The sequence below is a fragment of the Canis aureus genome, chromosome 18, assembly GCF_053574225.1.
Source record: "Canis aureus isolate CA01 chromosome 18, VMU_Caureus_v.1.0, whole genome shotgun sequence".
In the NCBI taxonomy this organism is placed as follows: domain Eukaryota; kingdom Metazoa; phylum Chordata; class Mammalia; order Carnivora; family Canidae; genus Canis; species Canis aureus.
Genome location: NC_135628.1, coordinates 6,122,961 through 6,195,049, shown reverse-complemented (window position 1 = coordinate 6,195,049; position 72,089 = coordinate 6,122,961). Strand labels below are relative to the sequence as shown.

At 34.8% G+C, this 72,089-nt stretch overlaps 1 long non-coding RNA gene across 2 annotated transcripts; it reads left to right on the top strand.

Annotated features, from left to right (window-relative positions):
- Positions 1-14,783: 14,783 nt before the first annotated feature.
- Positions 14,784-24,963, top strand: LOC144288244 (uncharacterized). 2 transcript variants are annotated; one of them, XR_013356216.1, is made up of 4 exons: positions 14,784-14,931; positions 21,196-21,292; positions 24,287-24,418; positions 24,898-24,963. It is a non-coding gene; the product is annotated as an uncharacterized LOC144288244 (long non-coding RNA). The 2 variants fall into 2 exon arrangements; XR_013356215.1 differs by having other exon boundaries at positions 24,814-24,957.
- The last annotated feature ends 47,126 nt before the right edge of the window (positions 24,964-72,089 follow it).

The following is a 72,089-nucleotide window of genomic DNA, read 5'->3' as shown; positions in this document are numbered from 1 at the left end:
GATAGTCATGTAAGTGGAACCACGCAGTATTTGTGTTTCCATGACTGGTTATTTCACCTAGCACGGGGTCTTTTAGGTTCACCCATCTGGTTGCATATTGCAAGATTTCTTTCTTTTTTCAGGGATAAGTAACATTCCACTGTGTGTGTATATCACATTTTTAAATCAATTAATTCACTGGACAGTTAGATTGTTTCCATATCTTGGATCTTATGAATAGTGCTACAATGAACGTGGAAGGGCTAATACCCCTCTGAGATCAAGATTTCAATTCCATTATAAAAATGCCCAAAGGTGGGATCACAGGATCATTTAACAGTCTCGTTTTTTATTTATTTATTTTTTGAGGAATCTCCTATTTTCCATAGCATTGCATCATTCTGCATTCCCACCAACAGCATGTAAGAGTTTCAAATTTTCCAGACACTTGTCAATACTTGTCTTTTGTTTCGTTTTGTGTTTCTTTTTTTTTTTTTAATTATTTATTTATTTATTTATTTATGATTGTCACAGAGAGAGAGAGAGAGAGGCAGAGACACAGGCAGAGGGAGAAGCAGGCTCCATGCACCGGGAGCCCGACGTGGGATTCGATCCCGGGTCTCCAGGATCGCGCCCTGGGCCAAAGGCAGGCGCCAAACCGCTGCGCCACCCAGGGATCCCTCGTTTTGTGTTTCTTAAGTCATTCTAAACAAATGTGATGTGATGATACCTCATTTTGGCTTTGATGTGCATTTCTCTGACAATTAGTGATGCTGAGCATTTTTTCATATGCTTATTGACCATCTGTATATCTTCGTTGAAGAAATGTCAGTGGAGTTTCTTTGTCCATTTTTAAAATTGGGTTATTTGTATTTTTTCCTATTGAATTGTATGAGTTCTTTATATATTATGGATATTAACCCTTACCAGATTTTAAGGATTGCAAATTATTTCCTCCCATTCTCCCATAAGTTGCCTTTTCATTTTGTTGATTCTCTTGCTGTACATAAGCTTTTCAGTTTGATATAGGCCCATATAATAGATGTTCAATAAATTGAACCAATTATTGTATACTGACTTGGTTGACAATTGCATTTCTGCATGTTTTTCTCCCCTTTCCAACCAGCTGTAAGGCTGCTATGGGAAAGGACAGTAGTGGTCATAAGACTTCACCAATAGTGTACGTGAAGTTCGTGTTATATGTGAGCTGGCTTTGAAACTTGCTTTGCCAATCAGCAGAGATAAAAACAAATTACAGATTGACTGATTTAATGATTAGTTGTTCGTTTGCCTGATTTAGTTCCACTGGTCTATTTCTGATTTTGTTGCCTGTGCTTTTGGTGTCAAATCTAAGAAATAATTTCCAAGACCAATGTCAGAAAGCTTTTCCTGTGTGTTTTCCTCCAGGATTTTTTATGGTTTCAAGTCTTACATTTAAGTATTTAATCCATTTTGAGTTGACTTGTGTATATGGAGTAAGAAAAGGGTCCAAATTCATACCTTTTGCATGCGGATATCCAGTTTGCCTGCACTATTTGTTCAAGAGACATCCTTTTTTCATGTGTGGTCAACAGATTAATACAGACCTTTCTGAATCACATCTCAACTCACAGAAAATCAAATCAACATGACAGCCTTAGAAATGAATCTTAGTATAACTCAGCTCTTCAAATTGTTATCACAGAAGTTTCTACGTTGTCTCACTCTTCTGGTAAGTAAAAATTGGGATACTTCTAAAAACTATAATTTCAAAAGACTGCTGCAACTTAGTCATTTTAGTGTTTATGTCTCCAAACATACACTGATGTAACTCATCTTCTTTTGCGCTTTTCCTTACTGTCCACATATAATCTATGTAAATTAATTCTTTCTATGCTACTTTCAAAATCTATTCTAGAATCTTTCTACTTCTGTCACCTGGATCAGTATAATAGCTCTAACTAGTCTCCCTGCGTCCACCATGGCCTCTTCTGTAATTGACTCTCCACATGCAGCAGAAGGGATCTTTTTAAAATAAAAATCGGCCATGATCATTTCAGTTGCTCCCTTTACACTTATGTTAAAATACAGTCAAAGGTCCTAACTAACTTGATATTCACAGTAGAAAAATCAAATCACACTCAAATTCTTGATGGTCCCTGCTCCTGTGGGGCTCTTACTATTACGTGGTTGCTTTTGTCTGATCCACAGTTTTGCCAAACTAACGTCTCATGTAGTGCTCAGCACAGGGATTCCTTCTTCTGAAAAAAATTTTACTCCCTTCTCCTACAACGTACATAAGACCGCCCCCCTAAATATACTATAGCACTGTGCCACGAGCCTCCATCATTGCATCTATTCTACAAAACTGAGTTTTGTGTGTGTGTGCCTCTCCCCGCCCCCCAGTAGAAGATGTTAATCCCAAGGACTGGGACTGAGTTCTATTCATGGTCCTGTCTTCTGAGACTGGCAAAGTATCTGTCATTATAGATCCTTAATAAAATTGAGTGAACGAATGACTCAATGGATGAATCACTCCCTGAGCAGGAATCACTGTTACTACACATAAGTGACTACAATTATAACATCTAAATTCAAGACCTAGTCATATCACCTCGAGAAAGAAAAACTCTGCTTCTTAGTTTATTCACTTTAAAAATTTCTCATAAAGTCATTAGGCAGTAAGATATTTACAGAAAATAAAGTGTCTACTGTTTAGCAAGCCTTCAGTAAATGCTTACTTCATGTGGCTTCCTTCTCCCTTTTTCAACTGAACTCCTTATTTAAAACTGTACTTTCAATTAATTTATTAGAGAAGAATGGGACTTCTTATACAATGATCGCTGAGAAGAAAGCAGAGGACAGGAAAAATATACTTAGTATTTAGTCTAAATATGACATAGCTATGATTTTTTTTCTTATCTCATTCATTTTAAGTAAGCCTCACCTGTCCACATGTTTACAATAATTGTGGCACTCCAATAATTCTGTTCTCTTAAACTGCCTCAGTATTTACTAATAAATGCAAGGCAGGGACATTTCACTTGGCCATCTGAAATCTGAATAGCTCAAGGTTATAGGACTCGGTGAGTTAACAGCAAGAGATTTGTGGTTTAGCAGGCAGCTCTCTAACATACTGTCATAAATGGACCAAATGAAATACTACAGGCTGTCTTCTTCTAAGAGAATCTTTCAGCCTGTAGTTATAATTTCAAAAAAGTTACAGACTTCTAAATATTCCACACATTGATGTATAAGGGTTTGTAAAGGAAATCATGTGAACTAATCATGTCCATGAAGAAAATCCACTTATACTTACCTGATAGTTTAAAGAAAATCACCCACACAAAAAGAAATTATTTTCATAAATAAGTGATATCTTAAACCACCTCCAGAAATATATTAATATCAAACTACACTCTTAAAGCCAGTCACTATAAAAAATTATATTTGATCTACCGATGCCCAATCTGGAGAGTCTGCTTTTCTAAATCTTTACACAACCTGCAAGTTATTTCAGGATTTAGCAGCACTATAAAATCTTAATTTACATGTATTTAACAAATAAAGTGTACCAAAATACAAACCAGGTTGATGAAAGAGTCTTTAACAGAATTGCTGTTCTTGTTTTTTTTCATGCAGGAATTATAATTACATATTAATCCAGAGTCCTTAGACATTGTTTCTTAAAACTAGAATGTCCATAAAAAATACAAAAACTCTATTCACATGTTCAGAAATTAGTGGCTTCTTTGATCCTATCAGATTAGCCATAATGTAATCCTATGGCAAAGTTTTTCCCACATCTTCCAATATTCACCATGTATGTCTAACTGAACTAGGCAAAGCCTCTGATAAGCAGTCCCTGTAGATTTTTAACCCTACTAAGCCTTCAGCAAAATTTTCTCTGGTATCAAAAAGGTAAATGAAATTAAGAAGCAATAATATATGGTTTGACTTCCTTATTTTTTTTAATCTTTGATCTGGAAGACATATCTACACTGTCTAGTTACTGTGAAACAAACCAAACCTAGTGTGTTCACCATTTGAAGCCTGAAGTCAGTGCTTCAAAACAAACAAACAATTAATAATGTTTTCTTTTATTTAATTCTGATACCAGTTTATTTATGACATTTTAATTGCAATCCTGAGATGATAATGTCAGATGTGCCAATTTGACATCAGAAGAAGATTAAAACCCAAAGCAGGTGAACATCTATCATTCTAAAATGGTGTTATTTTTACTCAGGTAAGTTTTCCAATGTATTTAAGAGTTGACCTCTATCATGATTTTTTTTCAAGAGCAAAAAGAGAAAATATCACAAAAATAGAAAATAAAGCTAGCCTTCATAAAGTAGAGCATGGACTTTTCAAACAGCAATTCTCTCACTTCCCTATGAACATCAATAGCATTGCAAACCAGACATATAACAAAAAAAGAGAAATACAATATACCCTGAAAGTAGAAAACAAGGTCAGAGGTGAGCTTTAGCTAAAAGACTTTCTTTAGGCGACAGAGACGACAGCAAATCAAACTTATGCTTTCTTTCTGTTCGAACCCTCATAAAAAAAGCCTAATACCTCAGGTTTTTATTTTTAATTTTCCGTCCATGGAGTGCTATATTAACACTTTCCTGCTTTGTTATTTTCAAGCATATTATGCATCGACCAGCACTGAAAGACTATTAAGAAAAAGAAGGGAAGGAGGAGGAAGAGAGGACAAGAGGGCTAAAGAGAGGGAGACAGGACTGAAGATGGGAAAGAGGGAGGGAGACAGAAGGGGAAAAGATAAGAGAAGGAGAGGGAGAGAAGAGGGTAGAGAGACAGAGACTGAGGGAGGAAGAAGGAAAAAAAAAACAGAAAAGAAAGGGAAGAGAACAACTGGAGGGAGGGAGAGACATGTTTTCATGTCAATCTGGTAAATCGGATTTGGGTAAGCAACCCTCACTATTAATAGATAAATCTAAAGAAGTTTCATGGCATAAGGCCTCTCTAAATGATTTTACCGGGTACAAGATCAGATACATCCATTTTTATCATTCACCTACTTTATCATTTCCAAATTTATTATTCTTCCGTCCCTTTTATTAGGTAATTCTTTTTTAAGACTTCATTTATTTATTCATGAGAGACACAGAGAAAGGCAGAGACACAGGCAGAGGGAGAAGCAGGCTCCATGCAGGGAGCCCGATGCGAAACTCCATCCCAGGACCCCGGCATCACAACCTGAGCCGAAGGCAGATGCTCAACCACCGAGGCACCCAGGTGCCCTAGATAATTCTTATAAAACTCCATCTACCATATTTTTCACTACTAATTTTGTTTATCCTTCAGAAGTATTCAACTCCTGGTGACTTATTTCTATTTTCTCTAATGTATTCGTTACTTGTTCCTCTTTGCCTTATCCCTTTCTCTTCCTAAGTTAAGACGTCATCTTATTATAGGAATATATGTGGTAATATTACTTATATTTTTTAGGTCCAGTCTTAAAGAATGAACCAAAAGCAGAGTTGAGTCATTAGGGTAATAATCTATCTCAATTACCTGAATTAACCTTATTCAAAGCTCACTTCCAAAGGGCAGATTGTTGTTTTACATAAACAAATGCACTTATTTATAAACAGTAATTGTTTAAATACTTTATAATTAATCAAGATTAATATAGAAAGAATATAAAGCATTTTGACTTTGCTCTGGTTATGTATTAAATAATATATTATTTGTTTTTTTATGAGAGTATCACTCACCTACGCAACTGCATCTGATTTTCGCTTATTTCATTCTGTCTTAAAATGTGCTTAGCAATAACAAAGGTGTCTACGGTGTAATAGAAATCTTTGTGGGGAGCATTAGATTCATAGGTCTATCTAAGAAACAGTGAAGGAATTGGGACGAAATTCATAGTAGGGGGAGGGGAATAAATGGTTCTATTTGTAAAGAGGAGGGGCACAGAACACTGTACAACAATTCTCCCTGAAACATCTGAAAATTGATCTCGGTTTGAGCTGAAGTCCTCACCAGCCTCACCTCAACAAAGTGCCCAAATGACTTTTTAAAAGGGTACAGCTCAAACCGGGGGAGAATGAGGGAAAGGGCAGGTTTGAAACTTACAGTGTTTCTATAATCAATACTCTGCTCCTGAACAAAAGTGTAAAGAGGCGCACAAATGTACTAAACCGCATTTCAAAAATGACATCGTAATTGCTGGCACTGCCCAGCCTACCCTGGCCTCAGCATTGCCAGGTTTTAAATTTATTTCAAACTGTTCTTCCCAAGTCTGCCTAATTTTTTTTTTGTCCAAATAGCAGCAACTTGCAGTTAGTGAACAAAGCTTCAGGATTTTTTTTACTTACAGCTAAATTTAACTTTACCCATCCAATAAAAAAGAAATAAGGGAGCCTTTATTATCTCCCTGGATTTCTGGGTATGATACCACATCATAGAGAAGTGGTTATTAGAGACAATGGCCTACCAAGGTGAAGTTTGTAATAAAGCCTATTATGTGGTTTCACCATTGACACTAATGGAATGTAACAGTGATTTAGAATGATTTAATGGTTCCCAGGTTGTGCTCTAATAGTGCTCTTTATATTATGATGTATATCACAAAACCTAATGTGGCTGTTGTGATATATTGACAGTATTCATGCTGTTTCATTTTTTTAGGGGAATTTAAAAAACTGTCAAAGAGGAAAATTAATAGGCTGCAACTGCTTTATTTTCAAGGGTTCTGTTTTTTAAATGTATGTGCATAAATTTCCATTTGGTGCCACTCTTAGGCTAATAAATTCATTTGCATTTTTATTCTGAGATAATAAAGAAGTGTGCATGTGTGTGTACACTTATGCGTGTGTATGTATGCACTGTATAGCTATACATAAGTATTTGTGTTTGAAATTCAACTTGGAGAAGACTCACTGTCATTTTATAATAAGTTTACAAAATGGTTCCATTAGATTAAAAGGCACCTGAAGGAACATTACGGAAGAAATCATAGTTTTTTTACCAAAGATAAATTTTTCTAGTTTGAATTGTGAAGTAAAAGACTACAGATTTAGTACTAGCTCATTAAAAACAAAAACAAAAACAAAAACTCCTGAGTAGCTGTCATGTAAGCTCTTAGATTTCTGTGTTAAAGAATAGATTTGAAAGAGCAAGAGAGACATCATTATGTTCTTATAGCTTGTGTGTATCAGGGCAATGCTTGATCTTTTAAGTATCGCGGCATATTGTGAACTTAGAAAGTAGACAACACTGCAAATTTTAAGCCTATTGTTTGTTGAAAGCTGTAGAACTAGAGGGCTGTAGATAAAGGGGAAAGAGGGAAGTTTTCAAGAGCCTCCACATTTCACCTCTCAAACATCTGATCCTATTTTTTTTAATTTTTTAAGATTATTTATTCATTTCAGAGTGATAGAAAGTGAGAGTGAAGGGAGAAGGAGGAGTAGAGGGAGACGGAAAGAGAGAATCTCAAGCTGACTTGGCGCTGAGTATGGAGCCTGACATGACACTCCTGTCTCATGACCCTGAGATCATGACCTGAGCTGAAATCAAGAGTAGAACGCTTAACCAACTGAGTCACCCAGGTGCCCCTAAATGAAATTTTTTTAAGTAAACTCTACGACCAATGTGGGACTCAAACTCATGACCCTGAGATCAAGAGTAGCATGCTCTACCAGCTGAGCCAGCCAGCTGTCCCTATTTGAGCCTACTTTTCAATAATCTGATCAATTTGTTTTCTTTCTTTGAACTGTATTACTTCCCCCTTTCCCAGGTAGCAATCGTTTCTTAAGAAATCTAAAAAGACTTTCTATAAATCCTACTTATGAAATTAAATTTATGAAATTATCTCCTCTTTCCAGCCAACAGCAATTTTCATGTTTCTGATCCTCCCCCCCCCTTTTTTTACAGGCTCCTTAAACTTACAACATTGCATATATTTCAACATTTAAATAGAAGCCCATTTTTTCAAAAGCAATTTTCTACTACTTTCTCATAAAAATATAAAAAGACAACATTCATAGTTTTACAAACCCGTATTTAGCCCAAATAAAGATTTTTCTACAAATGATACCTCTTTCCAAAAAGCTTAAAAGACATCACAGAATGTCATACGAAACTAAATAATTTCACCACAGAAGAGTATTTTACTTTTAAGACACATTGTGCAATATTTCTTTTTAATCTTTCATGCTACACTTCAACAGTGTATATGCTATGTAAACACACCAGATTAGTCCAAGTCATTCATATTTATGCAGTAGAATGTCATATATGACCAGCTGCCATATAAACTCATACCACAACTGCAAAAATGGTAAAAGGCAATGCTTATGAAAGCTTAGAAAAACTTAATAAAAGGCAACCAACATTGCCCTAATTCTCTGTTATAATTACCTTTGTACCTATTTTTTCCTCTCTTACCTTTACAGCGTAACAACACACAAATCCTTTTCCTTAAGTTAGGCTATTAAATAACTCTTTTCTAATACACAGAATTTATCAAAGGCACCAAGATTAGACTCCTAAGTAGTTTCAGAATTTGGGTTCCTTTTTAGGTTCTTCTGATTGATTTTTCTCAGAAAAAGAACAACTTTACAGGATACCTGGGTGGCTCATTCAGTTAAGCATTTGACTCCTGATCTCAGCTCAAGTCTTGATTACAGGATTGTGAGTTCAAGCCCAGCACTGGGCTTGAATAAAAAAAAAAAAAAAAAAGAGTAACTCTAAGAGCCAGAAGAAAATGGATGATATAACACAATAACTTGACATTTGTACCATCCAAAAGATACGAATATAATAACAGGTTCCTTGAGTTTTTCATTTAGGACAAGAAGTCAGAATAACTTTCCGAACATAAATATAAAAATAGGGCACAGTTATTAAGAGGGACACTCCTAATTTTATAGTAACAATGTACTAAATCTTATATAATAACATACAGCCAAAAGCATTAGAAATTCACTGCCAGATATTCTGATGCATTATCCTGAAAATACGTCTGGTACATAGCACTAACATATAACAAAGGATGGCATTTATCTCACAGGGAGAAAAGAGAAGTCTCATCCCCAAAACAGATTTACTGGATTCAGCTTTGATTAAGTTTTAGAGATATATATTAAAGATAAAAAAGAAAACCAATATTTACTCTTAAAATAAAAAAAAGTCTTATATATAATCCATTAATACTCTTTATGCTCTTCTGATGTAAAACGTTTAGAAACTTTTGAACTCCAGCAATTTCGACTGGTTACCCTATATGGCCTTAATGTAGTCTAAATCCCCTTTCGAGAGTCACATTAGTGTTTTGAGTCCAGCAGTACAAGAGAGATGGCATTCTATTTCTTTTTCTTCTTTGGTGGTTCATCCTCAGAGCTGCTCTCTGTGCTGGTGCTGGTGCTGCTGCTCCTGGAAGAGCTGGAATCTGAGTCTGAATCAGAGGAGGAGGAAGAGGTTGTGGAGGAGGATGAAGATGAGGAACTGGAGGAGCTTTCATCAGTGGGGTGGTGTCGCTGTCCTCTGAGGAGGAGGATGGAGAGGTTTCTTCACTTTTCTGATGAAGAACCATTGGCTGAACTGTCGCTGCTACTGCTGCTGGAACTGGTTACACTCTTAGACCTTTTTCTCTTGGTCTTCCTTTCTACATTAGTTTCTCTGATGCTTTGTTGCAGTAATAATAATAATAATCTGTTTCCTTTTTCTTTTAAAGCTTTCTTTAGTTCTGCTGTCCTTGAAGGCCTATGCAGGTATTTTCTTTTTCCGGTGCATTCATAAGTCCAGTGTCTAAATTCCAAGCATTTCTGACATCTTACATGCTGTTCATTTGCTTCAGCTTGTCTCTGAGCTATGAGCCGATGCATGGGAGTTGCCATCTTAGCGTGGCCTGATCCCCTTTTATAGTCAGTTCATATCTAAGTCAGTCATTTGCTGTCGGATAAGTATATTTTAAGTAAACACATGATAAGCACTCTTCATATACTTTCTAGTTATTTGGCTAATTAATATGATTCCAGACAACTTCACTCAACTTCACCACTACCCAAGCAGGCCATGTCTTCTTATGCAAGAGGAGGCACCATATTTTATTGGGTGGGTATGAGGCCTTTCAGATATTGGATTACTTCAACAAAAAAAAAAAAATAACAAACTGATCACAAGAGCTTTTTTTTTCTTTTTTAAAATATTTTATTTATTCATTCATGAGAGACAAAAAAAAAAAAAAAAGGCAGAGGTAGAAGCAGGCTCCCCCTGGAGCAGGGAGCCTGATGCAGGGCTTGATCTCAGGACCCTGGAGCCAAAGGCAGATGCTTACCCAACTGAGCCATTCAGGCACCCCAAGAGCATTTTTCTTAAAGGAAATATACTTCCAAACTCTACAGTTATTTTATTACAAACTTGTAAAACACAGAAAAAAATATAATTTTTAAATCTTACGGTACTTAGTTTTCCTTACATTACTATTACCATTGTATCTTAAATGTCAATCATAGATATATTTGTATACATATATAACTTTTACCTTGATCCCTCCCTCCACCTGCATAATGACCGCCAGCGATGCATACATCATATGCACATGGGTATATGTGTGCCTGTGCACACAGGTTGACTTCTGGTGAGTCAGAAACATTAACTATAGGAGAAACATGTATTTTCATTTAATACATACAGGACAACATATTTATACACTTATGTGTGTTAACTTCAGGGAATTTTTAAATGACAATCTTCACAAGTATATGACATTTAATAATGAGCTAGTTACTAAATTAAGCTTATCTAAAACTTCTCATTTGAAATCTAATAGTTAATTGGTCATCTTAAGCTCTCTTTGCCAAAGTCGGCAAATAAAGAAAAAGTAAATAGAAGATGGAAGACAAGGGGCGCCCAGGTGGCTCAGTCAGTTAGGCATCTGCCTTCATCTCACGTTATGATCTAAGGGTCCTGGGATTGAGTCCCACATCAGGCTCCCTGCTCAGCAGGGCATCGGCTTCTCCCTCTGCCCCTGCCCCCTCTCGTGCTCTCACTTTCTCTCAAATAAACTAAATCTTAATTTAAAAAAAAAGAAAAGAAAAAGGAAGACAAAAGTATGAATAAACAAAAGTCTGGCAATTTTCTCAAAAATAAGTGTATAATATAAATTTAATAATTACATGAATTTTGGTGAGAAGGCAAAAAAAATGATAACATAGTTCATCCAGAAAAGTTTGTGTAAAAAAATTTAGGAATATTTTGAAAGAAAAAAAACTACTATAAAAATACATTAAAAAGCAAATTTAACTATAGCAGCTCATAACTAGCCCTGGAATAAACAGAAAGATTTAATGAAGTAGAGAGCCCAGAAATAAGTTCAAGGACACAATGAAATTTAGTGAATGACAAAGGTGGCAACTGAAATCTGTAGAGAATAGATGTTTTTACTGAGAAATGGTATTTGGACAACTAGCCAGCAATTTGGGGGAAAAAAAGGAATAAAAAGGGTTGAAGCAATTTTTACTTCAAAATAAATACCCAGTAATCAAAGATTTCATCACAAAAATTAAAACTGTAAGTGATCTAAAAGAGAGCATTCAGCTAATTAAAAACATAATAATTTGTAGTGATCTGAGTATAGAAGGCCATCACACTTTAGACAAAACCCTAAAACCACAAAGATAAAAAGACTGATAAGTTTGACCACATAAAATGGAAAAACTTTTGTGTAGCCAAAAAAAGTACAAACCAAATCAAAGAGTAAAATAGAGGAAATATTTGACACAGACAAAAAGCTTAGTAAATATATAAGAATTTTTAGAAATCAGTAGTATGTTCAACCCAAGAGACAGAAAATGATCATAGGATAGGAGTAATATATAGCACAAAAAAAGGGCAAAAATGGTAAAACAACACAGAACTATGCTGAAAGTGAGACACAACAAAAGAAATGCATCACAGTAATAATGCGATTTTTCCCCCTACTCATATGTTTGACAATTCCCAATGCTGTCAAAGGTGTGAGGAAACTTGCATTCTGTATCAATGATATAACTGTAATTTTTTTTATAACTGTAATTTTTAAGGCGACTTGTGAAATCTACCAGTAATACCCAACAAACATGAAAATACGTTTATCTGCATTAGCAATCATGGAAATACAAATTAAAACAGCAAGATTCTGTTTTTTTTTTTTTTAAGATTTTATTTATTTATTCATGAGAGACACAGAGAGAGAGGGGTGGGGGCAGAGACACAGGCAGAGGGAGAAGCAGGCTCCATCCAGGGAGTCCGACATGGGACTCGATCCCGGGACTCCAGGATCAGGCCCTGGGCTGAAGCGGCGCTAAACCACTGAGCCACCCGGGCTGCCCAAGATTCTGTTATATGCACCAAAGAATGGCTAAAATTAGTAAGACATTTAATACCAACTACTAGTAAGATATATAACAGCAGGGATTTTCTTATACTGTCAGTTGGGAAATAAATTGGTACAACCCATTTCGAAAATTGGTATCATCTTCTTTAATAAATATATGCGTAATTTATGACCCAGCTCAACTAATTATACATACAACCAAAAAACTTGCATATGTTCACTGTGTTGAGACCATCATTTGTAATATTCCCTTGATGGAAACCCAATTATTCATCTGTCACAGTATGGATTATTCAGCTGGTATTCACAAAGTGAGTACTATAGAACAATGAAAATGAATCAAGGACTGATATACAGAACTACAATGAAGAATTTGTCAAGTATCATGTTAAGTGAAAGAAGCCAGATAGGAAAGTGATTCCATGTATATAGAGACCAAACAAAATTTAAGTTAGAAGTCAGAATAGTAGAGAGGAAGGAAAAAGAAAGGAAAAAAAGGTTGGAGTAGCGATTGGCTATGGTCCAAAGGATGCTTCTAGATTGCTATTTCATATTTCCTGACCTGCCCAGTAGTCACTCATTTGTGATTATTCTTTGAGCTTTGTTTTATGCAAATGATCTGAATGTGTACGATACTTAACCATAAAAAGTTTATAAAACAAGAAAGAGTAGGTTAAAGAAAAAAGAAGAAAGAGATACCAGTATAATTTTTAATACTCAAGAAAACTGCAGGTTGTCATAATAATAATAACAGCTCCAAAGCCAGTAATTTAAAAATAGAAATGCAAACACAGATTCAACTGGATGGTAGGTTAATCACCCATTGATTTTAACTTGTTGATACAACTCTACCATTAAATATAGAATTATAAAAATCCAGATAATTAACCTTTTTTTAAATTAACTTTTTATACATACGAGTTTTCTGCCTTCTTACCCTCATTTTGATGAAGAATATTGAAGAAATTCTGATGGATATAAACAGACTAAACATCTTTATGGCTAATAGGCTTAATGACTCTTCACAGCTATATACCTTGGTGGGATTATCTTCACTCTGGGAGTTGTTCTGGGTGGTAATGCCTGATGAAAATTCCAGGCCGGAAGAGAATGAAGATATTCCGTATACTCAGTTAACCAATGCAGTACTTATCAAATTCCTAGCATATTCTGATTACAGTAAGAAATAAGACATAGTTTTTGATCTCATGGCCTTAGAGATCAATTTAATAGAAGATGAGCCCACATAAAGATCACTTTGTTTACACCATACCAGACGGTTGACCTTTGGAATCTTACCTTTCCTTAAAATGAAAAATGGGATTTCAATTTGGAAGAGCATCAAGTGGCTTTTCTCACAGTGGGTCATCATAGCCTCATGGCTCCTGTAATGGAAAAGATGCAGTCTTGCTGGGAGAGGATGGGTCTCTGAGCCAGAAAGAACTTGTTTCAAATAGGGTATTGGCTTTCCTGAATCTCAAAGACAGCTTAACAAATGAAAATGAGTGTTGCACAATTCTGTGTCCATTAATTGGAGTTATACGGATGGACTGGCTAGCTCGAGGTGCTTAATAAACTTTAGTTACCTTCTCCCCTTTCAACTGTGTGCTATAGTTATTTGTCTAGTGTCTCACCTCCCATATTGGTCTGTAAGCTTTCTGAAATTAGGGATCACATCTTATTCTTCTTTATACCCCTTACAGAGCTTGGCATAATGCCATGTGCAGAGCTGAAATTCCATATTTGCTGAAGGAATGAAATTTTTTCAACCACATATTGACTATGAGAAATGAAGATAAGATATGTGCCCTTAATTCTGTTGAAGCTAAAGGAGAACTTACTCAATTAACCCAAACTGAATGATGCTTTACTCACATTCATTCTACAGAAAACTAAATATATATTTAACAATTGTCGTTAGGAACATGAAGTTATTATACAAAGAGTGAAAAGTGACTCACTGAATTTCCTAAGGAGATGGTAGGGAAAAATAAGTTTCAACTCATTCAAGAAGCTTTTAATACAATGTGTGGCTATAAAGACTGATTTTTTTTTGTTCTGCTTGTAGAATCAAGTTATTCCTTTATAATCATAATGCTTTTTGTAGATACACATGATGGTAAATTTTGGAATTTTGTATAAAATATACCCTCACCAGAAATAGCTTAGCTATTTGATGCCGGGATGTGAAAGGAATAGACAAATTAATGCCGAGGTCCTTTGAAGCCCTATGATTCTCTGACCTATTTGGTTTTCCCTTCTAGTTCACCTGTTAGGAAAGCTTTGAAAACTTTAAACAGATAATTAGACAACTACAGAAAGAACTCTAAAGCTGTCCAACCATTCCTCTTATTCTACAATGGTACATCATAATGAAGAGTATCAATGTTCTAGGTGACAAAGGTCACTTATATATATAAGATAGGTAATAATCATACCATTATGTGCTAATAGCACACCATATCCCATCCTACTGTATTTGAACTTTCCATGAAAACAATAGCCTGTGGTGAAACAGCTTGTCATGGATACTAATGAAAAATTGCCCGAGACATCCTGATGCGTTTCCTCCTGCATTCATTCTGCCCTTAAGGTCTGGGAATTCACTGAACACAAAAGTAAGATTTTCCTATCTCTTCTATTTTGGCAAGAACTGTACACAAATTCAGAATACTTCAAATGGAAACGTAGATAACACAGGCTGAGTGGTTTTTAAAACACAATTATACACCGATTAATCGTTTTTGAGTGCTGAATGACTGGAGGAGATTTTGATGGACAGGGAAAGTCATTTGTTTTTGAGACCAAAGTTGTTTCAAACTTATGAGCAAATAGATGTTCCTCTTTGTTTCTAGGTTTGTATAGCATCTTCCCTGTGGAGAATTGCAGAGTCCTACAGATCAGAAATTGGCAAAATGCCTCCCCTATGTAACCTTAATGTCCTCTAAAAATAATAATGCATTATCATCACTAGAGCTTTCTCTTTCCAAAGAGAAGTAGGTTTGAAAAAGTAAGTGGGGGAATGACTAAGAAATACGAAGATTCTTTGTGAGATAATAAAATACAATTTGAATGATTATTATTCCATTTTGATTCTTCAACTTTGGGTCAATTTCCAGTGCCTCAATTAGCAAAATCAAAATAACAAAAAATGGCAATTTCCTGCACTCTTTCTTAGGTGTGTTTTTTTTTTTTTCATTTGCTGCCTGTAGCAATAATTATATTTTCCAAATGCAAAACACCTCATTTAAAATGGAAGCTTCCCAGAAGTTTGCCAACTCTTCTGTCTCAAAAGTAGCAGAAACAAATAAATCTTTTTTTTCTGACATCTTCCCGTTAAAAATCCATTTGGCACATGCACTGAATGTGAATCAGCCACTGTGTAAATAAATTTCTGTCAATACTCTTTTTAAACCCTTTTTTATTGTAAAATATTTTGCCCATTGGGAGTAAAAGAAAGGGTGTACAAGAGATTACCAACGCACACTTCTAATTTATACCTTGCACAATAGCCTTTAAGCCACAGTTGAACATGAATATATATACATATACATATACACACATGCACACACACACACATATACACATACTAGCTGGAAACAATTCATCAAGTAAGTTACCCCCTTTCCTTTCAAATCCACTTGTATTACTAAAAGGTTGAGTAAAGACCTCTGGGGAACAAGGGCAATTTTTGACATGGGTCTCAACAGATTAAACTATGCAGGGACAATATAGAATACATTGGAGCAATAACATTATCACATCATAGGCTGATTGAGAGGCATTTCCTTGCATTTCTGTCCTTTTACCATAAGCCAATAGTAGCCACAGGCATTTGACTGGAGAGCCTGGAGGATTGACAGGCCTGGCAGTCATTACACGCTGGATTGAATACTAGATTACTCCAAAGTGGCTGAGGGTCAGGGATCAGTGTGTTCCCTTTTGGCACTAAATGACTTTAATATCCTTACTGTATTAGTCAATTACTTTAAAGCTGCTGCTCTCTGAGCTCTCTCTGCCCCCCTGCAGTTTACTATGGACATTTGAATTGCTCCCATACTTAACCCCCACATCTGCTTTTAGCTGTCAAAAGAACAGTGCTATCAGTGGAGCTATTGACAATATGAAAAGAACTGAGATACTTGCTGGAAGTGTCAAGAGGCTCTTTCTTTTGGCTGCTTAGTTTAAAAAAATAAAAAACTAAATAACTCAGTTATAAAGGTGGTCCTCAGAGAAAAGGAATTCAGCATCTTTTAATCTATTGGTATGTAAAGTAACCAATAGGAAAAAATGGTGGAGTTAACTTTTTTTTTTTTTTACCACTTACTTCCATAAACTATGCATCATCCGAGTTTTTAATTTTTGTGAACACACACTTTGAATACAATTGTGAAAGAGTGTGCACCTGAGTGAGAACCTATATCAAAGTCTTATTTTACTTCACAATGGTTCCAGCAATAGTGGAGAATTATACTGCACTTCTCAATTTATTGGTGCAACACAGTGAAGAATTTTCTATCACAGCCACTGAACTTTAAAAGGTCTGGTGTGGCTTGGTGTTAAACCAACATGTCTAGATTAAATATGGACTAAGCTGATTTGAAATTTAAAACTACTTGAAAGTCATGCCTTCAGTGCTTCAGAAAAAGTGATGTGATTCCCACACAAGAGCACATCTGTTGAGCGGGCCCTGACTCTGCGCGCGTGTATGTGTGTGTGTGTGTGTGTGTGTAGAAAGTCTGCCTGCATGTCAATGTCTGTGAGCACATATAAGTCACAGAGCTGGAATGATACAAAGCACATCACAGAAAATTGCTGAAAGATTCTTAAGAGCTATTTCATAAAGAAATTTAAGAATGAAACAGAAACTTAAAAAGATTAACACATTGCCATTAGCTCCTTTATACCAAAATCTGGGAAAACCACTAATTCCCTACATATAGGGCCTCCTTTCAGTAAGATCTAATGATCTGATCAAAAAGTACTCCTTAACTATTTGGCTGAGTTTCCATTATTGACTTGGACTTTAGTGTATGCTAGATTATACACAGATAGAAGCACTTATTCACAACAACAACAACAACAACAAAAAGGCAAAAGCCTTATTTTCCTAAAATAATGGCTGAATTAACAAACACAAAGGGCACTTTTTTCACGTGTATCCAAACATTTAAATCTGTACGCTGTGATTTCAGAGACCATCCACCTCTTACTTAGAAAGAATTCTTCTCAGACATGAAAACATACCATAAAACATGATGTCAGCAGAAACATGACAGACCAACCCAAGGCAAAAATGATAAAGAAATTGCAAGTTTAGACTGTGTCAAGTTCATTAGAAACAAAGTTTTTCCCATCAGTGGCATTCTTAAGATAACATAAAAGGGAGATAGCATGAAATTATAAGATTTGGGAACTGATCCATATTACTGATCCATATTATTTACTAAATATAAAGATTTTAACTTAACTGTTGAAAATGATTATTGACCTAATCCTAAAGATTTAAAATATACCTTTAAACTCTCAAATACTACAAAGGTTTCCAAATCTTATAATTTCGAGTCATTTGCCCCTTGATTAAAATGTAATTTTTTTCACTAGTCTAGCTTTTAGGAGCATCGATCTTATAAGTAAACATGGAATAAGCTACATATACTTGAGTCTTTAAAAGCTGATTACGACTCCGATCACAGCAAAGCAGACAGACCAGAAGACAATAATATGTATTTCTTTTCAGTGGACATCTACTAAAAATATAAAGATTTGCCTTGGGAAATGAATTTCATGATTTTGCTCATTTAAAATTTAGTCAGCAAAGGACCTTTAAAAACTTAATACCTCTTGGCAATCATGGGTCATTAGCACTTTCCATTCATTTATATTTTGTTGTGTTTTGGGAATTGAGTATTCTGGGGAAGAAAGGTAGCCTGACAAGAAAGTGATTGAGTCAGCCCCCTTGATAGTTGGGATGACAGAAGGTGAAGAACTGTAGCTGCAGCTGACAACTTCTTTAATATGAATCACTTATAAATATTTACAATTCATAATTCAACAATAACTCTATGGGTAGCACATAAACAGAAGCATGTGATGGTTTGTTGGGAATCCTGATCACTACTGTTTTGAAAAGAATATCTTTCGATTAGGAAATGATTTTAATCAATTCATTTGGAAAAGTCGGTTCTTTCGTGGGTCTCATCATTATTTCTAATAGATACCTTCCCCTTGCAGTTTACCTATCACATTCTATTTTTGAAAGACACATAATTTGCATGACCAAAGATTAACTTCCTCTTCCAGTCTGTCAAGATGTTTAGGTGGATACATTTAAATTATATTTCCACTAGAATACCTTACAAAGTAAATTAAGTACTTTTTTATTTTTTGCAATACTGTATAGAATTGCTAGCTACCTTTTAAACCTAAGAATGACCATCACTGCAAAATCTGCAAAGTAAAATACTGTGAATTGTCTACGGAACACAAAAATCTACAATAATCTGTCAGTGTTGCATCTAATTTTCATTTGCACAGACTTCATTATTGTTTCCCTGATGTGACCGGGAGGGTTTAAATGACCAATGGGGGTGGATACTCCTTTCTTTCTGACCTGGTGAGTAATGAGGTAGACAACCCCCTAACTCATTATGCCTTCAATTGTGGAGTGGGAGTGCAGTTAACTTTCATAGCATAGAAAAAGGTACATATCACTCATGACAATGAAATATAAAACATGTGAAATTATAATCTATGCATCTTAACATCTTTACTCAGTAATTACACACAAAATTAACTAACAACCAGGACCTTTAAGAGTTTCCTCTCTATCATAGCACAAAATATGAATATTTTATATTCACACATGTATACATAATTCAGTACTTTCTGATTTTATTTTTTTGTACTTTCTGATTTTCGAAAGAATATTATAATTTCTGAAACAAAAGGTACACTAGTTTTAAAAATAGCCTCCCTCTAAGTAGTGAGAAAAGTTTACTTCGAAGGTAGCATAAATAAGGCTGAGAAAGCTTTTTAAAAATGTGGTCTTTTTTTATTAACTATTTCTGAATCCTTCCTGCTTTTCTTATGAAAATGACATATGCACATATGTGTGCACACATGTACATGTTTAGTGATTCTGCTATAAAGAAACTGAGAGTTTATAGGAAGTATCAGAATCATTTAAAATGTCTATTTCCCTCTGAATTTGTACCATGCATCAATAATAAAAAGACTACAGAATCTACTTGTCATGTATCATACTTCAGTATGTAAACAATTTACTGACTGACTTTGCATGAGAGTAGGGATCATAATTTTCAGTCTGAAAATGACATATACAAATAAAGGAACTAAAGCATGGAAAGTAACATATTTTGGTCTTGTGACTAATGGTAACCTGGTGCTATTGAATTACTGAACTGTGTCTGAGAACTAATGAGAAAATTTTCCCAGGGGAATCTTTATCCAGTGCACTTGGAGAGCACCTCAGGGACCTATTCTGAGTCTGTCACCTTCCCCGTCTCATTGACACTCCACTTCTTTACCACCATTACACTGTGCAACCATTTCACTTCACACCTCACGATTAGAATATTAAAAGGAGAGAATACTATACGACTTGTTCCAGATAGCAGAGTTGTTTTTGACACTTAGAATAGAAATTGTCACCAGAATATCACAAAGACATGAGAGTCTCCAACTGAGTAGAACATTCTAAAGCTTAAAGCTATTTTATTTTACAGCTAATGAAAACTTTCAAGAAATCTCTTAATGGCACATAATTCATTTACTCAGAGTTATTTAAGGGCTGCATAATTTTAACCACAAAGAATAATTGTACTTTTACCGTCACAAAAAAATGATTCTGCTATAGAATTTAGCGTGGGTCATTATTACATTGGTCTTTTGTTGGTTATTGTTTCATTTGACTTTATGGATACCTTGCAAGGTAGAAGGTATGCTCCTAGACTGAGGGTGGCATTCTTGTATTGGGTGGTGGTTAAGATTAGCACTGTTACCCACAGAAGTCTTACTATGGTCAACAGGATAGTGTTATTACTCCTAGAACTAAGAGTGACGGACTTAATGGGATACTCCTACTTTCTGACACGAAGGGGATAAAGGAGGAGGAAAGATAGGACCATTTAAGAATATCTCCCACTATTCAGAGCTACACATATATTTGTTTTAACAATAAATTATTAATTAGGGAATTCTCTTCTGAAAGATGAGAGCTATTTTTTAAAACAGAGGTAAAATCACTTCCACCTAAAAGACAAAATTAATACTAATGTGTATTTTGCCTTTCAAAAAACATGATGACTTGCCTCTGTGGCTTTACTATATTCCTGTAGAAGAGTAAGCATCATTATTTCCATCTCTGAGGTCAGGCTATTCAATCAAGAGCATCACACAACCATGCAAAAGACCCTCCCATGCACATTTTGGGTTGGAATTTATTAGTTCTGCCAATGACCTTAGCAGTTATCTGTGTATTTTGCTAAATATAATTTGCATAATAAATAAAATCCCCTTATTAATATTACTGCTATACTTGCTTTTACCCCAAATTAGCCAACCTGCACTCTTTTTAGGGAATGGTAAAATTCATATGCTTACATGGCCAAATCTAAACAAATACTACTAGAGATAAGATTCTACAGAATGACAAACTTCCTTCTATTCTCCTTCCGTAACACTAAGCCTCTTTTTTCTATAGCTTAAGATGTTTCATTACTGGAACTTGTTTGGAATAGAAATAAGTATAGTCCTGGTTTGGTCATTCAGGTTTACACTGTGAATGTGCATTCTGGAATTTGATACTTTAAAATCTTTCATTCCTGAATTGACCTAATATATTGTTCCTCCCATTTCAGAATCTTATTTTGCAGAACACAGGGAGATTAGCGTAAATTCTGAAGTTCCTGGTTTCCTTCGGGACACACCCAGAAAGATTTATCACTTTGACAAACGGTACTGAAAACATTTTAGTTTAGGGGACAGTAGAAAGTTTAAATGCTTCAAATTCATTTGTAATGGAGCATTTTGTATGACACTATCCATGGGGAACTATCCATTCTTCTAAAAGATTGATTTATTATTATTAATTTGAGAGAGAGTGCAGGCAGCATGGGGGCAGGAGCAGTGGGAGAGGGAGAGAGAATCTTAAGCAGACTCTGTACTGAGCACAGAACCCAATGTGGGGCTCGATCTCACAACCTGAGCTGAAACCAAGAGTTGAACACTTAACTGACTACCACCTAGGCACCCCTAGAGAACTCTCCATTTTGAGGGAAGACTTATGAAAAAATGTATATAAGTTTATCAAGCCAGTAGGTAAGTCCAGGAAAAGGATGAACTGGACTGGACTCAGCACCCTGGTGGCATTTATGCTTTCAGGGTTCACTGAGCGTATGCTTTTGCTATGTCTGATCTACTTCACATCATGAGGTGATCTTATCCCTCTGTCTCAGGGGCCTTTCTTTCCATTGCATAAAGACACATAGGAGCTAAATTGTGGCTCTTTCCTACACTCCAATTCTGAAAATATTATTCTTTTGATATATAATGTAGGTCTGTTACCATGTCTGCTAATTTAACACGATAGAATCAAAAGAAAAGGACCAAAAAAGCTCTAATTTCTGGTTTAATATCTGTATTTAAATACTCAGGTATTAAAATGGTATTTGCCGGCAAGTTGACTACAGAATGCCTTTTTCACATAGTATCTTAGCTTAAGTAGATGAAACCTTGTGACTCTTGAGTGGTAATGATTCAAAATATAATTCACATGAGGGAGTTAAACACACACTTATAATAAGCCTACATGAGCCGCCCATTACAAGGGTTTCCTTCATTTTCTATGCAAGAGTCACAAACTAACTTCAAACTTTTGTCCCAGAGATGAAATCAAAAGTCCACCTCACATACATGAAAAGGGCATCTCTACAGATTCAAATCAAGACTCGATTATTCAAAAGCAGCTTATTTGGCTCCTGGCTAAGTCAAAGTTTGCTACTTCTGGGCATGTTTGACTATAGGGAACTCGCCCTCATTTTTATCCCTTAGCCTGTTCTGAAGTATGTGAAAAACACACAACTTCATTTTTACTCATGTGGTTTTGAATGGGCTCTTATTTGACTCATCTTCTTTAGAAGTGGGGAAAAAAAATAAGAAAGCTTTTACATGTGCAGGGATTTGGGGATTTAGTCTCTTTCTTCTCTTTTCCATTTCTTCTTCCCCTTGACAGAGTATCTGGTCTTCAGGCATTTGTAAGGTCTCTGCTTCATTCTTTCAAACCAATCTCTGATATACGGGTGGAGAGATGGGGGATACAAAAAGCAGGAAATGGATTCCTATCCACAGGACAACTTAGAACCTTGGGGATTGCATGTCACCACCCCAGCTACAAGGGTCTCAACACAGCTTAGGCCAGCATTCCAGGGAATGAGTCCTTCTAGATGCCACTCACTGAGGTATACAACCCTATCCTGGCACACTGTTCTACACTGCATACACTATTAAAAACCTACTTATTTTCCTCTTTAACTTGTTGCATCTGAACCACCTCCAGGACATTTGCAATCTAAGTTTTTAATTTTAGTATTAAACTAGCTATGCAAATAAGACCTTTTTGGGGAAATAACAAATAAAAAGAGATGTACTCCTCTTACCAAAGATCTAGATGTCAGAGGAACTACTCTCTTAAAAGGGAACAGAGAGTAAGAAAAGTCCAGTGCTATAGCACTTGCTAGTGAAATTAGGAAGACTGAAAAATGGTCTCTTCAAAGGATAAAATGTGCCAGTAGAAAAGGTGTGTGAGAACTTTAAAAACACTCTTGACTTGTGATTGAATTCATGCAAAAAGAGCCAATTTGAACTTCATTTATCAATCAGTTTGATTCATAGTAAGATAATATTACAAAATAGAGGGTCATGCTTTTCATTGCTAAAGTTTTCTACATTAGTACATTTGGTACTTTATTTTCAGTGTCAAAGAACTGAGCTGACAGTTTGAATCAGAGTCAATTTATTTCAGCAAATATTATAAATTGATACCTGGTTTATATTTCTGTTGTTTTGATAATCCATGGCTGAACTGATTTCCCCACACTATACTCCTATAACTTTAAAGTGTCATTTGAGAACAGAGGGATTTTATTTTCTCATGATCTTATGCAGTTGAAGAAAAAATTCTTTGAGGTGTTTTTGGAGAGATTTCTTTTTGGCTATGTCTATACGGTGTCCAAATAAACAGTGAAAAGTTGAAAAGTTCAGTCAATTCCCTGTGTTATTGGCTTTGTAGACACCAAATAAGAGTTCAACTCAAAACAATATACTAACGTTTTCAATTAAAGTAACCTGTCAATTTAGCCCAATTAGTCAAAACCTTTGTGCACATTGTTTAAGTCTTTTGCTACTCAAAGACCGTAGCAAATTTACACATAGTTAGAGCCTCTGAACTTTATAAATATAAGTTCAGTACTGCATAGGCCTCAGTCTAGTGTTTTTCCCTCTTTGATTTTCTTAGGAGTTTTCTCCATAAAATCCAAATACAAAAATGAAAAGTAATTGGAATTTTTTCTCTACTTGTTTTCCATGGAAGTCTAGATTTGGGGCTCTTTTCTCTACACAAATCACTAAACATCTAAGAGCTAAATGCTGAGAAATGTAGGTAAATGAGAGACAATCTCTGCTTTCAAGAAGCTTTACATTAGTAGGGGGAGACTGCCTCCAACTGACTTGATAACAAATACCATGCTAAAGGAAATTAATTCAAACAGAGGTACAAGCGACATTTTGAGAAAAGTACAAAAACAATGAGGAAAGAGTTTATGGGAGAATAAGCACTAGTGCCCAGATTTAAGAGATGATTTTTAAAATTCTGAGGAAGAGCATTCAGAATAAAGGAACAAGATGAGTAAAATATTAACTTATCTGATCAAATGAGTTTCTGTTCTCGTGTAGATTGTGTGGAAATTTCAGAACCTTGAAGAGGACGATGCATAAAATGATTATATCTGAAACTATTTACCATAGGCTCTGAAACAAAATATTTTATAATTTATTTTTTACCAAATTCCAAAATTAAAACTATCGGTGAGTGACCAGTCAATTTAATTTCACTTTTAGGTAATAGTAAAGTATTTGCATGTTATAAATCACTGACTGGAAAGTCAAATTTATCTGAGTCACATCATAGTAAAAAAAAAATTTAAGAAATTTCTAAAAATTTTAAAGAAAAATTTCAAGAAATGTTTAGAAATTTTAAAGTTTATTGAAATTTTAAAAATTTCAAGAAAAATCAAGAAATTCTAGCTACAGAAAAATGTGTTAAAACTTAAGGGTTTTATATCTAAAGAGAAGAAAGAAAAGTATTACCCCACCAAATATAGGTATAGATGCATTACCCATTATTCTTTTTGACAGTAAAGATTAGAAAATGGATTTTCCATGACTAAGGACTTTAGGGAGGAATCATTAAAGGTTCTCAGTTACTGTACCCAGTGTTTTCCAGTTCTGTGGCTCTGTTGGTGTTCTGGGACCATTTTGCCGGACACACTGAAACCACACTTCAGCAAAGCAATGGCACAGTGCTTCCTGGATTCAGTCTACCTTCTGGGATTCAAGGAGGAGAATGAAGGCAAGTAATTTAAATCTTGGAACATTAGCTAGTTGTGAAGTCTTTGTTGATATGATTCTGGGCACGTAGTCATAGATGGAAATGAAACAGAATCCCTCTCAAAAAGTCCATCAAAGCATTTCTTTCATCTGTGTGTGTTGCTTGTTGAGGAGAAGTTTCCAACCACAACGATCATACTACATATACTCTCTGCCAAATTATTTTGAGTAAGTAGCATCCAGCTCATGGGACTCAATGCTAAATTAACAGTGAAGTTTCTCATATTCATCATAATTGCTCTTAGGTTTCAAGCTGGCATTCTTTGGAACCTTGATGAGTCAGAGGGCTCCAGTGATGGGGTTCCAAAATACGTTGTAGAAATATCACATTTACCCAAGGGAGAGGGTACAAGCTTTCCATCTGATTTGGTGATCCTGTTGTATAGTAAGACTGGAAGACAGTGCTATACCAGATATTCTGGGTTGAGAATACCCGGTGGAGAATACTAGAAGTTTGTATGTGCTATCATTTTTCCATTTTTACCCTTATTTTGTGGATATAATTTTTTGATAATGATTTACTTGAGAGCTTGGGTATTCACATACAACAAATTTAAATTTGACTTTTTGAGATCTCTTTCTTAAAATACATTTGACCATATACCTTAAGGAACTTCTCACTTGCCCCTTTCCACATGCTCCAATCTCCAGCCATGGTTCTTCTCTCTGTATTTTCTTCTTTGCTTTTTCACATCTTTTTCAATCTTTCTTCTTCTTCTTCTTTTTTTAATCAACACTGTCATAGTCCCAAACATAGAATTTAAAACAATTTTGTGTTTTGCTCTCCTGATCTAGGTAATGACTACGTAAGATCTTTTCATTCCTTTTCAAATGGGCCCTCCTAACTCATTTCCTATTAAGATACTCTTTAAATGTTTTGGTGATTTCCCCAGAAATGAATTGTAAAAAAATCATGTATCACCTTGGAAATGTTTGTTTTCATCTGAAACTTTTCATAATTTTCATAAGCTTAAGCAGTTGTAAATATTATAATTTTAGAATATTCTAAACATGACAGTTTAAGTAGAGTTTAAATCAATTTAAATTTAGAATAAATAACTGATGTTAAAAGTACACTGAGAAGCACGTTGGGAATGGTGGAAAAAATGAATTCTAAAAATCTACTCCTCCATAGAAGGAATGAAAACACTGGCAAAAATAATTAAAGTAAAATTTTTCAGAACTGTAGAAATTTTTTTTTGGTAAATATTTTATTTATTTGTTCATGAGAGACACACACAGAGAGAGAGAGAGAGGCAGAGACACAGGCAGAGGGAGAAGCAGGCCCCCTGCAAGGAGCTGGAAGTGGGCCTCAAGGATCGTGGATCCCAGATCCCAGCAGCCGTTCATTGCTGAGCCACCTGGGTGTTCCAGAACTGTAGAAATTTAACCAAAGGTTTGCAAAAAATCCAAACAAAAATCTGTAACAACAGTGAGCTTTGTATCATTTTAGAGATTGAGTAGAGATTACACAAATAAACTTTTTAAAAATCTTAAAAGGAAATCTGGAGAATGATATTTCAAGCTATAAAGATATATCCATAGGAATCTAGAATGCCAAAGAGATGTGCAGAGCTATGCACAATTCAAGGAAAAACTGAAAGCATCCTAATAGTTCACTTCTAGATGACCTTGAGGCTCTTCGCATGTAGGAACAGAAGGCTAAGGCAGAGTAGACTGGCGTACTGGAGCAATGAAGTATGCCTTCAAACCCAGGGAACAATTCGGGAAAGGCTGGGAGATTAAAGACACAGAAGGTAATCTCTGCCCCATTATTAACTGACCACTAAGCTCACTAGAGATTTCAGTGCCTGCCACAACAAAAAACAGACTTCACAAACTTAGTCCAGTAAAATCACTAAACAATAACTGCAACAAACAATGGTGCAAACCAAATTGGAGGAGTAAAGAACAGTCTTTTTAGTAATTGGAGCTGAGCAACTGGATATCTACATGCAAGAGAATGAAATTATATCCCTAAAACACAAAACATATTAAAAATAACTCAAAATGTTTCATAGACCTAAATATAAGCACTAGAACTCTAAAATTATTATGAGAAAACTCAGGAGTACATCTTTTTGACTGTGGGTTTGGCAGTTTTCCTTAGATGTGACACCAAATGCACAAGTGACGAAAATAAATTATATTTCTCATTAATTAAAACTTTTGTGCTTCGTAAGACACCATCATGAAAATAAAAATATAACTATGCCACAAAATGGAAGAACATATTTGCAAGTTGTGTATCAACTAAAGGACTTACATGTAGAACACACACGAAAAAAAAACTCTTACAGGTCAACAATAAAAAGACATAACCCAATTAAAAAAATGGACACAGAATTTAAATAGACCTCTCTCTACGGAAGATATATAAATGGCCAATAAGCACATGAAAAGATACTCAGTATCACTAGTCATTAGGAAAATGAAAATCAAAACCATAATGAAATATTTTATACCTACTGGAATAAAATTGAAAACAGAGACATTAATAAATAAATTTTGTTAAAAATATGAAGAAATTGGCACACTCCTACATTGCTGGTCAGACTGTCAAAGATACAACCTCTTTAAAAACACTTCAGCAGTTCCTCAAACTATTAAACATATAATTGCTGTATAACCCAGCAATTCCAGTCCTAGATATATATCTAAAAGAACCAAAAACAAATGTCCATACAAAAACTGGTACATGAATGTGCACAGCAGTATTAATAATTGTGCAAAAAGTGGAAACAGAACAAATATCCATCAACTAACAGACAAAATGCAGAGAAATCCATAAAATATAATATTATTTGGCCATAAATAGGAATGAAGCTCAGATTCAGGCTGCAACATGGGTGAACCTTGAAAAAATTATGGTAAATGAAAGAAGCCAATCACGAAGACTGTAACTGGATGATTCCATTTATATGAAATGTCCACAATAGGTAAATATGAAGAGACAGAAAATATATTAGTGGTTCCCAGGAGGAAAAAAAAAAAGGGAAAATAATGCTAATAGGTACAATTTTTCTCTTTGGGGTGATAAAAATCTTCTATATTTAGTGGTTATGGCTGCATAACTTGTGACTATGCTAAAAACTGAATTGTATACTGTGAAAGGAGACGTTTCATGATCTGTAAATCTTGTCTCAAGAGTGGTTACTTAAAGTAAATTAACAGATTTCATTTATAGTCAGTAATTAGGCATCCAATCAACCTCTTTTGAGAGGGAGGGGATGCTATATTATCAATTTAGTGTTCACTGATTAAAAGTGAGGGTGAATGATTTTATAAGTGTTTATTAGACATTTGCACTTATTTCAACTGTTTAATGATTTGATTTTTTTCATAAAGTTTTATTTATTTATTTGAGTAATAAGAGAGAAAGACAGAGAGGCTGCAAGCAGGGGAAGGGGCAAAGGGAGAGAATATCCAAGCAGACTCCTGCTGAGCATGGAGCCTGACATGGGGCTTGAGCCACAATCCTGAGAACATGACCTGAGCCGAAACCAAGAATTGGCTGCTTAAGAGACTGAGCCACCCAGGCACCCCAGTGATTTGATTTAATACTATTTTGTTATAATTAATATATAAGGATTATCTGCTTAATAATATCAGTGAGCAAATAAGTTGAAAATATTTTCCTAATTTAAGGCTTAATTTTTTTTCTAGTATTAATTCACATAAAAACTTCAATATTCTATACAATAAAATCCACTTTTTTATAATTTGTTATTTCATTTTGTAAAGACCCTGTTGTCATATCACAAATATTTGTATATTTTTGTCTTGCTCTTTTCCAGATTCATGTTGTATTTAATTTTTTAATCTATCTGGATTATAAAGTATCATATGCTATTGGGACTATAATTATGGTAAAGAAATAACTGTCTTAGGACGATTTAGAAAATATTTCATCAATTTTGCACTGATTTAAAATATCGTTTTTACCACATATACTAGTTTTTTTTAATTGATATTTAGGTTTGATAAGTTTCCTATTCAAGTACTGGTATTTCCCTATTATTTACCATTCTTTTTAGAATGTATTTTAACATTTAAAATCCATGTACACTAAATAAGCTATATTTTTAAAGAACTATTTCAGCTATTATCATAAATTTAATTTTAAATGTGAATATTAGAATCATTTGTGATAAAGTTCCCCAAAACTTTTTATAGGGATTTTGAGCCCACTTTTTTCTTCTTTTACTACATTCTCTAGAACTTCCAGAACCAACCTGAATAACAGTAATAGACATCCTTATATTGTTTTGGTTCCTAATTTTAATAAAAGGAATATTCAAGTGTCTCAAAATCAAGTAAAATGCTGGTAATTATTGAAGTAAATTTGATCATACTATTTTTTTTTGTTTTTAATACTTTTTTTTAGGAAGAGATGTTGCCTTTCATCTAAATGGTTCCTGAAAGTTCTAGAGAATGTAGTAAAAGAAGAAAAAAGTGGGCTGCTAATCAGGAAGAGATAAGATTATAATTGTTAGAAATCACAATTGTTTAGACAACTCAAATTAATTGATAAAGAATGTTAGACCTAATAAGCAGGATCAGTGATGTGATTAGTTATAAAAATCAGTATGTTTCCAGTACATCACTATAAAAATTTAGCTAATACAATAGACAATAGCAGATATTTTCATTCACAAAACAATGAAAATATGTAATAACTATAAATGATTTTAGGAAGAAAATACATTCCAAACTTGTCTGAAGTATGTCTGCGAAGATTTGGAAAGAAAAAGAAAAAAATAATTGTTTTCCTGAATTAGAAACATAGTAAATCTAAATCTGTGTCTTAGATTTACTTACATGTTTTTCTTACATGCTTTACTCTGGAGTGGACATTGTGTTAAGTAATATATGTAAATGTATGCATACTTCTTAGAGATGTACAGTATCTTACTGGTTAAGATACTCAGTTACTCTGATTTGCAGATGAGGAAACTGAGGTTTTGAGAAATAAAGTAGACAACACAATTTCAGCTCAGGTCATGATCTCAGGGTCATGAGATCAAGCCCCACTTCCAACTCTGCACTGAGTGTGGAGCCTGCCTAAGATTCTCTCTCTCTGTTTGCCCCTCCCCTGCCTCTCCTTGCCCTCTCTCACTCTAAAATAAATAAATAAATAAATAAATAAATAAATAAATAAATGTGCATTGTACCATACATCTTTGCATACTTTACTGGCAAGATTTTGAAATAATTTCAGGAGATACTTACACTCTTTCAGGTTTTCAAAGTAATTAGGCTTAAATTGTATGTAGTGATTTACTAATTTTAATTTCAGCCATACACACTGTTTTAGGTCCAGCCTTATTTGCTTAACTTTCCTTGTGTTTTATTCTTTTTCTTCATTAGCTGTGTTAGTTTCCTATCGCCACTGTTAACAAATTACCACAAGCTTAAAGCAATACAATTTTATTACATAACAATTTTATTGTATCTGTAAACATGATTTTTATAAATTATATATTGCATTATTATATATTATATATAATATATAAATTATTCTATATAATATATATGCATATATAGGAAATATAATTATATCAGAAGTCAAAAATGTGTCCACAGGGCACAGAGTATGTGTAAGCTCTAGGGAAGATCTACTTCCCTTCCCACTTCAAGATGCTGCTCTTATCCCGTGGCTCCACCTTCAAAGCTAGCAGTGTTAACATCTTTTCTCCATTTCAGTCCTTACATCTCTCTGACTCTAAGTCGACTGCATCCCTCTTTTTAGGAATCTTGTGATTACACTGGGCCCGCCTGGATAATTTAGAATAATATTCCCTTTTAAAGAGCTTCAACTTAACCACATCTCCAAAGTCATTTTTACCATATACAACAAATTCACAGATTCCGGGGGTGAGAATGTCACATCTTTAGGAGGCCTCCTACCACATCATATCAGATTAGTTGTATTACAGAGTTGCACTGTTTTGGTTTTCTTCAAAGAACATTATCTTGGAGTGATTTGTTAATTTTTCTATTTTTAAAATTATTTTTTATTTTATATTTTCTGCTTTCTTCATCTCCAGTTATTTTCATTTGTCCAATTCTTTGAGTTAATAGTTGGTTGTTTTTTCTTATTTTTAAATTTAAGCATTTACAATATCTCTGAACTTTTCTCTGATTAGCTTTCTGGATGCACACCACATATTTTGTTTTGTGATGCTCCCATTATTGTCATTTTTAACAATCATAATTTTAGGCTTGACATTCTCTTTGATCTTTGCATTATGCAAGTGAAAAAATTTTTTAACTGCAGGTGACATTTTAGATTTGTAGTTAGTTATTAATTTCTGGATTTACTGCATGTATCAAAATAACATCCTAAATACCTTATACATTTTGAGTCTAATAGGTTTTGCATGTGGCTTAATAAGTAACCAGTTTGTATAAATTTAATAGTTGCTCTTTAGAAAGATACAGGACATGATATCTAGATATTAATCAGCATTATTAATTTTGTTTTATGTCCACTATAGGGTTATTTATCTATGCCTTACTTATAGGCTTTTACAAGTCAACTATACTGCCATGGATTGGAAAATATGGTCATACTATGGGAACACTGAGATGTTATTCTAAGAATGGTTTCTAAAATTTTAGATTAAAAATTGCAACAAATATAAAAGAAAAAATAAAAGTATAATTATTTGTGGGCAATAATAATTCATTGCTCGCATGTGTACCTAGCTAATTTTTTTGTACACGTGCCTACCAAAGCACATTTAGAAAAAGCAAGGCTTGAATTTAGAAAAGTAAATAGATAGACTTTTTAAAAATATACCTATTTAATCTGTCTTGCTTTCTATCTCCTGATCTTTTTGAAAAAGCTTTTGACTTTGCCTATCTACGGTGGCATTTAGAAACACCAAAGAGACAAACAGTGGAACTTACAGAATTAAGTATTATAAAAGTATGAGGAACTTACTTTTCAATAGATAACTGCTGTCCCAGCAAAAGCCCAATGTTGGTTTTAGCTAGTTTTTCTTTAATCTTCTGGATTGCAGCAGAAAGCTGATACTGAAACCATGTCTGCAAGTTCTAAACTAAATGAGTTTGATGGTGTCAGCTTAACTGGAGCCAAAATAAGCCTACAGTATATGTTTATAGTCTCTGTTTTATACATGTCTGGAGCAAAGGAACTATTGAAGTTGAAATACTTCTCACCCCTGGAGAGGGTAGTCCTTCAATGTCATGACAAAGGTCACTGACAGGTCACCATGAAGAAGACAGCTTCTGAATAGCAGAACACGGTTTCCAAAACCCGTCAATTAATCACTTTTACAAAAAAAACAAATTGTAAAAGTATTTTCATAAGAAAAAGAACACACATACATATTGATGCACACTTACAGGTTCAAGTTTAAAATATTTATCTTTGATGTGTATATAGAAAAATGCAAATTGTACCTGAGAACGATTGTATTTGGAAGCAATTTTACTCTGAATTGTATGAAATATTACCAGAAATAAGAAAACTTCACTTATATATCAACGTCAAAAAAATCATGGATTTGCCCAGGTTAATAGCGAACATTACTCTTAGGTGCCATAAGCTGCTGAATCAAGTATGAGGAATATAAACCCTATTTCAAAGGAACAGAACATTTTCAAATCCTTCAGCATACATAAAAGACATTTATTTTTATATAAAGTGGTCATCACTTTAACTTTAAAAATTCATTTCTCACTGCCTCCCCCCACTTTTTCGAGCAGAAAGATTTTCCAAAGGTTGATTTTCTTCAGTTATAAATAGAAATTACTCAAAAGGTGTTCTATCCTATTATCACAAATTTCATTGTAATGTGCAGGATGCTGGTTGGTATATGTAAGTCAGTATATGATCTAATGGACCACCCTCAGTATTGATCAACTTATCTACATGATGTCTTGTTGCTGTTGCTATACTGACCTCTGCAGGCTTCTGAAGTTGGGAACAATTGTTTACTTCTGTGCATAGTGCTCTCGGCCATTGTGGAGTAAAATGAAAGAGTTTATTGTCACCAAGGACTTGCACACTTCAAATTACTGATTAACTAATATTTCTTTTTATTCTATCTTTGATAAAGAGCTTCGTATATACATATATGTTTTGGAGAATGATTTCAAAAGCACAATTGGTCATTTTTGATTACTGAACAACTTACTTGCCTGTTTAAGCTGAAAAATCTCCCTTGAAAATGAGCATTTAAAAATCATTTTTACCTTTAACACAGGAAAAGATTATTGGTGGGTTAATGGTTGCAACAGTTTTAGTTGAAAATTGCTCCTTTGCAAATAAAATACATTGACTCTGATTTTCTCCTGTGTGCACTTTGGTTCTATTTTTCCATCTGTTACTACTTAATAAACACTTTTCACTTGCAAGTTAGGGAACCACTTGCAGACTTACTGAAGCTCAAAGAAGACGGTCTATGAATTCTGATATAAATATTACAAATAGTAAATAAATTCTCTGAGGTATCTTTGCTGAATTCAATTTTATCAAGTAGAATTGTACATTACCTGTAAAGAACTAGTCTGTTCTGTCCAGTCTAAGCCTTTTTATTATCCTCCGTAATTTGTTTCCAACGTTTGTTCATGCCCAACTATAACTTTCCAATTAGTCTCTGACACTTCTTTTATACATATATATATCATTCGTAACTCATGGTCCAATCTGGTTGATTTGCAGAGCAGTGCCCCAAACTTTATTTATGTTAGCAACAAAAGCATGTTGAACTGCAGCCCTGTGTATCCCTATTTGTGGTTTAACAAATGACAAAATACAGGATACTTAAAAATTTGGTCCTGGAAATGTATTTTTGTCTGGCTTATGTTTTCCTTTGCTTTCCTTGCACTTACTCTGATTTTAGTAACTATTTCATCCATTTCCTATAGCTACCCAAACTATTAAATAGATATATTCTAGCTCTCCATAAAGTAGTGAAATCATTTATGAAATGAACTTTCACTAATGCACTTTAGAAAACTGAGCTGTCCTATCTTCTGCCACCTTCTCTCTATTTACAAAACTACAGATGATTCTGACTCTAGTAGCTCATCTCATCCTAGTAGCTATGCAGACAACTAAATCCTGAGTCCTAGTATTTAAATAGTCTAAGACTTATTAAAAGACTATCATTGGAAACATACATTGATGTTAATATTTGATTAGTTTAGCCCAAAAATGCACTTTCATACAAAATATACAGACAAAACAAGGGTTGTATCCTTAATATATTATCCTTAAGAGTTTTTAGAAGAAAAATTGGGAAACTTTGAATAGTAACTATGTGTTGGAAATCTTAAGGAATTACTGTTAATGTTTTATGCGTGTTCCAGTTATGTTTCTGATAAGTCTTACATTAGAGATAAATAGTGAACTGTTTCCTGATGAAATATACAATGCCTGGAATTTGCTTCAAAATATTCCAGTGGTAGTGTTGGGGTGGAGGAAGGAGTAGTTGGAGAATATAAATGAAACAACAGTGTCTTCAATAATCTAGGGGGTGAATACACAGAGGTATGTTATACTATTCTATGTATATGACTTTTTTCCAATAAAAATGTGAAAATAACTGTAATTAATTCACACTTTATCTTCACAGTCATTCAAGTGAACCATTATCTCAAACCTGGGTCACTAAGGTTCTTTTCTATCCATACTTTTCTAACACAAAGAGTTACATACTGTAGACCTGGTTAGTTTCATGCTCACCAATGACCCTAAACTGTCCTTCTACTTCTACTTTATGATGTAACACTGGACTTCCCAAGGACACTACTCTGTTCTATGCTATACTTTATGCCTGTACAACTTTGTATACATTATTTCACCCCATTCTCTATGTGTCTACTCTTCCTCTTGTTCCTTCCTGTTACCATTTCTTTCAGAAAATCTCTGATTTAGCTAAAACCTCAAAAAATGTCTATTTATGCAATCTATCTTTTCTTTTACAGCTTTACTTTGCAGTTTTCATTGTTATACTTAATCACACGTTGTATTTTATCAGTTGACACATATCTGACCTAAAGTGTTTAAAATTTCATTGAATGTAATTTCACTGAATATAAGTCATGGATCTTATTTCTAATTACATTTTACTTTCCTACTCTTGTTTATTCTCCCCCTTCCTTATTCTCTCTCACCTGTCTTTTTATTCATGTTTTACTATTAAAATGTATTTTTTTCAGGACTGTCTTAAATTACTTTGGGTACATTTTGGAGCAAGTATAAAGGACCTAACAATCTTCCTTAATTGTAAAAGTCTTCAGGACTACTAACGCCTCTTGTTGAACTTGTGTACACCCAGCAACAAAGCAATCTTCAACTCAAAAGAGAAACAAAATTTTAAAGGATGGGTGGTAAGTTGTTTACCATAGAAGGAGAAGGACATATGTGAGAGCCTGCTGGAATTAATCCAATTTACAAAGTGCTCTAAAATAAATACCTAAATCTTTGTTTTCCATTTAAAATTTTTGATGTATAAAGTTATTATTTTTTGTTACATAGTACTGGATGTACTTTACTATTTGGAACATTGTTATTATCACCATCCATTAAAATCATGTAGTATTCTTTTTGTTGTTTTTTGCCTTGGAAAAAATATTTAATAATCACAATGAGAGATCAAAGTATGTATTGTATTTCTTCACAGGTCAATCAGTTTGTTTCTAACAAATTCTAAGTTATCATGAGGACAGATCTGTACACATGCTAATTTACAAACATATTTTCAAAGCTAAGTACAGTTTTTATCTTTAACAATCAAGTATTCTTTCATTTATTATGGTGAAATTAATAATCAACATATAAAAAGTAATGGGAAAGTAGAAGATATAATTCTGCTCTTAAGTGTTTTCATGTAATTTCAGACCCCTTTAAATAATATTCCTAGATTATGAATAATTATAACTATGGGCTATAAAATCTAAGCAACTTTATTAAAATTCATAAATTTTCAGAATAGGAAAATGCCGTATGCAAATATTTTTAATATAGTAGACCTTTATGGTAGAATTCAGTCTAAATTCAATAGAACTATTAGATCATATTTAGGGTGTTAAATTGTCACAGACATACTTGTATAAATACCAACAGGAATGGACAGAAATTTAGTTGTTTTAGGAAGGAATGGAGATATTACTATAATCCTCCTGTCTATGAAATTTACTTTTATATTAACAGTTTTAAACATGATTGTAAATAGAAGCAAAGAGCTGGCTTTAGCATGGGATAAGTTCAGGCACCTTAGGGCTTATACAAAGTGTGTGTCCATGAGCTGCCCCTTCCCTCCCTCACCACTACTGCAAAGGGATTACGCTGTGGTTTTCAGATCAGCAGTCAACAAGGGAATCAGAAATGCCAGTTTAAGAGATCATTTGGTAAGATTAAGTTATGTTCTCAAAACCTGCTTCCAACTTTTTCTGTATTATCATGGAGGCGGATATGGGTGAGACAAAGGGGGCTCCCTTGAATGCTGTGCTTCCCTCCTAAACTGGTTAGGAGTAGGGAGTAATAACAATAATAGACAAAATCATAACATTTATTCCAGTTCATTATTGCCCTACCATCTGCTATATTCAAGGTTCATAGTCCCCTGCTGTAAATAATCTGCATGATTTCAGATTGTACCACTTTATCTGAATCTTTGTCTTTTGACCTATTCATAGTAAGTATTGTTTAGATTAAAAACCTGGAGCTGGACAATAAACAAAAAAATAATTTATTTGGGCCACCTGGGTGGCTTGGTCAGTTAAACATCTGCCTTCAGTTTAGGTTATGTCCCAGGATCCTGGGATTGAGCCCCAGTCAGGCTCTCTATTCAATGGGGAGCCTGTTTCTTCCTTTCCCTCTGCCTGCCACAATCCCTGCTTATACTCCTTCTCTGTCAAATAAATAAAATCTTTAAAAATACACTTACATATTTTAATTTTGTAGGACATATAACAGGTTCAGACAGGATAATATTCTTCTCCCATAGTGAATTCAAAATATAAGCCAAGACACTTTGAGAGTTAGAAAATTCGCTAAGTATTTCTTTAAAATTTTAATATCAAACACAAGATATGATTTTATAATCATAGCCTCAGATGTGCAAAATTATATTATTCTTTATTTCTCTATAACTTAACTTAGTTCATGACCCTCCATTTTTATATAATCCTGTCCTTTTTAGGTACACTCAGCCACTTTTGGCTTAAATTTGACATTTCAAGAATATACTGTCTTCTCCCATGTTTCATCCTCTCTATGAGCAATCAAAATTCAGGGAGGATGGGAGGAGCTAACTAGTCTACCGCCATTCTCCGACTCCCTGTATCTTGTAAAATTCCCTTAGAAGAATTCATTTGTGCCCCCCAATCCTATTGCATCAGTGACCTCTAGGAACCAGGGTCATGAATTCTTTTTAAGTCTCAATCTGAAACCCTTTCAAGTTCACTGGCCAGTGCTCAGCTACTTCTTGGTCCTTCCTCACCTCGTGAGAAGCTTGGTATTTTTAATATAACCTCCCATTAACTGTATTGAATCTGAGACATTTTGTATGGCCACCTAAGGCCAAATTAAAAGTAAAAAAGAAATTTTAAGAATTAAAAGAAACAGGTGAAGTTAAGTACCAATATACTGTATCTAACTCATATAATCAAATACTAATAGAGTATCTGCTTTAATTTTGGGAAAATAATCCCAGATCCAATAGAAGTTTTATGAAATCCCAAAGAAATTTTCTAGTATATTTTTATTCCAGATTTAAAGCTGATCTCTATAACACTTGATAGACTTTTTAAAAAAAATACATGGTTTGGCAATTTATTAGTGTCTCAATCACCCCTTCTATCCATTGTCCACTAAAAAGAGGGAAAATATCATCTAATGTTTTCATCTCAAGGTGGTATGCACTACTCATTCATAGACACAGATAGACTCAAAGAAATAATATCCTTAGGTCTTTATAAAGGCTCTATGACTGGGATATAATTCAGAAATAATATTTCTGAAAATTATGATTAACTTACTATATGATGTTTGACTAATTTCTAGCATATCCTATTATCATAAACATTTTGAGAAGTAAATAAGTAATTTTTATTTTATAATTGTATTTGTCCAGACTCACTTGATAAGTTAAACATTTTATAATTCTATTTATTCTATTTATGCTGAATCTGAATATTAGTCCACTTCTCAGGCTAATGTTAGATAACAAGCTAATGTACAGCAAGATATCATTCTATTATAACTAGTTAGTGGTATGGAAAGAACACCAACAAAGGCAACTTCTCTACTCCCTTTTATAAAGTGTGGTGGGATGATTCATCTTCAATCTTTCTCCTCACCAATATGACCACCACTGCCACCATGTACATAGTGAACCACTAATGTTAAGGGACCAGGATCTCAGGCATGCTATTTATTCTAAATACAATATACTTCTTTGTCCAATAAGAGATCAGAGCATCATCCTGCTGATTCAATTTTAATGGAAATTTTATCCTACCAACACATGTAACCACTTAATTCTTTACCTTATTTTGACTAGGGTCAGAACAGGCTTTACTAAGTGATCAGGTTTCTCTATGCTTTGGTCTAAAATGTGAAAAAAAAAAAAAAAAGATGGTTAAATGGCACATATCCAAAGCATTTCAAAATGTTGATAACTGTGCTTTATATAAACTGGATAATTTTGTAAGTGAAAGGCTCTGTATTATTAAAACTTAGGGAACATCTTTATCTAGGGGGAAAAATGTTCTGTTATACCCATTAGACCATGTTAAGTCAGCACAGTATGTCTAAGGTTTTGGGTGGTTTTTTTTGGGGGGGGAGGTGTTTAGCTGACTTAAAACAATTCAGCTGTGTTGGAAAAATCACAAAGAGTTTCAAATTCTGGGGGACTGTGATTGGTGAATTCAAAAAGTGTTAGACTGGCATTCACAATATGTTTTTACATTTATATTTTTGCCTTTTCATAGTTCCTTTTTTCTGTCTCTTGGTGCTTTATGATAAAATGCAGAATGGAAAGAAAAATGACTATGAATCACAAGCCATGTGTTCTACCCACACCATTAACTAGTTGTCAAATTTGTGATAAGCCTATTAGCTTCTCTGAGCTTCATTTTTCTTTGTGTTTCATTTAAAACATTATTAATATGCATGTTCTTTTCCTTGATTTAATATACTTGACATATTTGAGGTCCTGAATAAGAGGAAAGGACCATATTGAAGGGGTAGTCTCAGGTTTAGATAAATGTTCAGATAGTTTGTGGACTTGGTATCTGTATCACAGGAGCAGATAAACAGTAGTAATAAACCTGATTTCTTAGCTGATTGAGTTAAGTAATGGATTCAGCTCAGTAGAACGGTTCCCAACTTAAGATAGAACTTGTGTATCACTGGGATCCCTGGTGGCTCAGTGGTTTAGCACCTGCCTTTGGCCTGGGGTTTGATCCTGGAGCCCTGGAATCGAGTTCCACATCGGGCTTCCTGCATGGAGCCTGCTTCTCCTTCTGCCTGTGTCTCTGCCTCCTCTCTTTCTCTCTCTCTCTCTCTGTCTCTCATGAATAAATATAATCTTAAAAAAAAGAAAGAAAGAAAGAAAGAAAGAAAGAAAGAAAGAAAGAAAGAAAGAACTTGTGTATCACCAAAAACAATGAGATTCAGATGATAATTGAACATTTATACAGAAATAAGCACTGTATCTTAATAAACACTGTTACTTCAAATAACGGGATAAATTATAAAAGGCATTTTTGAAGTCAAATAGTTTGAATTACATGTTATTTATATGTTGGGCCAATTTTTTTTCAGCTACAAATCTAGGAAAAATTATGTATTAGTTGTCAAATTTGTGTTTGATGAAACTCTAATCCATCTTGTCTCTAATTTTAAAGGGGAAACTCCTCTCCTCCCAACTAGAATAACATCAAAAAGATGCATATCTCAAAGGACAGGAGGAGAAGCAGGAGGGAAAATACCAGTTTGACCTACAACAGAATAGTGGAAAACAGTACATCTTACTGAGGGGAGAGTTATAATGGGTAGAACTTGAGAAAAAGAAAAACTCTTTCTAAGAGCTTATATGGAACTTACTACATGTCAAGCATTATTCTAAGCACTTTATATATATTAACTCAATTAATTTCCATACTCTGTAAGAGGTTGGATTACTACTCCACCCAAGGCACAGGGGCACAGAAGGGTTCGGTGTTGTTCTCCAAAATACGTAATTTTTAAAATTACACACCCCAAACCTACTACAACTATACTTTCTAATGTTTTCCATTTTTTCCTCTCATATTCATATAGTAGCTGCTTACTTATTGGTACAAAATTAATTTTGTAAGTCATTATATTTTAATTTCCCCATATATTACATATATAGTCTTAGATTTTCAGAGAATTTTTCTATTGAATGGCAAGTCATTGTTCCATCTCAATCATATGGATTCAAGTCATTTTAATGAATCTTGATCTCTAACTTCTAAAATGGACATCACATTTATAAGAATTTATGAAAAGAATCTGACTGGTGTAGAATGCTGTAATTAGGTGTATAATAAGAGCATCACAATTTGCAGCGCATCCTACAGAGGAATAGCCGCCTACTATGATTTAACTAGGATTGGGCAAATGTGCAGCCCTCAGCGCCATTTATGAATTAATCAGGTGCACAAGCACCTCTTAGGAGCCTTCACACCGAGTGAGGAAATCTCCTAAGGGACATCATATTAAAACAGCCCTACAAAACTCATTAGTAGAAACTACATCGTCCTATTTTTAATTTAAATATATAATAGAAAAGGAAACAACCTCTTCCAATCTATCACTGGACTTGAATTAGGGTCATTGAAATGCAGAAATTACTAAAGTTTTTTGTTTAGTTTCTGAATAAATGCATATTTTATATCCATGCAATTCCAGAACTAAAAGAATTGATACATATTTGATATAGCTAATATTGTACCTAAAACTTGCAAACAGACACACGTAAATGCTTTATTTTATCCTGAAGGCAATACAAAATGTTTATGGCTAAAATAATCCCTTTGTTTAATTTAGGCCAATGCCAATCCCAATATAGCTGATAACTATTTCAGCTTTGAAACTGAACCAAAAATTAGGCAAAGTTGTAAAAAATCACTTTTTTTTTTGCCTAGTTATTACAGAAATACTTTTTAATGCTTTCAAGCAGAGCAGGTAATATAAAATTTCCAATACCAACTTCAACTTGAGACAAGGATACACTTTAGGAGTTATTAGCACTCTGCAACTTGTGTTAAGTCTGACATTCATGATGTCTCCGTTATTAAATAGATACTAGTACGTACTGATTTTCTTATGAAACTTAATAATGATAATGACCTTTCCTTTAGGAATTGGGTTTCCACACTGAAAACACAGGTAGATATATAGAATTTGATGTCAGACACAGTCTGTAGCAGGCTGTTGAGTTTTTATAAAGAGAGAAGCTGAAATGCATTTTTCACTTTGGGCTTTGAACATTGGTGTGCCATCATGATCATCAAATGTATATATTTCAGTTCATAGTGAATATAATTAGTGTTACACTCAATTTATTACCTGATTCATTGTCTGTATGCCCCATTGCATCATTCCACTGTAGTGATTTGCACACCAGAGAATCCTATTAAGAGAAGAGCAGCTGATAGTACACATTTTTTTTTTCTCATGCCACTTCGTTCTATTTAAAAAGCAGTATTCAGCCAAATTTTTATGACCACACAGAGGCTAGTAACTTAGAGATATAATGCCACAATCCTTAACCTTATTCATAATCTAAGATTAAGGCTCATTCAAATATGGTGTAACTAATGGTTCAATGGTCCTATTAGTATTGTTTTGTTTTTCTCCACTTCAGAAATTCTAATAATCAAAAATTAATACCGTTAAATATTTCACTTAATATTAAATGTATGGAATAGTTATTTCTGGCCACCATATTTTCTTTGGCCCTGAGATTGTTGTGTGATATGCTAAGTTGTATGATAAAGGCCCAAAAAAAGAGAAATCTTTTATAAAATAATCTTAACTGTGCATATCAAGAATAAGGAAAATTTAACAATCTCTTTGCATTCAAACACTTTCTCAGTACTATAAAATTTAGGTTCTTCTCTCAGCCTGTGCTGTAACTAATATTTTACCTTATCTCCAATGAGTTATACAATAAAGTTGACATTTATATAATTAGTTAGCAATCAAAAACAGATACGAGACATCAATTGTTAAAGTCTTTAAAAAGGGCATGAGAATTGAGCTCCACTAGATCTGAGCCCAACTCAAATCTTGGCTCTTAGCGGCTTCCTATATTAACTCCCACAGCCTTGGGAAGCTTCTGTTCCCTTAGCTAGAATGTTCTGAGTCCTATTAGTGTGTTTGTGTAGACATTTGTACAGTATGAAGTGTTGTGTAGATATAAGCTATAATTTGAATGTCTAACCCTTTCCTAGATGCTAGTGTCATCCTCTATCACTGGTAAAATTTATATTTAATATATTTTTAACACTGTGTTGACTTGGTCTTAATTAGTTTGCACATGGAAAGCCTTACTCAACTGACAAGCAAATAAGGAAGTTAAAAATTATTTTTCCTTTCATATGGTCTCTAATGATAGAGTGGGAGAGTGAGCCATTGAGCTGTAGGAATATGTAAGAAGACATATCTAAAGAAAGACAGTGGGATCCCCTGGCAATTAAAGAGTAAGATATGTTTTCATTTTGCCTGGTAAGGGCTCAAGCTTCCTGGGGCTTTGAGAGAGCCATGGCACTGAGTGAGTGTCCTATGGACAAAAAATTCTTTGGTTTTTAATGTCTGCTAAAGACCAATAAGCTGCATTAACTTGAAAGTGAACCATTTACCAACTTCAAGCCCCAGTTACTTCATCTGTAAAAGGTGGCTATAATCAAAAATCAGGGATTTTTAAACTTTCATCCTTAGAAACTCAGGAGTCCACCCCAATGTTCATAGCAGCAATGTCCACAATAGCCAAACTGTGAAAAAAGCCATGATGTCCTTCGACAGATGAATGGGTAAAGATATATATATATTACTCAGCCATCAAAAAGGATGAATACCTACCATTTACTTCAATGTGGATGGAACCGGAGGGTATTATGCTGAGTGAAATAAGTCAATCAGAGAAAGACAATTATCATATGGTTTCACTCATATGTGAAATATAAGAAATAGTGAAAGAGACCATAAGGGAAGGGGCTAAAGTGAGTGGCAAAAAAATTAGAGGAAGACAAATAATGAGAGACTCCTAACTCTGGGAAGCAAATAAAGGGTTACAGAAGGGGAGGTAGGTGGGAGGATGGGGTGACTGGGTGATAAGCATTAAGGAGGGCACATGATGTGATGAGCACTGGGTGTTATACTATATGCTAGCAAATTAAATTTTAAAAAAATTAAAAAAGAAAAGAAAGAAAATAGAAACTCAGGAGTCTATGACATAACTCAGAGTCCTCTAAGCAAGATAACCAAAAGCAGCATAGGCAAAGATCCAGGCCTCTGTTCCATTTCAATAATTTGTTTTCCATCTTGTGCTCCCCTATATGATTTCATGTATAAATTTTAAAAGAGGCGAAAGAGTGATAACACTACTTAAAAAATCAAAACCACTGTTTCTACATGATCAGAGTTTCATTCACAGTTTTAAAATGCCATGCATTTTTTAACATTGCAATAAGCATCTCTTATCTGAAGAGTTATAAACACTTTCATCCAGTTATTTATCATTTATTTAAACACATACAAGATTCCTATATCACCTAATTCTATTTCGACTACTGTTAAATACTAACTCATTTACCCTTCGTAACAACTGTACAAGACAGACATCATATAATGACCCCTAATTTGCAAAGGAGTTAACCTAAGAAATAGGTTAAACTACCTGGTCACAGGGATAGTGACTTGTGGAACTGGGACTTGAGCCCAAGCTGCTGGCTCTAGAATTCTTGTGTTTAATCCCTATGTTGTGTGACTCTCATATATTTCAGATGTATTAGTGATACAAATGTAGACTGCTGATTAATATTCTTTAACAAGTCTTTAATAATAAAAAAGACATTTTTATCCCTTCCCCAAATGGTAAAATTAGATTTTTCCAATATAAAATAATGAAACAAGACCTTAGCAGAACTGTCAACTACAATAAAATCATTCTTAACAGTTTGATGCTGTCACGGTCAGATTAACATACATGAGTAAATACTCATATTATTTATATCAATCACTTTTAAAGAAGATTTCTACTTTAAGCATGGATCAGAAACTGCTAATAACCACAAACTATTCTTAGTAATTAATCCAAAACATACTTTTCATTAGCACAGATAATGAGATTCACTGATAATAAGTAATATTTATTAATTCCTGTTTCAGTTTTTTTATTCAAAATTCACCATATTTGATTGTTAAGGCATTTTATAGTATATACTTCTGATTTATATGCAAAAGTAACTATAGAAGGAGGTGAATGGATACAAACTGATGATCCATCCTCCTGCTAGTAAAATATCTATATGTATTTTACATATAATATTTTACAAATATCTATATGCAAGGTACTTATTATTAAACTGATGTTTACCAAGTTTTCTGAAAATGTTGCAGATTATATTTTGGAAATATTGGCATATTACTTGAAAACAGATCTTGAGTTGTAACATAAACCTTGAGTTGTAATAGTCTCAAAAAGCATCTAATTCCATTGTTAAAAAACAAACAAACAAACAAACAAAAACTAGAGGGACACCCGGGTGGCTCAGTGGTTGAGCGTGTACCTTTAGCACGATCCCAGGGTTCTGGGATCAAGTCCCATATCAGGCTTCCCACAGGGAGCCTGCTTCTCCCTCTGCCTGTGTCTTTGCCTCTTTCTGTGTGTCTTTTATGAATAAATAAAATCTTTAAAAATAAATAAAAATTAAAAATTGAAAACTACAGATAAACTATAAGATTATTTTGAGAGGCTCTTTTAAATTGTGGATCACTTAGGAGATATATCCTTTCATAGAATTTGAACACTGCCAATTATGATTTTTTATAAAGGAATATAAAGTTTCATTGAAAGACATAAAGCTAAAGCACAACAATCTAAAGATATAGTATCAGAAGACACGCCAATTATTTTTAACAATAAAGGTTTCCTCAATTGTGATATTAAAGCATATTAGGAAAATATACTTACACAGCACATCCTGTATCACTTTTTTCACAAACTGATATAACTTTTTTCACAAATTGTGATAAAATGTAATATTAGGATTTTAGGATTAATGAATCTATCATCCTTTTTTTATTGACTGAAACAATCCATAAAACATTAAGTTTGGTTAAATGACAAAAGTACACAAACTTTCACATAGTTTGAAATTGGGTACAGCAATTCTTGATTATTTAGGATTATCTTCATTAAGAGAGAGGTAGGAAGGAAGGCTGAACAACCTCAGTGAGTAAGTTAAAATCTTAAAATTATTGGTTATGACTAAATGCTCACTATTGATGATTTAATTATCCATACTACACTGGCTTTGCTATTACTAAGGAAATAGAATTTTTTTACAGCATCTATATTGGTGACTATTCACACAATAAAAAAAGACATATGATCCTAGAAGGAAGCATGTTAACATACATTTGTAATTTTCTTACACTGTTATCATAAGTTGTTAAGCTTTACTTAATTATCCTGACATTTCAGAAAACCCTCTACTTCATCTTCACAAAGAACATTTTTAAGTTAACACATCTAAAAAATCAACTTAATAAGGAGAACACATACTATCAAAGGATTTGACGATAATGTTATATTTTAAAGCCTCTACTAAAAGATAACCTCTTATCTCTAGATCTTTGTCCCAGGATTACTTGTTTCAGTTATTTACTTATTCATTAATTCTTTTCTTCATTTCCATCTTTTCCCCAAGAGGTTTCAAGACTCTATACAAAAAGGATAAATCAAACAAAAATAACGCAGTAGAAATAAAGGAAGAAACCAGGGCTAAAACAGAAAAGCATGGATTGCAGCATGAAGAATACTGTTGCTATAATTGGGCATAAAATCCTCACTAAGTTTCCTAGCAGGCAAGGTAAAAAGTACAAAGCAGCAAGTTGCAAATCTCTCAGAGAAGAAAACATAGTTACATTTTGCTTCTGAAAAGCAAAGCTGTCCCTAGTAGGAAACTGAGAGAAATGATTCATGTGGGACAGACAGTCTTTTACAAATTGTAGATCAGCCCATGAAATAACTTCACTGCGTCCTGACCAGAATTCTTTTTTTCTGACCAGAACTTTTTAGTTGAAATACAATAGTCAATTTTTTGTTACTCACAGTAGTTATGTTCTATAGAGTCCCTGCAAATAAGGAATTAGCAAATAGTCAATCAGTGCTCCTAGAAGAAACACAGGATTAGGTACCTATGAGCCTCCGAACACATTTTCTTAAACCCTATCAATTATCAATACATAACCTTGTTTTGTGTGTGCTTCTCTTTAAACACACTTTATTTAAAACATATTGCTGATTCATTAACATGGAACTCCTGGCCATCAGAACTGTAACTCATGCCTGAACTAAGTTTATCTAACACATACTTTCTCACATCACAGTAAGGCCAACCGGAGTCTTCTTGTGTTTAATAACACTAGACAGTGTTTCACAGCTATGCTGGGGGCCATTTAAAACAACAAAATAACAGAACGGGGCATAGGGAATATAATGTACTCAATGATAAAATAGTGTTGCACGGTGACAGATGGTAGCTACCCTTGTGGTGAGCACAGCATAATGTACAGAGAAGCTGAATCACCATGTTATACACCTGAAACTAATGTAATGGTGTGTCAACTATACACAAATGAAATAAATAAAATAGTAAAACAGCAAAACTACTAACAGCACAAAAGTGTGAACAACTATCACAGTAAGAGACTTAAAACAAGAAAGCAGTACATCTCACTTTGTCTAATCTCAGCTGATACGTGCCTATCTGGTGACTCAAAATTTTCGCCATGCTGTGCATACAAATGTCCACAAATGACTATGAAAGTACTGTGAGTATTGATTTTGGGCTTACAAACAAATTTTAGGGCTTAAGCAAATCTGCAAGTACAGAATCTGCTAATAATAAAGATTAATTATATATTAGAAGAGAACGGAGAGGAATGAAGTAGAAAACAAAAATTAGAGTTCATCCCAGGCAATAAGGATAAATATTATTTCATGAATGATTTTTTCAGAGAAAACATAGATATTAGTAGACATGTGCATAAAAATCTATATTCATAGACACACCAAAATCACAATGAGAAAATCTTTACTATCAATTTTTTTATGCTTAGAAATCACTGGAATAGAAGATATACAGTGATGCAACAATTTAATAGGAAATTCTGAAATAATTCACTGACCAATTTTTTTTTTTTTTTTTTTTTTTTTAGGGGGAAGGGTATTACAAACCCATTAGGAAACATTTCAAAAATGCCTAGAAGAATTAATGAGGGGCTTTCCTCAGACAGTGACAGTGGAAAGAAAAGGAACAAGAGAGAGATGTGAGACTCTACTAATGAAACAGAAGAGTTCTTGCTGACTGATTGAATGTGGAGTGGAGGAAGAGTAGGGAAGGCGTAGGAATAATTTAGAAAAGAAAATCCAAGCTACCTGAGAACTGTAGTTCCACTTTTGAAGAAAGGAAACATAAATAAGAGCCACAGATTTTTGTTATTTTTTTTACTGAAAAATATATTATGAAAATTAAAGAAACAAAGCAGAAAGTTAAGAAAAGATTAAATTAATAGAGCTAATTTTTTCTTTCATCCTCTCCTATAAATAAAAGTTAAATAAGGTTAGTTAAAATATTCTAAAAATTCTAACGGAAAACATTATTACTGTAACATGTCTAGCATGTTACAAAGACCCAGAGATGTGCGCTACCTGTAAAGTGGTGCAGCAACGACATCAAGGATCATGTCAGGGTGTATGTTTGAAAAGAGGAAGAGTGTCACAAAAGAAAAAAAAGAATATGTCAGGATTTAAAAGAAGAGAATAAAAATATTTCTCTTTTTAAGCTCAGAAGTGAGGTCTATGAGGAAGGGTGAAAAACCTATAGAAATTAAATGGAGATAACATGGTGCAATAAAGATCAGGTCATAGTTATGGTTACATGGAGAATTACCAGTGAATCACCCACCCAACCATCCAAGGTCAAATCACATTGTTGCCTTCTCCAGAGCACCCCAAGATGTCTTCCAAGACTTTTAGACATTATAAACCTTCCACGTAAGAAATTCTACATCAATCAATGCATTTCTTTTCTTTTTTCCTCTTTTCCTTCCTTCCTCCTTCAAGGCCAATTTGCCAATAAAAAGTAGACAAAGTATTCTAAGAACACACTGCTTTTCAATGTCTAAACTCTCCACATGTGTTACTTCATCATTCCATAACACATTTCAAATCACCTATACCCCTTTACCAAGAAGAAAGATTCTCATTATTATTTTCCTTTAGTTACTACGAAACTTTTGTCTTACCAGGTGTATCTTTGGTATGCAACCAGCCTCAAAAAAGGAAACATTCCCTCTGGCTACCAAAACCATAATGATAACAAGTATCAAATGGATAAATCGCAGTTCTCTTGTTAAGGACTTCAATGTATGTTGGGATGTAAAGATCAATCTCATGTAATTTCAGTTTGCAAGGCTCTCAAAATTAGAATTTTGGTTTCAATTAAATATACCTAAAACATTTTTTTATGAGAGCTATTATTAATTGTGTGTTTAAAGCTAAATTATGCAACTGTTATTAATTTAGAGCTACTGAATAGAAAAAGGTGCTGTGGGGATAACATTAATAAGATTTCAAATGTTTTCTCTCGGGATAAAGAATTTTATCAAATAAGGTAAATACATAAAAAATCTAGGCTTTAGTGGGTTTCTCCATGGTTGTGAATTTTAGATTGATTAAGAAGATAACAATTTGTTCACTAGCTTGTGATAATTTAAGAAAATACAGATATAAATTTACTTAAACATTTCAAAGTCTACCTCAGAATTTCCTGACATAATAAATTATTGTAACAATTATCCCATTTTTACCTTTGTAACTTTTATTATCAATCTTCACTAACTTAAAAAAAACAATGTCTTATTTTCACGTCTAAAGAAAACCTGTTTCCACTCCACATTAGAAACATATTCAAATTACATACCTCACTTTGTTAAAAACTCAGTAAAGCAAAGGGGAATTTAAACCAAAAAAAAAAAAAAAAAAAAACCATCCTCCAATACAGAAATAGAGGGGGGTTTTATTTTTCATTTTTCCTGTGCTCAGTGGTTGGGACTTAACCAGTGCCCAACTCCTTCCCCATCATGACCCCAACCTTCTGCCCCCATCTCTTAGTACCTAAGATTGGCTTTGTCTGTTCTTAACATTGAAATAGCACCTTAATATTATTAGACAGATTTATTTAATAAAAAACACATTATTCCTAAATGGTATTCACCCTCTCAGAAGTTAAATAATAGGCCAGAAATTTACCCCAGCACTGACCTTGCTTTCTTTAGTAGAGTACAAGCTTTCAATAAAACATTTTGACAGTCAACAGCAAAAAGCTGTTTGTCTCACCTGAATATATAATAACAAGAGTAAGTATCCTTGTGCTACTCTATATGAACATACTATTCCTATAAGCACATGGACTTGGAGGACTGTTGGTTAATACAAAAACACATACATACTCCAAACGTTCCTCACATTCAAATCCAGGTAGTTATGGTTTATTTTGATCTTTGAAAATGTGCTTAAAAGTCTGATTGCATTCGTGAGCTTACTTCATGTATTATATCCAGTTAAACTTTAATATAAACTGACTTTTCCCCTCCATGTAGCCACTCTCCAACTGCTGTCAGTCAGTCAGCGGGAGCTCTAGACTCATGTGAAAGTGGCCTCTCGAAGGATGTGATTTCTAGCCCATTCAGTCTGCCACAGAAAAGCCCAGATTATATTTCAAACCAAAATAAAAGCTTCTTTGGCGGTGATCCTTTATTCCCCACCTTTACTACTTACCAGCACAAATAATCCATCAAAAAGGGAAATGGATAAATTCAACTTTAGATTTGCAACCAAAGTGTGAATGTTCCAACAAAGAACATGTATGCTTGTATTCTGGAGAAATAAGGGAATGTGTGGGCGGGCACTTAGGAAACCTCCTTCACAGAAAGCCTATGAAAGTAAGAGATGACTTTAACATTTTTCCCCCCAGTGAGTGGATTATCTAAGTTTCTCCTGGGCATATGTTTAGTTCATGAACTTAGGGTGGGTTTTTTTTTTTTAAGATTTTATTTATTTATTTATTTATGAGAGACACAGAGACAGAGGGGGAGAGACAGGCAGAGGGAGGAGCAGCTCCATGCAGGGAGCCCGATGTGGGACTCGATCCCAGGACTCCAGGATCACGCCCTGGGCTGAAGGCAGACACTTAATCACTGAGTCACCCAGGGCCCCCGAACTTAGTTTTTTTCTTTGATGTCAAGGTAGCTTAAAATGGTTTTGCATTCCTGCTCACTTGCTAAAGGCCGACCAACCTTTCTGGACTCAGCACATTTTACTTTGAAACTTTCACTGACTCCGCCAATCACATTTAGGTATTCTTCTAGAATTCCCTATGTTTTCAATGCTGCATTTCCTAAACTTCAATATCTAACTTTGTGGTCATGCACAGTATCCAGTATGTACTTTTGAACATACTGAGCACATAAAACAGAAATGTTTACTAATCATTTTAAATGAAAATTTCCACTCATTGAAAGCCGTGTTCCATCTTATGCCATCCCTCTATGAAACTTATCTTACAACCTAAGCCAAAATGGCTTTTCTGTTGTGAATTCTTTGTTACACACCTAACTCACACAGTGTTCCCACTGTTTTATACTGTAGTTTTCTAGTCCCTCCTATTTTCTACCAACAAGAATGAAAATTTTTGAAAGTTAGGAAGAGTCTAGCACAATTTAGGATCCAGTCCATTGCTTGTAATGATGGTGTAGTACACTGAGTGGAGATTCACCAAAATTTCTTGAGTAAATTCTAGCTATCCTGGCCTGATACTAGACAGCTTTAAATTTTGATAACTTAATTCTGGTGTCACACTAATGTCTTCATTATCTTTGATTACTAATAACCACCTAAATACATCAACAACCAAAACATGTTTCATCTAGGGGAAAATCTTTCCAACACACATCTCTAAAAAATCATAATGCCCCTATTGTATTCATTTAATAGGTGCTTCCAATGTGAAGTGTAAGGTATGCCCTCTTCCAGATGTCAAAACTTTAATAAACTAGCCAAAACCTTAAAACAGAATAACAAGGAAATATAGGTTGTGGTTTATTTTGGAGGAATTGCTATTAGCCTGACTACAAGGCTAATCTTCAAACATGACTCTAGAGAAAAGGTCAGCAGCTTGAACTCAAACAGGAATGGTTGTTAATAGATGAATGCAATGATGAGGGCTCTCGGGGGTGGGTCAGCTCCGTGACTTTTGACCACCTCAAAAATACAAGCTGTGAAAACACAAGCATTCCTTCATTTTACTTATCATTTGGATCCTAAGCTCCAATTCACTTTTTTCAAAACTTATTTTGGAGCCAACAGCGATTGGTAAGTGAAAGGCTACCTGGGGCTGATTGTCATCAGCAGCAGGGCCCCACATCGAGGAGAATTATTGCTCTTGTTCACAAGAGTATGTTTATAATACATCTGAAATTGCCTGGCAGAGGGTCTTTGAGGAGACTGTGGAGCAAGGGTCGAAAGAGGTAAGAATATGGCTTGAAAAAGACACTTTAGTGATTTAGAAAGTTCTCTGGGGGAATATTTTCCCTCTCTATTCAGTCTTTCCATTCTTTATCAACTCAGTTTTATTTAGTATCTGTGTATGAAGTTTAACACTTGCTTTCTAGTTTTTTTTTTTATCCAAATAACCAAGTACAAAGTCTAGATGGTTATTAACAGTAGATCACATACTTTGCATTTAACCCATTTAGTCACCTAAGAACAACCTGACTCAGATACCTGGATTTCATCTGGTAGTCCTTCGCAGGCCACTGTCTGACCAGGCCTGAGTATGGAGCTGCAGTGGGCTCAGGTTTGCTGTTCCTCAACTACTAACTGTGTGACCTTGGGAAGGACATTTACCTTCTCTGAGCTTGAGTGGTAGTACTAGAAAAGGATGGGAAGAGATGAGTGTGACAAATATTTAAATACAGATGCCACAAATTACATTTCACAATTACTTTTAAAATATTCTCATCAAATAGCATCTTCACAATAGACAATTTTTTGATTCTCATGATGTGGACACTTACAAATGATTCTGTAGGAAAATCCTGTGGTTTTACTTAACAAAAGTGAAGATTACATATCATTCAACATATCATCACAAAGCTCTTTCTATTTGAAGGGGCCAAAGTCTAGATATAACTTGTAACCCCATGGAATTCTATGCCTGAGAACAAAGAGTAATTTCTGCTCAGCAATCCTCAGTGGGTATGTAAATGAATGCTGCTGAAATATTCAGAAGCTGATACCAATACAAAGTGAAGTGTAATAATCTAAATGTGCCATTGCCTTCCCCTGCTACTAATTACTTGCTTTAGGCTTTTTTCAACAATATTTTGTCTCCTTGCCTTTTCTGTACAGACTGAATGGACACCCAACTATATTGGATCACTACAATTTCTTACCACCACATCACCACATTCATGCATCTCCCTTTATTTTACTGACTGGGTTGCTGCCTTGACTGTGACCAGTTAGCAGAGTTGGCTCAAGTGCAAAATGGCTGGAGTCACAATTTGTATGGGCTAAATTACTCTTTGTTCCATGGAAATGGAAATCACTCTGACAATGGGAATACATTCGCTGGGTAAAAGAAAGATCAAAACTAGTGCACCTCAGAAGGTAGGTCCACCCAAAGACTAACAGGTAGTGCCATTTTTGTATATAACAACAGCTCACTGGTAACATCATGCCACTCTCTTAAGCAAAACTCCGAATGTAATATGTGGACCTGTGTTTTATTTATGCTTCCTATCTAGTCCCTTAAGAAAGTGTCCCCTTCCTTAAGGATGGAGTCTCAAGGGAATCCCTCCAAGACAATCTATTCCAGAGCACACCCTCATATTCAGCATGTGACATACTCAGCATGTGCTCTTCTAATTCTCCGTCCCCATCAACCACAGCCTGCTACTTTTATCTAGCAGCCCAACTGCTACTGACCTGCTGGAAGTTTTGGGAACACAAAATGAAACAGGATTGTCTCAAGTCAATGTAATGAAGCTTGGTGGTTTTTTCACTTTACATGAAACAATTCTTTTCAGTTGTTAATTACAGCCACTCTGCCTCCGTCCTTGTTTCCTCAGATGGACTCAGACTTATTGATTAAACTAAAAAGTAAATCCAAAGAATATTTACAATGCTTACTCAAAGTCAGCCTCTCCTTTTGGACACAAAGACCTTGTGTCTGGCATAAGCTTGCTGGTTAGACTTCCCTTCCATCAGAACAAGCTCTGTCCTTCAGAGCCTCTTCAGGCTCTCTTGAAAATTTGTTCCTTATACGCCCACTCCTCTGACACAAATTTAATAGACATAAACCCAGAAGTTGCTTCAGCTCATGCTTCACCCATACCTGGAGCCACCAATCATTAATCTTAGAAATAAATGACAATAGTTTTCCTGTTACTTATTTTACAGCAATTAATATTATGTCTACTTCAAACTAATCATTTTTTAAATATTTCACTACATATAACTGATGATAGCAGAGATGGAGACATATGAAAAGCCCAGAGCCAGGAACCCAACTTATTCTGTCCCTTAGAACTACCTCTTCCTCAATTCAAGGAAAACAACTTAACAACTAAACTGGATCATTCTACCCAGGTCACATACACTAAATTATGCCTAAGTGTCAGGACATAGGAGGATTAAGAGAATAAATAAAGTTCAGGGAGAACTAAATATTATTAATTTACAATTTTTATAACTAATGACACAATATAGAAGAGAATTTTACTAATACTATTAATAAACAATATATCCTGACCATTTACTATGTTTGCAACTGTTCTAAGCACGTTAAATACTTTTTCTCATTTAATCCTCACAACTAACAAATGATAGAGGTGTTATTACCCTCATTTTAAAGAAAAATGAGTCTTAGCAAAGTTAAATAACTCAAAGAGAAACAAATAGCAAATAGAATAACTAAGTCTTGGATACAGGTCTCTATTCAACTCTAAAGCTTTTGCCTGTATTCTCTATTGTCATTTTCATTCATTTATTCATTCATTTTTTTCAAAAAATGTTTTTGAACATCTTCTAGGTGGAGAGTTTTGGAGCTGATCTTATGATGTATATCAGAAATTATAAAGACAGCTCTTATCTTTCAAGAGTTTATGGTTATCTAGAGGGGATGTGGTCATTATAGGACTCAGTAGGAGAGAAGTGTATCTAAATAACTATATAATTATCCCAGGTTATATAATAATTTGGATTTTTTTTCTTCCACTTTCCAAATACACTTGAAAGAGATCCAGAAAGACTGGCAAAAATTCTAGGGGGGGGAGTATTATTTTGAGCATAGGTGCAAAGGGGAAGTGGGGGATTAACTTGAAATCAAATGGTACATGCCTTGATAGGCTGGATAAGTGCTCAATATTTTACACAGTAGCCTCAGTTTTTGAAAAGGAAAATTCAGTATTTAGTGACTCAAGCTAAAGTATAAAATAATTCGAATCTAGATTATTTTCTCTTTCTGTAGATCTTTGTGGGAATTATCTAGGAGACAGGATAGTGTCAGAGAAAGAACACAAACCATGGAGTCAAAAACATCTGTTTGAATTCTGGTTTATCCATGTTGTAGGAAAATATTTAAATTCTCTGAAACCATGCTCACATCAGTAAACTAGACATGATAATAATGATACCCATCTTATAGGACCATGTTAAAGTAACTAAGATTATATATGAAACACTTTACAAGAAGGAGATACTCAGTACATGGTATAGTTTAGCACTGTTTATCTTAGATCCTATTATCTTCAGGAATATCAGCACATATAGGTAGGTGTCCTTGACTTCCGCCTTTACTGTAGGTGAATTACTCCTAAAACTACATAATTGGTCAAATAAAACAACTTTTTTATTATAAAAATGAAATAGAAAAAAAATAAAAATAAAATAAAACTAAAAATGAAATAGAATTCCAGGGTACATGAGGTATTATTCTCCCCTGACTCTGTTCAAACTAAACTCCAACTCCAAAACACCTAATTACCATATTTGGAAAACACAGTTCCTTTTTAAGTATTTTTCAAAATAGTTTTTTTTTTGAGATATAATTTACTACTCAATAAAATTTACTTTTTTAGTGTATAATTCTATGAATGTTGGCAAACACATATAGTCATGTAACTATCACTAAAACCAAAATAAAAATAGTTTCATCGCCCTCCCAAATTTCCCATGCTTACTTATCCTTCACCATACCCAATAGTTGCGCCTTCTCAGAATGTCAGAACAGAATCATCACATATTATAAAGTAGCTTTTCAAGTCTGGCTTCTTTCACTAAGTATAATACATTGAGATTCATCCATGTAGTTACATGTACCAGTGGTTCATTCTTTATTATTTTATATTTCACTATATAGATGCACCAGAGTTTGGCCAATTGAAGGATAGTTTGATTTTTACAATTTGGGGCAATTATAAATAAAGCCACCATATACTTTCACTTAAAAACATTTGTGTAAATATAAGTTTTCATCTCTCAAAATCTAAGACTGGAACTACCAGACTGTAGAGTAAATGTAGGCTTAACTTTATGAGAAACTGCCAAGTTGCTTTGTATAGTGGCTGTACAATTTTGCATTTGTACCAGCAATATAAAAGAATTTCAGTTGCTTCACGTACACTACAGTGTTTTTTAAAAAGAGGCCTTCTAACAGGTAGAGAGAGTGTAGTATCACATGATGGTGTTAATTTGCATTTCATACATTACACCCACCATAAATGAGCCTGATTGGTCAGCACCCCTGACTCACCTGCTGTTTAATGTTTTTCATATCACACCTTTATGCTTTCTCATAATTGGAGGTAATGGAAAATATATTGATTAGATAAACCTTCTTTAGATTAACAAATATCCCACCACAGAACTCAACTGCCCTTCAGTATTTGGGTGCATAGCTTTTACCATAAAATTTTGCCATTATTTCTACATTGCCATGTAGTTCTCCTCTGATTGTATTTTCATCTAGGAACATTATGTTTTCCCAAGTAGGCCAGTCTTCAAAAAGACAGTAAATTAATGATTTCTATATAAAACACATATTATACCAAGAGCCTTATTCTACAAATGTGTGTGGAGTAAATTGAGAGCTTTAGATCACAACTTTGTCCTGCTCTTCTCCAAGCTAAATGTCACCACGTGCTGAAGGTTGAAACTGAACAGAAAAGAAGACAGAAGGGGAAGTATTAAGGGCATGAAAACATTTGAGAGTCTAAGTAGGAATTGGACAGAACTCTAAAGAAACTTGAAGAGAAAATGCAAAGCGAAGTATGATACAAAGTTAATAAAGATGCACATGTAAAAATAAGGAGTATTAGAAAAAATAAGCAAAGGAAATATTGAAAAAGAAAAGGAAATGACTCGTCATAAAACAGGGTAGGACTGAAGAATAGAAATTTATGCCAAAAATACACCTAGATGTGTCTATTTTGTCGATAATATTTAATTCTCTTGGTCTGTAAGTTAAAGATTTTTAACTTAAATCAACCTTTTTGATTGAGATGTAGAATGATGGATGAGTATATACTTTTTGACATATTTCTGGGAATAATATTTGAAGATATTCATTTTCCTATTAACAAATCTCCTGAACTTTTATTAAAATTGGAGATATTCATATAGACTCTGAGACACTCAAGATTCTACTATATAAGTTAAGACTGGGTAGAAAATGGGGAGGACCTAGTGTTCCCCTGACAACCATCATCCTAGTCCTACAGTTAATATTACTTAAATACTACTAAACAGTGACAATCACCCAACCACTACTCTGAACTCTGTATTCAAAAACTCACTATGGGATCCCTGAGTGGTGCAGCGGTTTGGCGCCTGCCTTTGGCCCAGGGCACGATCCTGGAGACCCGGGATCGAATCCCACGTCAGGCTCCCGGTGCATGGAGCCTGCTTCTCCCTCTACCTGTGTCTCTGCCTCTCTCTCTCTGTCTCTCTCTCTGTGTGACTACCATTAAAAAAAAAAAAAAAAAAAAAAAAAAAACCTCACTATTTCCCTTTGAATATCTGATAGCATGTAAAATGTTGTCATGGTCAAAACAAAGGATATATGAACTCTTCACATCTGCTCTACCTCCAGTTTGCTCCAACCTAGTAAATGACAGCTCCATTCTTCCATTTGCCAAAACCTTAAACCTTAGATTCATTATTCACTCTTTCTTTTTTATATGCCACTTCGATCCATCAACAGATCCAAATAATTGCACCATTGTTGTTTTTAAGATTTTACTTATTCACTGAGAGAGAGAGTGAGTGCACAGGGGGAAAGGGAGAGGGAGAGAGAATCTCAAGCAGACTCTGTGTTGAGTAGGGTGCCCAACAAAGGGCTTGATCCCATGATTCCGAGATCATGACATGAGCCAAAGTCAAGAGTTGGACACTTAACCAACTGAGCCACCCAAGCACCCCAAAAGTTGCACCTTTAAAATATACCCAGAATCCTTCTACTTCTTTTTCTTTTTGAGGTGACTATAACATTGAGTATAATACACAATTTTATATTAGGTTCAAATATATAACATAACAATTCAACTTCTCTATACCTTATGCCATGCTCACAAGTATAGCTACCACCTGTCTACTTATTACAATACTTATTACAATAGTCAAAACTACCATCCTCTCTTAACTGAATTGTTGCAATGACCTCGTAACACGTCTCTCTAGTCCCACCCTTGTTTACATGGACTTCTCTCTAGGTTTCTCTAACCAATCCCTGCCTGGCTCATTCTTTACTAGACACACTGCCTTCCTTTCTCCCCTTGCAACACACCAAGCAAACTCCCACATGGGCCTTGGTACTTTTTCCCCACTCTCTCTGAAATGTGTCCCCCCAGATATATACATACTCCTGTCCATACCTCTTTTCAATCTCTACTCAAAGGTATCTTCCTTGGAAAGGCTTTTCCTGATCATTCTGCAGAAATAGTACCTTCTTCTTCATCCAAATTATTCTAATTTACTTCTCTTAAGCTCATGCCACCACTTAACATTTTATGTTAAACATTTAAACAAATGTTTAAACAACAAACATTTGTTTGTTTACTGTTTATTTTATCAACCTTCGGGTCCAACCACTAGAACCTAAGCTCCATGAGGGATATTGCCTACTTTATTCACTACTGAATCCTCAGTTCACTACTGAATCCTAGAAGAATGAGCGGCTCACAGAACGTGGCAATATGTATTTGTTAAATGAATAAATGAACGATTTAGAAGCCTAAAGTGAGGTCACATCAAGTGGTAGAACCCAGCATTCTGATTCCAAATCAGTGCTCTTAACCACTCTGCTCTACTGATCCCGAAAAAGCTATCATAATGATTTAAAAACATAATTTAGGTCAATTTTCCGTCACTGCATTTGATACACAGTAATTACTAAATAAATGACAAACATCTTTTTATCACCAAGACTTTCAACTTCAACACTCATTAAAAAAGATAAAATCTCTCAACAGTCATTGATTGCTTAAACACTCAACTCAAAATCTACCTGGTATTTGGCACAGTAGAGGATAAATGATGTAACTGTCCCCCAAAATTGAGTGAAATTGGGCCTCTACCAGTTGTTATTCCACAACATACCTATAGCGTCCCTTCCCTCCTGACTTTGTGGCCAACTTCATTTCCCTTTTAAAATTAAAAATTAAAACAAGACAGAGTGAGAAGGAACAAAAGATACAGAACACATTAAGCCACAACACAGACAGAATGTCCCACATAAATATCTCAAAAATCCCTCCCCACACACACACACATATACACACACACGATATAGACAGAATCCACCAAGTATAGGTTGCTATTATTTGAACAGGCAAACTGCAGATTCCCTTGGCCTGACTTGAAGTTTAAACAAAATTATATGCCCCAAACCAGGACAATGTTGCTTCTAGCTCTACCCTCTTCCTTAGTACCCCATTCCTTTCTTCATCCATGCTAAGTGTTTAGTGGGGTCTAGTCAAGTTCGGCAACCGATGGACATCTGGAACTTTGTAGAAATGTTAACAGTATCTGGGTTTTAATACACAAAGAATTTTGTAAAGTAAATTTTGTTTTGTACTCGGTACGGATACACAACCTTGCAAACCCCAGATTAAAGCAATGGATCCCTAATGTGTGTGCAGAACTCCTAAGTGTGGTATAGATAATACGCTGAGTAGACAAGAACAAAATATTTGAACTACTATGTTTTTTCATTTTTGCCTAATAAAAAAGAAACTAAGCTTCAGTGATAATAATTAATCATGGTTTTATAGTGTATATAATTTATAAATAAACATATATATATTAGATTGTGAGGTAATATTATTTTACTTATAGCATTCTAGGGTTAGGACAGATTCAAATACATTCCCTTTTTCTGAGTAAATATTATCACAAACTTAACAGCTTAAAACAACACACATTTATTATCATACGGTTTCCATGAGTACTGACATGGTTTAAAGCTGTGTCCTCATATAGAGCCTCAACTAGAAAAGAATGTGCTCCCAAGCTCATTTAAATCTATTGGAAGAATTTATTTCCTTACAGTTTTATGACTGAGGGTCTCTGGTCCTAGAAGCCTTCCTAACATGTGGCCCTCTCCATAGTCAGTTCATAATATGGCTGGTTGCTTCTTCATAGCTTTAGGGAAGCAAAATTTACCCCCCAAAATGTGTCTCTTTGGCATGTGTATTATTTTACACTGAATTTTTATTTTTTTGAATCTAAGTTCTACACCCAATATTTGGCTTAAACTCATGACCCCAAGATCAAGAGCTGTATGCTCTGCCAACTGAGCCAACCAGACAACCAGGCTATTTTTAAGAAAGAGAGGACAAGAAGTTTTTCTCTGTCTTCCCCCCGCCCATTGTCTAAAATTTAGACAGAGGGTCTGTTCCAGGATGGGAACTATCACCATAGACAGTGTAGTATGAATGAGTTATGGTTGCCAAGAGGAATTTAGCAAAGTTTGTCAGAATTACTCTCTATGTCCTATTATTTCTGTATGGCCCAGCAAACATTTATGAAGAATTTATCCATTTTCATCTTCCCATGAACTACTTTCCTTCCTTTTGAAGTTCCACATCCCTATCCCCTTCTCCTTGGTCCAGAATAACATATATACTTCATTTTGCCTGTCTTTGGAATCTCTCATGCTTTTGTGGATTCCCTATATGTACATAATTAAATTTGATTTTTTCCTGTTAATCTCTCTCATGTCAATTTAATTTTTAAACCAGGAACTCTGAAAGGTAAAGAAAAGCTTTTTCCTCCCCAACATAGCCAAAAGGAGAATTTCTCTGGCTCTACCCTACAAAGGCAAAGTCTTATACGATAAAATGTTATCACAAGAGTGATACCCTATCATCTTTGCTATATTTCATTGTTTAGTAGGAGCAAAAGTTACAGATTCCATGGGCATGCAAGGGAAGAAGACTATAGAAGGGTATGGCTCATTAGGGGTCACATTAGGGTCTTCCACAAAGATCATTCTTTCAAAGGAAATCTAAAGGTCTTTTTAGCTTCAAAAGACTAAGATTAATTTTATTTAAAAAAAAAAAAAGCCTAGCTAAAATATGTCTTTCCCCCTGGAAAATTTATTTCATCAACTCAGCTCAACTCTTGTCATTTCCTACGTTGGATTTCTTCAACAATTATGTCCTATGTTCAGACTATATTACATTGTACTAGTTAATGAATGCTAACAAGTATGTTTATGAAGTTTCAGATCTCTAATATATACACAGCTTAAACACACGAATGTCTACTTCTCTTAAAAAATAATATTGTCAGAGAGGGCAACATTTTTCATCCTCCCTTCCTGTGCTAACATACTCTCAGTCTAAAAATGGCAATTCCACATCTTGTGTTATAAGACAAAACTGAGACAAAGGGGCAATGTAATGTGGTTGAAACACAAAGCAGTAGTCACTGACAGAGTAAGGATTAGACCTCAACGTTTGCAATCCTTTATCCTTTGTTCATTCCATTAGGTCTTACTGTTTCCAATTAACTAGAAGAAATCTTTAAAGGAAGAAATGATCTTCAAAATAAAAATGAAAGCCTTAAGAATGCAGTCAGCACTAAAAGCTTCCAATGTACCATCTGGATGAATAATTCCATCTGGAGAGGTGGGGCTTTTTTCATTTTTAAATTTTCAGGGCAGGTCATTAGATCACTTGCCTTTGTACAACTGTGCATTAAAGAGGCGAGCTCCCCTGGACCAGAATTCTCAAGAGAATAGGAAATCAAGCTCAGTTTACAAGTCACTTCTATGTAGTTGTCTAAGCCTCAGAAGCAACTCTTTCAAGTTGATTCATTATTTGTTTTCAATATAGTCTCAACAAGTTAAAAAATAAATTTTAGTTTGTATATTAATGCAAATTGATCTATAATTAATCCAATATGACTCAATTTGTTTGATAACAAAAGCAAATGAATTAATTCTATTCCATCAATTTCCTGACCTTTTTTCTTCATATACTTGGGAAGGGCCGGGAAACATGGTGAAAAAATAATAAATTGTATGCCAGAGACAGGCAGGGCTTGTAACATGCCAAGGCAAAGAATGCAAGAACAATTTACTGAATATGATCCCATTCCCAGGACAAAAATAGATGATTGCAAATGCCATGAGAACATATTTCTGAGGCTTCAATAATACGTCCACATTACTCAAGAAAAATGGTAAAAGTTCTCTGGTTGCCTCTGTGGCAGATTCTAGGTCCCCAGTCATTGAATTCTGATATCCACAAACATCTGCCTCTACTCCAGCAGGTATTTTCTCTGTTGTACGCAAGCAGCATGATAGAAGCTAGACTGTGGGAACATAGGGATAGTGCGAATACTAGTAGGTGCTGATCAGTGAGAAAACAATGAAATTCTTTACCTCCTTCCTCTTGTGTAGATAACAGCCATACAAAGATAACGGCAATATTAGCTTTTGTTACAGGCAAATCTCTGACCTGCTGTTGCCACTTTTGGGTTTGTTTTAAAACTTTTCATCATTTCAATTCACATAAAGCAAAGAATAAAAAAGAAGTTTGCCATTTCTCATTTGATCAGTTATCCAAGAACAAAGTGAATTTCTTCAATATTGTAAGGTTCACATGGTGAACACTAAGAGATCTTTTCAGGGAAACTGTGTTGGTTAAGTCCTTTGTTATATTATGAGCACATTTTAAAATAATAAAAATGATCTTTAATCCTGATTTAACATAATTTCTAGTAAATTCAAATATATATTTGTTCCTCATTGAATTTTAATGTCAGTATTTTGTAAATGAAATAACAGTATTTTTCTAATTGGTTCTCAGCTGATTTTTTTTTAATCATCAACTCCATGATACATTTTGGGAGTTCAGTGTAGGGAGTACACACACACTGCATTCTGTCTTTTTTTTTTTAAGTCCTCCTTAATGAATTCTTAATTACATTATTCAAAAGACCCATTATTCAGCATTCATCTCACTGCTAAATGAAAGTCTTTACCTGACATGTGAATGAAATGAGTCTAAATGCTTTCCATGCCACCTAGGGATTCTGAATAGACTTTTAGTTTCACGCAGCAATAGGCTTCATTTCTGTTTTAAATTTGTATGGATTGTTTTTAGAGATGGGAAGCTATGCAAGTCTACCAATCTGAGCAGCACTTGACTTCCATTGTGTTCTCAGACTTATACCTTGGGCTAGAAAAACTGCAAACAAGGTCAAATGATAGCTGAAAGCAAAAGAACTGCCATACAAGATGTGATAAACCCTATATTTATATTTTTTATTTTAACCCTATAAAGATTTTAAAGGAATGTCTGCATTACCGAAAACATTGACTAATGTTTCAGATGAGGAAAGTGAACTTCCTAAGATAAGCACCTTGTAAATTTCCCTCATTGTTTCTAATCATGGAAAAAAAAAGTGCTTAGTAGCAAGAGGAATTAAAAGACTCTTCAACAGATAATAAGATCTTTTTTTTTTTTTTAACTCACTTCCATTTTTTCCAACAGACTAATGCATAACGGTGGAGTTAAGAAACCACAGTCTCAGGCTTGAGCACCTAGGTGGTTGCTTAGTCCCTTAAACATCAGCCTTCAGCACAGGTCATGATCTCAGGGTCTTGGGATCCAGCCCTGCATTGGGCTCCCTGCTCAGCAGGGAGTCCACTTCTCCCTTTCCCCCAAGCACCTCCCCACCCCCAGCTCGTGCTCCACCTTCTCTCTCAATTAAATAAATAAAATCTTAAAAAAAAAAAAAGAAGAGTGTCTCAGGCTTTATGTGCCTCTAAAAGTCATACCTAAAACTTGAACCGTAGTTACTAGTACACTTATCAAGCAGCCCTCATATTTCCAAATGATACCCCAAGAAGGTATCTACCAAAAAAGGTAGCTGGAGTATGTAATAGTCCTGACTGGGATCTAGAACTCCCTCTGGTTCTACAGAATATATGCAAACTTGTCAGAGATTGTAAGTTCAGTGAAAGCAAAGTTCATACTCTAAAAGAACTGAGAGCAACAAATTCAAAATCTTTACTCTCCCTTGACCCCAGCTTCAGAAAAGAAAATTACCAAGGGCATCTTATAAGACAAGCTTAGTTTTGTTCGGCTAGACTTGGTTTTGTTTTGATTTACTAGTGTAGGAAACATAGCTGAAGACACCATCAGTTGCTTTGCTAGGCTTGGGGTATGCGTGTGTACATGTGCATTCAGATGAAGGCCCTATGTCACATTCAGCTAGGCATAGCTACTGATTAAATAACTTCATATCCTTGCATCTAATATTAAGTTGATAAAAACATTAATGAAATCTTTTGGATCCCCATGGCCATCAAAAAATATCATGTTTAGAGAAAGCATAAGTTAACAGTTTATGATTCAGGACTCTGTAGACAGGAGGATGTCTGGGCAGAAAAACACTACATTTCTCTTCCACAATTGTTTTTATCCTAACTGCCACTGTAGCCAAAGATGGAAAACAAATTGCTCTGCAATTGCTGAATGGCGTGAAGAAAGTACATAAAGAAGAAATTTCAACACTAAATTACAAACACAGGAGGGTTGCCATCTCTTCAGGGGAAAATATATTTTAATGTTGCCATATTGATATTAACTCAGAATCTTAAAAATCAATAATAAATATACACATTTTTAAAGTCAGTGTCTATGTATTTTTAAAGAGCAGCAAAAATGGCACAATGATGAGATGTGTTAAAGAAATGGAACGCCGTTAATTCTGAGGAAGCCGTAAGTGGAAAATATTTACTTCCTGCCCATTTTTTATTAAAATCAAACTTTTAAGATTTAGTCTAAAATAATCAAAGTTCACGATTACTACATCAATGGAGAATCCAATCTTAAAATGCATTTCTGACTGGCCAGAGGTGATACTAAAGGTATAATAGTCACCTATTCCAATACCTTGGAATTGCTCAGGTTCCAATCCCTGATTGAAAAGAGGAGTGAAAAGGTTAAGATCTTCTTTAGAATCAACCTCATCCTACTTCTTGCTAGAGAAGAATGCCCACTTTAAACTGGTCAGGCATCAGTTAATGAAATATCTGGTGTTTTCTAACATGAATTCAATACATCCTAGTTACAATAAATAAATAAATAAATAAATAAATAAATAAATAAATAAACAAATAAATAAATAAATTCCAGCCTTTAGAATACATATGAACTATAAGAGGAAAGAGCACATTAATCCTTTCCTCTGATGGGCAATGTCTGGGAGTGCAGCTCGTGGGGACACCAGTCCCCCTGCTCACTCAATGAGTTGCACCAATTGGGCATCCTCTGCTGAGGACCTCAATCCCCTCTAGCTCCTGGGGTTAGGGACCCTCAGAGTAAATGGCCAAGTCAATGGAAGATTTCTGGTGTGAATAAAGCTAGAGAACTTGAAAAGTAACCAAATGAGCCCACCCATAACAAATATCTGTCAAGGATGCAACCAGCACAGAACTTGAAAAGCAAGTAGGTGCTCTCAGTGACCAAACCAATGAGGTAGAAGTTCAGCACAAATCCTGTTTTCAAAACTGGTGCTGCATTTGTTAGGAAATAAGTTCCGTGGCAAAAGATGTGATTCTCTGTCAAGAGAGCCTCTTTCATTTTACAGAAGAAAACATAGATCAGACTTCTCTCCCAGGGAGGGCATGTCCCCACAGCCCGGCTAGACTGTTTTATGTCTTGCTGCCCCCATTCCAATGCAGGTGAAAAATAGACCTTAAAAGAAGCAGACAAAGAACTTGCCAAGCTTCCGCCCACGACATATGCACGTTTGTAGAAAATAAAAGGTGTGTTTAGGGGGAAAATCGAGACTGTTTAAGTTAAGAATGCTGAGGGATTGAGTAAGCCCTGGCTTGGTGCCTGACAGTTTACAAGGCCCTGCACAATTATTTTTTCATCTGAAGTGCAAAAAATCCATAGTTTCCTCTGCTACTGCTTGGGAAAAATATCCTAGTAAAGCTTATGAATAATATTTAAAAATGAAAGTAGCAACAACTGTTTAATCATCTTGTTTCTTCTTATAAAGGCCAATGTTACTTAAAATCCCACTCAGAGCCACTGTAAACCTCAACTGTTGTTTACCAGATGTAACTTACTACTTTAGAAATGCCATTAAAAAAAAAAAAAAAGAAAGAAATGCCATTTTATTCTACTTAAACAAGGTGATTTTGCAATTCCCTGCACCATTCATAGGTGTCTCTTTTCTGAGCTCTTTGAAAAAGAAATTCATTAAATAGAAACATAGTGTGCTTTTTACATGATACTGTTATTTATTTTTAACCACTCTATGCTGCACTTTAACCCTTTGAATGTTTACCTTTTAAGTACTCGTTAGAAAGAGCACCTGCATGGAAGGATATTTTAACTCTCGTACTAATACCAATAAACAGGATTTAGAAAATGAGACTCGTTTCACAGCACGATTATCATTTTCTTCTCTCATTAAAAATAACTCCTTTTCTGTTTGTCCTTTTCAATTAAAAAATCGTTAGCATTTTATAGAGAGAAAAGTCGTTTTATGTACTTTTTGGGTTTTTGTTGTTGTTGTTATTTTTGTTTTGCCATTAGGGAGCAAGCATTTCAACTTCCTCCCAATTTGATAATCCTGGCTTGTAACATGCTAGTATAGTGCAAACTAACATTGACGCTTGCTTCCTATTTTTGGTGGCAGTTATTCTGTATTAACATGCTCTTCCATTTGGGACAGTTAAAAAAAATTTTTTAAGCAGGCTAAGTATGTTTAATTAAATGATTTTTCAGACTGTTTCTCAATCCTACTCCTACCACTCTGGGGTATTTACAATTCTTTAAAAATTTCTGCAATTTATTCTGAAGCTTCTATGAAGTCATAAGGTAGGAGTGTGAGTTTCTCACAGTCATTAATGTGTTAAAGGAGATGTACAATAGAGGTGATCCTTAAAATTTAAACTCAGAATTATCGATAGCTATAAAAGCACTCGCTCAAAACCACCTAACCTACTTAGCTGGTTAGAAGAGTATAATCCTCTCAGTTATTAGAAGACCTTTGAAGTGAAACACAGAAACTCAGGCCTTCTGCCTGTTTTTAAAATTCTCCTTGACTATAGACTAAATCATAGGGCAGTGTGGGCTTAGCCCCATCTGCATGGTGAGCAGCGAATTACTTTACTTGAACTTTGCTCCAGTCAGGACATTTTCGGGCTTATAAATCTTGAATCCATCTAAGTTCACCTTAAATTAGCCTTGCAAAACTACACTCCAAACTCTAGTTGTCAGCCTGGTGGCTTTTGGCCAGATGCCACTCAGCAGCTGAAACACTGATTAATTGTCATCTTCTCTTCCTCTTTTTTTTTCCTTTTTTTTTTTTTTTTTTTTGTCTTAGACACAATTTTTAAAGCGAAAGAATATGCAAGCTAATATGATGTGGAAAAGAATTATAGCTGAATAATGGTACTGTTAGCAGGTACATTTTATATTTAAAATATATGTGATGAAAACAGAGGGCTAGGTAGTCTAGCCGTGTGTACAATAATGCCATCTACCGCACAAGGAATCTGGGGCTAGGCCAGGGGTTTGGCTAAGCCATGCCAAGATACAACAGATTTTTCAATTTTCCAGCAAATAGAAACAAAATACTAGTTTCAGAAGGTGTACTCAACAAACACTTCCCAATGTGTTTCTGATTTGTGGTCAGAATGTTTTTACTGCTGGTGCCCTGCACTTTTGAGACATTTATTTCCTAAAAGAAAGATTCCTTTCTATAAACCTCAACTGTCTGTTTTTCAAAGCAATTTAAAATCAAACACACAAATAAAATTCTTAACATATGGAAACCTTCATATAGGGCCTTACGTATTCAGAGTTAAAATTGTTTTATAAACTGTAATGCTTTACAGATGAAAATACAGAGAGGATGACTGTTTTTAGCACTAATGCTTTCTGACAGCGTTAAACCTTGTTTTAGTAATTGACATCAAAATGTTTGGTGGTTTTAAATGGACCATTAATAAAAATGGCATGTTTTAAGTTTTTTAGAAATTGTGCTTAATACTGTGAAGTGGGATAAAATTGCAAATGTAATACTGCGTTTTTATCATTAAAAAAAAAGTCCTTGTAACAAAACAATTCTCATTCTCCCCCCTCAACTCTCTAGTGGAACTTTTGAAACTCAAAAGGAGGAAACATCTCTTCTTCATCCAGCCTAAGAATCTGTACAGAAACGAACCTTTTGCCATTTCCTTGTTTGGAAAAAGACAAAATAATAAAAGAAGAAAAAACAAAAAATGTAATTGATATTTTCTGCCACCAGAACTCTATAAGGCTACTGAATCCAACTGGATCCCATGAAACCAAGAAAATGTAATTAAAGGTCATTACAATGAACTGGGAGGTATATATAAGAAGACGTGAATTTTGGTACCACTTCTGCTATAAATCTTAGTGCATCCAGAAAACCACTAAAACTTCTCTGAGCCTTAACAAACTTATCTGCAAAGTGGAAATAGTACTATTTACTCTGCCAAAGTAGACTTGGCAGAAAGACTATTGGGACAAGCTCATAAAATATTGTATGTGAAAAACCTTCATATTGGAAGGCAAAACTATTCCATTTATTTCAACAAGCATATACTTAGTACTGAAGTTCTCATCCACAATGCAGGGGAGAGAAGAAATAAATATGAAAATTATGAATCTTACACTTGCGAAAATTTTAAAGAATGAATTGGAGGAAAGGAGAAAATGGGATGAAGTTGGGCTTGAGAGCCATTTCATTCAAAGAGAACATCTGAGAAACAAAATGAGGGCAGGAAACAGCACTGTTTCCAGAACTTCAAATTATCCAGCACTGCAATATGCAGATCAGTCCGTAAACAGAAATAAATATGCTTGGGCTTATGGAGTGTAAAGGAACAATATAAAGGGTTGTCATTCATTTCTTCATTCAACAAATACTTATTAATGCCAGCCATGAGACAGGAACTATATTGGTCACTCAGTAAACAGAGGTGACACGGAAAGACCTATAGGATAGGCTCTAACTTCACTGCACTAATAGTCCAGAGGAAGAGATCTTGGACCTGACTAAGCAGGACACTGGCAAGGTATAATTCATATTTTATAGAGACTGTACCATCAGCATAGGGTGGTAGGTTCCAGGGAATAAAAAATGGAGATTTATGTTAGTGCCTGGGCCTTTTTTCCCAATGCCTCTGGTTCCTTCTTGTCCCCCTCCAAATGGGTTCCTAAGCCTTTGACTATCTAAATAAGAATAATAAGGAGACAAATCTGCCATAGTGGATGCAACGAAGACAACAAAGAGGATTTACTTTGGAAATGGGTAAACTATTAGATAGTTCTACAGGAGTCAGGGGAGAAACAAAGGAGTTAAGAACCATTGAATTATATTTTGATTATCTTTAAATTTTTACCAGAAAAAGAAGCATGGTGGACAATGTTGAAATTGGAAATGCAATATGAGGGAGAATGCACAGATTAGAAATTGAGGTTTCAGGCTGAGACCCAGACATGTTCACTATAATGAAAAAAAGTATAAAACAATGTCTTTGGGAATTTACATTAGTCAATAAATACTGAGGTACTTTAGAGATACAAAAAAAGAGATCCTACTTTCAAGGAGCCTACTTTTTTTTTTATTAAAGATTTTCATTTATTTATTTGAGAGAGAGAGTATGTGAGAGCACAAGCAGGGATGGGGGGAGCAGGGGGAAATGGGGGGGAGGGAAGAGCAGAGAGAGAGGGACAAGCAAGCAGGCTTCCCCCCTGAGCAGAGAGCTGGACACTGGCCTTGACCCAAGGACCCAGAGATCATGACCTGAGCCAAAGGCAGATGCTTAACCAACTGAGCCACCCAGGGGTCCCAAGGAGCCTACGTTTTAATGGAAGTAACATTTTTCGTGAAAATATGAAATAGTTTCGAGTACTATTAAGTAAACAAAACAGAAAAATATGGAGTCTCCTCTAGCTAAAGTAGTTGGAGAAAACTTCTCTGAAGTCACGCTTTCTGAATTGAGTGTTGAATAAGAGACGACTGCAAATCATTCCATACAGCAGAGGAGGAGGACACAAGGACTCTGGGGCAGTGAATATTTGAGGAACACAAGGAAGGCCTGTGTGCCCAGAATGTACTGAATAAAGTCAATGAGATCAAAGACTTGGCAAAACCCAGATAGTACAATCTCAGGGGTCACAGGAAATAGTTTAGAAATCCCTCTAAATATAATGTGAATCATTGGTGGGTTTTAGGTGAGAAATGACATCTATTCCATTTTAAAAAGATAACTCTGGCTGCTATGAGTGTGAATAAGCTTCTTGTGGTAGTGGTTGGGGCTGGGCGTAGGGGCTGTAAAAACACAGCAAACTATTAAGAGGTCATTTGGGCAGTACAAGCTAGTGACTCAGGGGAGGAACATGTGGAAAAGCAGAGGTGTGAAATGGGAAGTCAAGAGTTTCATGTTGGCCACGATAAACTGATATGCCTATTAGACATTTATGTGAGGAAATCACAACTAAAGGTAAAGGCCTGGGGGAGAGAAATAAATCTGAACAGCATCAGCACAGAGATGTTACTTGAAGCAAGATTATATAAAGATGAAAAGGTGAAGAATAAGAGCCCCGTACCATTTTAACATTTAAAAATCTGGCATAGGACAAAAACAAGAGAAAAAAATTGAGGAAAAGCAACCCTCAACAGAAAACATATTAAGAGTAAAGTGGAAGTCAAATAGTTAATATGCTGACACGAGGCCAATAAAATTTTTAAAAAATATATTATTAGTTTTGTAAGATGAGGAAAATTGGTGACTTTGATAAAACTCATTTAATATTGTAATGGCGATGACTGAAGGCGCTGAGAGAACGGCGGGAGTAGTGACACTGAATACAGGCTCCCTGCCTGCCATTCTCTCTGTAAAAAGGGTTTATTCTGCACAAAAGGAGAAAATCTTCCACTCATATGTGCCCTGGAAGCCATCTGCTCTCATCTTCTCTTGTACCTTCCCTTATTACATTCCCCTTTTACTCTTGGAAACTTAGCTTCTCATGGTTGTAATTAAACATTCTTATTAGCAAATTATGGCTTAATTTTCACCAATCTTAAAATATATCCCTTAATCCTACCTCCCCATTATACTCACTGCCCAAATTTTCTGCTTCCCTTCATATCCAAATCACAAGATGGAATCTGTTTTAATCTACATCAAATGTATAAAAAAAAAATGTATCGAAGGATTAGAGTTATCCTTAGAAGGAGGGCAGTAACATGATCCCCTGGAGGCTTTGTATCCACTCCGGGGGTCAGGCAGGCTGTAGAACTGGAATAGATTAATTGTTAACATAAACATGGGGTCAGGAATTCACAGGGATCACCTTGCCAAGGACCAGAGAAAAAACAATGTACATGATTAGAACATACTGTTGTTAATTCCATAGAAATGGCAGTCCTCAGAGGCAGAGGAATGCTGGCACCTGAAGTAAGCACCCAAAGGATCCAGCACTGGAGATATTCATGGACTCAAGCCACCAGGATCTCCGTCATGGTGGCCGGCTGTCCTGTGGTAATTATAACTCAAGGGAGAGAATGCCTGAAACTCCTGTGTTAAATTCCTAACTATGCACCAGTCAACAACAAAAAAAAATGTTTAACTTTCTTTTAAATATCGGTTTTGACAGACCACACACCAGGAAATCAAACAGTTTGGACAAGTCCTTCTACAAGGATTTGTAGTAAAAAAAAAAAAAAAAAAAAAAAAAAATGAACAGTCTGGTCTTTCATCTTAAATCTCAGCAATCTTACTTTGTACTACTGGTGAAGTTTGTTAATCGGCATTAAGTTGGAAAAAAGACAACCACAGCTGCCCTCAAGAATGGAAATGGGAACCATGAAGTCCCTCAGGTATGCTTCAGTCTCTTAGAATAAGCCCCTCCTGAAGCAGGAGAGTTTAATCAAGTGTCTTCGTCCTTTCAGGCTACTGGAACAAAGTATAAACAACTGAGTGGGCTCATGAACAACAAAAATTTATTTGTCACAGTTCTGGAGGCCAGAAGTCTAAGATGAGGGTGCCAGCCTGGTCCAGTTCTAGTGAGAACCTTCTTCTAGACTACAGACTGCTGACTTTTTGTATCCTTACATGGAAGAAAGACAGCAATGGAGCTTTCTGGAGTCCTTTTATAAGGGCACTCATCACATTCATAAGGGCTCCACCCTTGTTCCCTAATTACCTCCCA